Source organism: Giraffa tippelskirchi, chromosome 8, assembly GCF_054371585.1.
Source record: "Giraffa tippelskirchi isolate mGirTip1 chromosome 8, T2T-mGirTip1v1.2.pri, whole genome shotgun sequence".
In the NCBI taxonomy this organism is placed as follows: domain Eukaryota; kingdom Metazoa; phylum Chordata; class Mammalia; order Artiodactyla; family Giraffidae; genus Giraffa; species Giraffa tippelskirchi.
The window spans coordinates 9790794-9862882 of record NC_137282.1 but is presented as its reverse complement, the minus strand read 5'-3'; the positions used below and the strand labels follow the sequence as shown (position 1 = coordinate 9862882).

The 72089-nt window shown below is 41.9% G+C and overlaps 1 protein-coding gene and 1 long non-coding RNA gene across 2 annotated transcripts; both read left to right on the top strand.

Moving 5' to 3' along the window:
* The first annotated feature begins 19248 nt into the window (after nucleotides 1-19248).
* TCIM (transcriptional and immune response regulator) lies at nucleotides 19249-20550 on the top strand. The gene has a single exon (XM_081518008.1). It carries the CDS (start codon nucleotides 19295-19297, stop codon nucleotides 19613-19615), a length of 321 nt encoding a protein of 106 aa, XP_081374134.1. The 5' UTR covers nucleotides 19249-19294; the 3' UTR covers nucleotides 19616-20550.
* A 19127-nt stretch (nucleotides 20551-39677) lies between these two features.
* Nucleotides 39678-63606, top strand: LOC145519113 (uncharacterized). Its single transcript, XR_014063542.1, has 5 exons — nucleotides 39678-39895; nucleotides 48300-48343; nucleotides 53821-53928; nucleotides 57870-58585; nucleotides 62957-63606. It is a non-coding gene; the product is annotated as an uncharacterized LOC145519113 (long non-coding RNA).
* The last annotated feature ends 8483 nt before the right edge of the window (nucleotides 63607-72089 follow it).

Genomic DNA, 72089 nt, shown 5'->3' with positions numbered 1-72089 from the left:
CACTAGGGGGTTAGAACTGTAACATGTGTTTATAGGAGACACAATTCAATCCATAATAAATGCTAAGAGAAGGCCCCTATGGAAAGAGTACATTAGTACTAGAATCTGACTGATGGAAAAAGGAAGAAAGTGAAAGTCATGTCTGACACTTTGTAACCCCCATGGGCTATAGTCCATGGAATTCTCCAGGCCAGAATATTGGAGTGAGCAGCCTTTCCCTTCTCCAGGGGATCTTCCCAACCCAGAGATCGAACCCAGATCTCCCGCATTGCATTCTTTACCAGCTGAGCCACCAGGGAAACTCACCTGGCAATCTGGGAAGAAGAAATGGGTCTACACAGTGGGCATAAAGTCCCAGAGCTGGAGCGCTCCTCCTGACACGGAGAGAGAGAGAGAAGGAGAGAGAGAAACTAAGACCGTACATGTGAGCACAGGCCCTATAGACTGAGCTACACAAGCTCACATAAGAAGTTCAGGTTTTACTCTCTTCAGCATGAAGCTGTGTATGTGCACGCATGCTAAGTCGTTTCAGTCGTGTCTGACTCTTTGTGACCCTACAGATTTTGCCTGCCAGGCTCCTCTGTCCGTGGAATTCTCCAGGCAAGAATACTGGGGTGGGTTGCCATTCCCTTCTCCAGGGGATCGTCCCAACCCAGGGATTGAACCCGTGTCTCCTGCGTTGCAGGCGTATTCTTTACCGACTGAACCATAAGGGAAGCTGCTGAAGGGCTTTTGTCCACGGAAGAAAAACTAAGATGAGATCTATACTGTAAAGGAAACACTAGATGTTACACACAAGAAGAGTAAATACAACTGTGTGGCAATCCCAGAGAAAAATGACCAGTGTTGAAGCCGGTGGTCGCAGAAGTTAGTGAGATTTGCCCTGAGTAGCTGGTGCATCAGAATCCACTGACCTGGATGTAAGGAGACAGGAGACAGGTGGAGGGGGGAAGAGCCCTGGGGTGGATCCTAGTATGGCTGCCTGGGAGAAGATGGATGTGGACAGAAGTAAGTTTGTGGAGCAGAGGTCGAGTTTAGCTTTTTTTCCTGTGCTGTCTTCTCCACTGGTACATATTCTTGAGTGGAGAAACTGCAGGGCCGTAATATGGAGGAAGCATGTGAACAGCATTTGAAATAGACGTTCTCCATCTCCTTAAACCCTATCAGATGGTCCATCTGAGGCACAACTCTCCTTCCCTCTTTATTCCACTTATGTGTCTTAACACAGCGCCCTGCCCTCTACGCTCTCTTGGGTTTAGTGCAGCTGCCAAATTATTGACATGTGTTACCTGCTCTTTCAAATGTCAGCACCAACACAGTGGGAAAAGGCAGGCACTCGAGTCACACAGAGCTGGGACTGCCATCCCATCTCAGCTGCCCAGTGTTCTGTGTGATACTTGCTTCCCGAAGACTTAATCCTCATGCGGTCAGCAAGTTGTTAGGAGGATGATTTCAGGTTTCATACTTAGAGATTGATAGATGATAGAGAGATGATCGCTCCTCTGTCCATGGGTTCTCCAGGCAGGAACACTGGAGTGGGTTCACATTCTCTTCTCCAGGGAATCTTCCTGACCCAGGGATCAAACCTGGGTTTCCTGCATTGCAGGCTGGTTCTTTACAGTTTGGGCCACCAGGGTAGCCCTAACATAAATACAGGTATACACATAGATAGGCTTCCCAGGTGGCGTTAGTGGTAAAGAGCCTGTCTGCCAGTGCAGGAAAAGTAAGAGACGTGGGTTTGATCCCTGGAGGAGGGCACAGCAACCCACTCCAGTCTTCTTGCTTGGAGAATCCCATGGACAGAGGAGCCTGGCAGGCTATAGTCCATAGGGTCACACAGAGTTGGACATGACTGAAGCATCTTAGCATGCACGATGGCTCAGTGAATAGAATCCTCCTGCAATACAGGAGACTCAGGTTCAATCCCTGGGTCAGAAAGATCCCCTGGAGAAGGAAATGGTAACCCACTCCAGTATTCTTGCTGGGAAAATCCCACAGACAGAGGAGCCTGGAGCCCATGGGTTCGCAAAGACTTAGCGACTAAACAGCAACAATAATACATAGGGATATTTTAGTGACTAAACAGTAGCAACAATACATGGGATATAGATATAAATCTGGTAAAGCCTACCATGAATGTAGGCTTATGGGAAAAGAAGAGGAAGAAACAAAAGTGAGGACCAAAGCAACATGGGGGATGTAGCAGTTTCATGCACAGGCTGTCCCTGGTTTTGGATTCAGATAGATCCAAATAAGAAACAAGACTCTGTGCATTCACTTAGTAAATTAACCTCACTTTCCACAAATAGCCAACTCCCAATTTTACAGGACTCTGTTGATTTGTAAAGAGTAGGAAAGTTGCTTAGAATGGGAGGAGCCTCTGAAACATGACTTCCCTTCCCTCTTCACTCTGCCCAGAGCCCTGCCTGCCAGAACCCTGACTAGTTCTGGTCATCATCTAGTGCTACATTTCACATAGTACTTTTTCAGACTTTAACCTTTCTCCAGAATTTTTCTAAAAGAGAAATGAATATGCCTTCTCCCACTTCTCTCATCAAAATAAAAAATAAGTGATAAGACAACACAAAAGCATTGCCCAGGCATGTAGGGACAAAATCAGGAGCACGTCCAGCTTCCTGTTTATAGTGGTGACAGAGGAGCCTGAACCAGGAGCTGCACACAGCTGATCAGGTGTCTCGTGATCCCTTGCAGTCCAGGGAGTCTCTGAAATACTGAGTCCTGGGTCCACTACAGTCTTGCAGGGCTCCAAGAACTAGCAAGCTTTGCAGACAGAGGGTGAATGGAACCCGAAGGCAAGGACTCTGCCTTACATCTCTTTTCTGATAGACTCTGCAGCCCCTCTCAGCTCTAAAATGCAATGACATATTTGGCTTTACGTGTTAGGGGTCCCATGACAAGGCCATTGTCAAAATCCTGTTACATAGACCACACATCTGATGCCTTTCACAGTGTTCGTGGCTTCTAGCTCAGATGGTAAAGAATCGGCCAGCAATGCTGGAGACCTGGGTTGGACCCCTGGGTGGGGCAGATCCCCTGGAGAAGGGAATGGCAAAACCCACTCCAGTCTTCTTGCCTGGAGAATCCCATAGACAGAGGAGCCTAGTGGGCTACAGTCCGTGGGGTCGCAAAGAGCTGGACATGACTGTGCGACTAACACTAAGGCAAGCTGAACATTAAACTAAATTCAAGATTTAGGCAGCATTCCACGATTCTTCATTAATTTTTTGAAGTGGCAGCATGTGTCGGTGACTTCCTGCCAGGAGTGCAAAGAGGAAGGAAGGTGAGGAAGCCAAAACAGCAGGACTCCTTTTTGCACAGTATGAACCTTTCTGATGGACCCCAGGGGTTTGGGAGTCAGAGGGGAGCACAAAGGGCCAGTGAGCCATAACCTCACAGCTGCTGGGGCTGCAGCCTCTGGCCATGCTTCCCAGCTGCTTCCTTCTGAGTTAGAAGCCAGTGGACACGGCAGCCAAGAGCTGAAGTCCCCTCTGGGATGTGAAGCCAGATTGGACCAGAGGAAGGTCCGGGAACACGGTGTCCTAAAGTGCTTTAAGGTTAGACAAACAGAAGGCTGGAGGGAGCTGGGAATTGGAGACAGAAGCCCCATAGTTCAAGCGTGTGTGGCTCATCCTGGGGCTTTGCATCTTTCCTATTAAGAGTAAAAAAAAAAAAAAAAATCAGTGTGCAGCATGCTAGACACTTACCATGATATACTTTGTGATTTATTGATAACCACCACTGCTCAGGTGTATAATCCTATATGGATACTAGTCAAGCAGCTGAGTAGAAACTGACCAGGAAGGAGAACTGACTGTGTGTTTCATTGACGCGTTGACTGCAGGAAGGTCTGCGTGACTCAGAAGGGAACCAAGGTGTAAATGCAAATATCTCTCTCTAAAAAGTACACAGAAAGTTATTCCTTATTGCTTTGAAGTATAAAGTGCTGGTTCTCAATCCTGTTGGAGAGTAGGCTTGAATGGAAGGGGAGGCATTTGTTACCTGGAAAGAAACAGGAAGGAGCATGTGAAACAGTCAAGACAAATCTGTCCACCACTCCAATTTCAGATCAGCTGCTGGTTTGTTTTAACCTTTGCTGGACCACCAGAAACAGCTTATATCCCTCAGAAAGTTGTCTCCCCTCCTGGAACCCCATCTGTGAAATAGACGAGGTGCTGTCAGTCTGGCCACAAAATCTGTAAGACAGAACAGAGGACATGGCTCTGACAGCACATCAGTTCAACCCATTTTTATCACTAGTTCAGTTCAGTTCAGTTCAGTTCAGTCGCTCAGTCGTATCCGATTCTTTGCGACCCCATGAATCGCAGCACGCCAGGCCTCCCTGTCCATCACCAACTCCCGGAGTCCACCCAAACCCATGTCCATCGAGTCAGTGATGCCATCCAACCATCTCATCCTCTGTCGTCCCCTTCTCCTCCTGCCCTCAATCCTTCCCAGCATCAGGTTCAGCTTCAACATCAGTCCTTCCAGTGAACACCCAGGACTGATCTCCTCTAGGATGGACTGGTTGGATCTCCTTGCAGTCCAAGGGACTCTCAAGAGTCTTCTCCAACACCACAGGTCAAAAGCATCAATTCTGCGGCACTCAGCTTTCTTCACCGTCCAACAACTCTCACATCCATACATGACCACTGGAAAAACCATAGCCTTGACGAGACGGACTTTTGTTGGCAAAGTAATGTCTCTGCTTTTAAATATGCTATCTAGGTTGGCCATAACCTTCCTTCCAAGGAGTAAGTGTCTTTTAATTTCATGGCTGCAGTCAGCATCAGCAGTGATTTTGGAGCCCCAAAAAATAAACTCTGACACTGTTTCCACTGTTTCCCCATCTATTTCCCATGAAGTGATGGGACCAGATGCCATGATCTTAGTTTTCTGAACGTTGAGCTTTAGGCCAACTTTTTCACTATCCTCTTTCACTTTCATCAAGAGGCTCTTTAGTTCTTCTTCACTTTCTGCCATAAGGGTGGTGTCATCTGCATATCTGAGGTTATTGATATTTCTCCCAGCAATCTTGATTCCAGCTTGTGTTTCTTCCAGCCCAGCTTTTCTCATGATGTACTCTGCATAGAAGTTAAATAAGCAGGGTGACAATATACAGCCTTGATGTACTCCTTTTCCTATTTGGAACCAGTCTGTTGTTCCATGTCCAGTTCTAACTGTTGCTTCCTGACCTGCCCACAGAAGATGCTGCTGTCACTAGAAGATTTATTAATACACATGAGAACTTAGAACATAATTAACTAGAAACAAACTTGACAAGGTTTGAGAGCTCATGTAGAGCACTGTGCCTTGAAAAGAAAAAGACAACATAGTTCATTGATGCCAGGTTTGTTTTTTTTTTAAAGGCTGATTATAGGAAAGTTAATACAGTCTAAAGGGCTCAGTAAACATTTGGTCAGTCTTCTTCAACGACTGTGGACAGATTCTTCAAAGTTCAAAACAAAAATTGACAAAGTTTGGGGACCATGATCTGTTTTCCTCTGCATTTGAGTCATAAAATCCATCATAAATTCTTACTGAGTTCACATGATCTTGAAACTCATGTGAACACATTCAATGCTGCTTTCCCTCCCTTTCCAGGCTGTCTGAAAACTTAGATTTGACCTGCTTGAGTAGAAAAGTAAATTTATCTAGAGAGACAGGAGCTTGGATTGTGTAGCAGCTGGGCAACTTTTCCAGCATTTTAGAAACTGTCATATTCAAGTGTCAACAAGCAGGAAATTAACAAAGGGTTGGTTTTTCACTTCATGCATTTGAAAATGGGCTTCAACTGAGATCTACTTTGTTAAGTTTCACTCCAGGCTATTCTCTCTCTTTTTTTTTTTTTACATATTTATTGGAGTATACTTGATTTACAACATTTGTTAGTGTCTGTTGTGCAGCAAAGTGAGTCAGTCATGTTGTTTGGTCCCTAAGTCATGTCCACCTCTTTGAGGCCCCCTGGACTGTAGTCTGCCAGTCTCCTCTGTCCGTGGAATTTTCCAGGCAAGAATACTGGAGTGGATTGTCGTTTCCTTCCAGGGGATCTTTCTGACCCAAGGATCAAACCTGTGTCTCCTGCATTTGAGGGTGGATTCTTTACCACTGCGCCACCTGGGAAGCCTGAGTTATATATACACATATATCCATGCTTTTTTAGTCTTTTCTCATATAGGTCATTCACAGAGTATTGAGTAGAGTTCCTTGTGCTGTGTAGTAGGTCCTTATTAGTTACTATAGCTATATATACGTACATACACACACACACACACACATACACACACACAGTTTTTTGTAACATCTTATGGAAAAACTTGAACAAATATTTTGACCAACCCCATAGTAGTGTGTATACGTCAACTCCAATCTCCAAGTTTATGTCTCTTCCACTCAAGGCTATTCTTGACCTCTACCCTACACCCAGCAGCACCATCCCTATCCTGTATCATGGCTCCCTTTTTAAATGCTTGGTCTTCCAGTTTCTACCTGATTTTCCCTGTAGAATGGAAGAGCGAACACTTGGGTATGTTTGCAGGCAACATGACTAATAAGCAAATATGGTATTTGTTTCTTTAGAACATAGCAAAGTGGACAGAAGGCTTTTGAAATAAACTTATGGTGCATTAAATGAACAAATAAATGAATGAATGATGGCCCTTTTGGTCTAAACTACTGATATATTTTTATGTGATTCTACTACCTAGTTCTAGAGACATTAAAAAAAATATTGCCCAAATAATTCTAGTGATGGGAGCTGTACTGGACAGTCCACTATTTCAGGGAGTTTATGCTGAAATCTTTCCCATACTCATATTTCAAAAACAACAACACAGCCACAAAGCAACAACTAGATATGTAAAAGCTTATTGAACCGGAGGTCACAATCTCCTCTACTTAGCATCAAAAGAGTCATTAAAATTGTCTAGTCCAAGGGTTTTCAAACTGTAACTTGTGACATTAGTGAGTTTTAAGTCAACTTAATGGATTGTAACCAGCCATTTTTTAAAGAACAGATACAATAAAATAGAATGAAAAATTGTTATGGAACTGTACACTACAGTTTTTTGTAAAGACCTTGGTAGCATATACACAAGATTTTATTTCCTCTTGCTGTTGCATTTAGTTTATGATAAACTTTTCACTGTGTGATATTTATTCTTCTAAATCACTATGCAAATCTGATCTTAAAATATACATTGTTAAAAAATGTGTTTCAGGGGTATATGTGCGTTACTTATATGTACATGAAACATATACATTTCTTATATATAATAACTGAAACAAAAATGTTTCACACTTTTGTATGTGTGGGTAACTTGGTAACACAGGCTATAGATCATACAGAATAAATAGAATAAATATAAAAACAAGCCCGGTCTGTTCCGACAGCTTTCAGTCCTCTACGATATACCTACCAAGTGGTCATCCTGACTGTACTTGAATTACATTCTTTAATGTAAAGGCATTAGATAAATGCCTTTAATTACACTGAGTCAAAATCTGTCTCCCTGGAACTTGTCTATTGCATTGACCATATTTCTACCACTAGGCACTTTTGTTCAGATAAGCAGATAAGCCTGCTTTTTCTTACACTTAATAACCTTTCAATATCTAAACTGAGATATGTCGTCCCTGCTAAGGGGCCTTTGCTTCACCTTATGAAGAATTTCAAGGGTCCAGTTGTCCTTCAGTGGCCTTGAGAAGTTTTGTGGCCAGGTTTCTCTATATCCTTCATGGGTTTGGGCTGCATATAGTTCTCAGAAAGTCAGACAGAATTAGGTTAGTCCGGGGAGAGGGGAGCCTGGTGTGACTGTATCCTTCTCAGGAAACGAAAGTCGAGAAGGGCCTTTCGGAGTGGCCATGTGTATCCTCTGCTACGCTACTTATAAAACCTGCGAAGCACACACCAGCAGTTCTCCTTTCTCTATGGAGCTCCATTTAGAGAAAACCCGAGACCCACCAGCGTCTCAACTGGAGCTAGAAGCACGCACTGAGGGGGCGGGAGCAGCAAGTGGGAGGAGATGGTTGGTAAAGACTTGTTTTAGCTTTAGTCATAGATTACAGCAACACACGCTACTATAAATACATATAAATATCTCATGCTCACTTCCTGAGAAAAACATGTTGGTTTATGTTCACAACTGCTTCCTTTTGAAAGAAGCTATTAATACCAGGAGTTCAGTATCTGAATCTGAACAGCTAATTAAAACGTTAAAGAAGAAAACCTTATCTTCAGTTCCTTTTTTTAGGAGACTGTGCAAATATAGACAGTGGCTTAAGTAAAGACAGCTGTTTCATTTCACATGCAAAGGCACCCTTTAAAAAGCAGCACTTTTAAAAACTGGTCTTGGCAGCCGTTCTTTGCAATAGATTTTTTACCCCCCACGTTTCAACTGGAAGGTTTTGGGAAAACATTTGTCTGTTTTGTTTTGATTTTTCTTTCTTGAAATTTTTATTACTTCGGAATGTTTAATTTGTTCTTCTGTATGATGGAAAGGAAATGTCAGAATCAAAGTTTCTTAAAAGAAACAAACTTATTCTTTCTCATCAGCAATAATTAAAGATTGAAAATACATTTAATAGAGTTTACGGAAATAAAAAGGGATTAATCACTACAGAAGAAATGGAAATCTAGTATAGGTTTTATGCAACCATATGTAATACAATAGGGCTTCCCAGGTAGTTCAGTGGTTAAAAATCCACCTGCCAAAGCAGGAGACATGGGTTAAATCCCTGGGTTGGGAAGATACCCTGGAGAAGGAAATGGCAACCCACTCCAGTATTTCTGTTTGGGAGATTCCATGGAAAGAGGACCTCGGTGGGCTACAGTCCGTGGGGTCACAAAGAGTCGGTTGGACATGACAGAGTGCACACACGTGCGCGCGCACACACACACACACACACACACACACACACAGAATTAAATAAAGGCCCTCAAGGCAATTACTGAAGAGGGTGACCATTTCAGTTGTCAAGTATAGAAAAATGAAAGGAATTTTAGTGTTCAATGAAAAGAAGTCACCTACGTGACCACTGACCATTAACCATTGTTTTCACATGTTATTCAGCCCTCTGTGGGCCTCAGCAATTTTCCTTATGCAAAATAATCCTAAAACTATTTATATGAATTCTACTTTGTGCCAGACATTTTTCTAGATTCTGGATTTATGTGTAAATAGGGTAAAGAAAGCTGCAAGCAATGTTGATTTCTTCACAGTTATTACTGAGAAAAAATAAAGAAAGTTACATTTCAGACCTCTCCTCTGAGCTCTAGGTTCATATACTTAACTATATTCTTGACTTTTTTCTAGGCATTTCAGATTTACTATATACAGAACTGAATTTGTTTTTTCTCCCGAAATCTCTCAACTTTCACCTTCTCCAGCTCAACCATCCCCATCAAGGAGTCCAAGACTTAATCTGGGAGTAACCCTTGATACTTAGCCCATCCCCTTTTCAACTCATCACCAAGTCCCTTTGAGTTTATTTCCAAATTACATTTAGAAAAATCTGTTTAACCATATGAAACCATAATTGTTCTCTTTAGTTGTCTCTGATGACCCCAAAAGTAATTTAAAAAGTTAAATTAGAAAAACTGACCTGTTTCCCTTCCATGCGTATAACCTTTTAAAGACTGCCCATTGCACTTTGGGTAAGATTTTAAATCTTCAACCTGGTCATCAGCCCTCTCTATCATTTGGTCCCACCTACCAGAGTTGCATCATTGTCCTCTCCTGGCCTCACTGGTTTCTGTTTCCCACCTGCATTGTCTCTAGTGTCTGCTTTCCTGTCCTTCAAGCTCATTCCCACCCCAGGGCCTTTGCACAGGACTCCCTCTGCATGCAAAGCTCCCCACTATGCCCTCTCCTTGTTCATGTCAACATTCACTTGAAGTCTCAGCTTAAACGTTTCTTCTTCAAAAAAGACTTCTTACGACTCAAACAATTTCAATGAAGCCTCACCTTGTTTCCTCCTTTATATCACCTGAGGCTTTGCATTTTCAGGCATTTATACAATCTTCTCCACATATTGGTATATTTACTTCTCCATCTAAAGTATCTTTCGTTCCACACACACAGGGACCATGTACATTTCCCCAGCCTACTTATTCCTCAAGCTCATGGCACACAGTCAGCATTCAATAATGTGTTTGTGACTGAATCTGTAAGTCGATGAATAAAGGCATAAAAAAACACACAGCACTATTTGCAGTAGCTGGGACCTGGAAACAACCTCAGTGTCCATTGACAGATGAATGGATAAAGATGGGGTACACATACACAATGGAATACTACTCAGCCATAAAAGGAATGAAATTGGCTCATTTGTAAAGATGCAGATGGACAAAGAGTCTGTCATACAGTGACTTCAGCCAGAAAGGGAAAACCAAATGTCATATATTAACACATGTGTGTGGAATCTAGAAAAATGGTACAGATGAACTTATTTGCAGGATAGGACTAGAGATGCAGATATAGAGAACGGATGTGTGGACATGGGGTCAGATAGGGGAATGAATTGGGAGACTGGGATGGATAGATACACACTACTGTGTGTTAAGTAGATGGCCAGTGGGAACCTGCTGGATGGCACAGGGGACTCGCCTTGGTGCTCTGTGATGACCTAGAGGGGTGGGCTGGGGGGAGGTGGAAGGGAGGGCCAAGAGGGATGGAATATGTGTATACATATAGTTGCTTCACTTTGCTGTACAGCAGAAACTAATCTAACATTGTAAAGCAACTATATCTTAACCAAAGAAAATGAAAGACAGTTGAGAAAAAAATTCAAACTAGAAGGAATAAATAAATAATGAGAAGTAATTAGGAAACTGCACAATAGTAGAAAAAAACCCATAAGATTTAAAGATTAAAAAAAAAACAAAAAAAACACGAGAGTTCCACAGCTGATTCTGTAATTTAATTAGCTCCAAGATTTGGGGAAACTTACTTAACTTCTTTGAGGGTTTGAAATAGCTCAACTGGAATTCCATCACCTCCACTAGCTTTGTTCGTAGTGATGCTTTCTAAGGCCCACTTGACTTCACATTCCAGGATGTCTGGCTCCAGGTGAGTGATCACACCATCATGATTATCTGGGTCGTGAAGATCTTTTTTGTTCAGTTCTTCTGTGTATTCTTGCCACCTCTTCTTAATATCTTCTGCTTCTGTTAGGTCCATACCATTTCTGTCCTTTATCAAGCCCATCTTTGCATGAAATGTTCCTTTGGTATCTCTAATTTTCTTGAAGAGATCTCTAGTCTTTCCCAATTTGTTGTTTTCCTCTATTTCTTTGCACTGATCACTGAGGAAGGCTTTCTTATCTCTCCTTGCTATTCTTTGGAATTCTGCATTCAGATGGGAATATCTTTCCTTTTCTCCTTTGCTTTTCACTTCTCTTCTCTTCCCAGCTATCTGTAAGGCCTCCTCAGACAGCTATTTTGCTTTTTTGCATTTCTTTTCCATGGGGATTGTCTTGATCCCTGTTCCTGTACAATGTCACGAACCTCTGTCCATAGTTCATCAGGCACTCTGTCTATCAGGTCTAGACCCTTAAATCTATTTGTCACTTCCACGGTATAATCATAAGGGATTTGATCTAGGTCATACCTGAATGGTCTAGTGGTTTTCCCTACTTTCTTCAATTTAAGTCTGAATTTGGCAATAAGCAGTTCATGATCCGAGCCACAGTCTGTTCCCGGTCTTGTTTTTGCTGACTGTATAGAGCTTCTCCATCTTTGGCTGCAAAGAATATAATCAATCTGATTTTGGTGTTGACCATCTGGTGATGTCCACGTGTAGAGTCTTCTCTTGTGTTGTTGGAATAGGGTGTTTGCTATTACCAGTGCATTCTCGTGGCAAAACTCTATTCGCCTTTGCCCTGCTTCATTCTGTACTCCAAGGCCAAACTTGCCTGTTACACCGGGTGTTTCTTGACTTCCTACTTTTGCATTCCAGTCCCCTATAACGAAAAGGACATCTTTTTTGGGTGTTAGTCCTAAAAGGTCTTGTAGGTCTTCATAGAATCGTTCAACTTCAGCTTCTTCGGCATTACTGGTTGGGGCATAGACTTGGATTACCGTGATATTGAATGGTTTGCCTTGGAAACGAACAGAGATCATTCTATCGTTTTTGAGATTGCATCCAAGTACTGCATTTCGGACTCTTTTTGTTGACCATGATGGCTACTCCATTTCTTCTAAGGGATTCTTGCCCACGGTAGTAGATATAATTGTCATCTGAGTTAAATTCACCCATTCCAGTCCATCTCAGTTCGCTGATTCCTAGAATGTCGACGTTCACTCTTGCCATCTCCTGTTTGACCACTTCCAATTTGCCTTGATTCATGGACCTAACATTCCAGGTTCCTATGCAATATTGCTCTTTACAGCATTGGACTTTGCGTCTGTCACCAGTCACATCCACAGTTGGGTATCGTTTTTGCTTTGGCTCCATCCCATCATTCTTCCTGGAGTTATTTCTCCACTGATCTCCATTAGTATATTGGGCACCTACTGACCTGGGGAATTCATCACAGCATTGGACTTTGCGTCTGTCACCAGTCACATCCACAGTTGGGTATCGTTTTTGCTTTGGCTCCATCCCATCATTCTTCCTGGAGTTATTTCTCCACTGATCTCCATTAGTATATTGGGCACCTACTGACCTGGGGAATTCATCTTTCAGTGTCCTATCTTTTTGCCTTTTCATACTGTTCATGGGGTTCTCAAGGCAAGAATACTGAAGTGGTTTGCCATGCCCTTCTCCAGTGGACCACAATCTGTCAGACCTCTCCACCATGACCCATCCGTCTTGGGTGGCCCCACACGGCATGGCTTAGTTTCAGTGAGATAGACAAGGCTGTGGTCTGTGTGATCAGATTAGCTAGTTTTCCCTGTCAGCCGCCGCCCCCGGCCCCCGGCCCCCCGCCCGGCCTAGGCTCTGCCGGTCGCCGCCCCCGGCCTAGGCTCTGCCGGTCGCCGCCCCCGGCCACCGGCCCCCGGCCCGGCCTAGCCCCTGTCGGCCGCCGCCTCCGGCCCCTGGCCCGGCCTAGCCCCTGTCGGCTGCTGCCCCCGGCCTAGGCTCTGCCGGTCGCCGCCCCCGGCCACCGGCCCCCGGCCCCCGGCCCGGCCTAGCCCCTGTCGGCCGCCGCCCCCGGCCTAGGCTCTGCCGGTCGCCGCCCCGGGCCACAGAACTTAACTTCTGTTATGCTGTTTTCTCATCTGCAAAATAGGGATGATAATGCTAGTGATGTTGTGAAAGTCAAATGAAGTAATATATGTGAAAGCACCTGGCAAATTATAATGCAGTATGAAATTTTTGCTGTTAAAATGTCCAGGGATAATTCAATGAAAGTGCAAGGTACAAATTTCTAGTTTCTGGCTTCTATAGTCTTCATTTTCAGGAGATTGCCAGGGAGAAAAATTGGAATACAAAACAGGATTGAGGTAAATTCTATATGCTTATTTTCATTCAATTCTTCATGTAATAATTTAGTAAGTATTCTTTAGATACATTCTCTGTACCAATCACTATACTGAATATCTTTGGCCCTTTAAAAATATAATTAAAAGAATTCCCTGGTTGTCCAGTTGTTAAGACTTGGCCTTCCATGCAGAGAGTGAGGGTTCGATCCCTGGTCAGGAATCTAAGATTGCATATGCCTTGTGGTCAAAAAACTAAAGCATAAAATAGAAGCAATATTGTAACATATTCAATAAAGTCTTTAAAAATGGTGCACGTCAAATAAACTTTTAAAAAGTTATAAATAAAATAATTTATAATATTTTTTATCTGAAAAGGTAAATCTCGAGTCTTGTTGAAGCAAACAATAGTGGCAAGTAGCCCAGAAAAAGGTCAGGAAAATCTTCCCCTGAAGAGATTTTGAGGATAAGAAAAAAAATCTGGAAATGAATTCCGTTTTTACCATTTACTTTGGACAGATTGTTTAGCCCAATTCTTTGTTTGTGGTGAAAATGGAGGTCAGTAATAAGTACTCCAGCATTGTTATGAAGAATAATTTAGATATACGAAGAAAACTATGCATGTAGTGGTGGTTTAGTTGCTAAGTTGCATATGACTCTTTTGTGATCCCATGGACTGTATCCTGCCAGGCTCCTAAGTCCATGGGATTTCCCAGGCAAGAATACTGGAGTGGGTTGCCATTTCCTCCAGAGGATCTTCCCAAACCAGGAATCGAACTCACATCCATGTCACTTAATACATTTTGTTCTTTCCCTTTGTTTTCCCAAATCTTTTCATTATATACAAAACTAACCAAGCATACTCTTCACTGGCAAACAGATCCCTTTGTCTGATAAAAAAAAAAAAAAAAATACTGGAAAACTGGTGCTTGGAAGAACATACACTAGCCTGGAACTTGCTTCTTTTAAACAGCCTTCCTTATGTACTGACTAGAGGAAGCGAAAATTCTGGAAGGTACCTACCTATATGGTACCATCCCATTCACACGCAACTTGTGAATCACTGCCAATCATTTTTTAGAGTCTGTTGTCCACATCATCCACCGAAAATATTTATACAAAGAAGGGAAAGAATAGAGTGACAGCAGCAAAAGTCTTTCCGAGCACATATGGAGTTACCTTTGGCCAAGAGCATCAGCAAATCACAATCTAAAGTCTTGTGTCACATTTCTGGGAAACAGAAACGGACCTTGTTTCCCTGTGGATGGTCTTGTCCTCTAAACAATTCTGAAGCGCCTTAATCTCTCAGATTCATCTGAATGCTTTTAGGCAGTCCTCAAGGAGACCTGCTCAGTGTCATGTGGGAACATTACTCAGGTTTTTTGGAAGAGAGAGCTTGCAGTTGATCTGATAGCAATTCCAGTAGAGAGCTTAACATCGTGGGCTCTGGAGTCAGAGAGCCCTGGGTTCAAGCCATCTCATTACAGCTGAGGGATCTACAGAGTGAATTCATTTCCTTTCGCCACAAATTTAGTGGGTTAAAACAATACAGACTTGTTGTCTTACAGTTCAAGAGACCTCAAGTCTAAAATGAGTCTATGGTGATGTGCTTCTTCCTTAGAATCTATAGAAGAACCTGTCTCTTTGAATTTTCCAGTTTCTAGGAGCTGCCTGTCTTCCTTGGCTCATGGCCCCATCCCTCCATCCTCAAAGTCTGTCACGTCTTCTCTGCCCTCTGACTTCCTTCCTCCCTCTTATAAGGACTTTTACAATTACATGGGCCAACCACATAGTAATCAAAATAACCTCCACATCTGGAGATCTTTAATCTACCTACACCTACAAACTTCCTTTTGCCCTTTAAATTCCTTTTTCCCTGGTGGCTCAGAGTGTAAAGCATCTGCCTGCAATGCGGGAGACCTGGGTTCGATCCCTGGGTCAGGAAGATCCCCAGGAGAAGGAAGTGGCAACCCACTCCAGTATTCTTGCCTGGAGAATCCCATGGACAGAGGAGCCTGGTAGGCTACAGTCCATGAGGTCGCAAAGAGTCGGACATGACTGAGCAACTTCACTTTCTTTTCTTTCTTTCTTTTGATTAAAAGTTGCTTTTGGCCTGTGCTTCTAGGTTCTAGGGTTTAGATCATGGACTTTTTTGGAGGGAGAATAGGATGTTCATCCTACAGCAGGGAGCAAAGTACCATTGCCTCACTTGTTTTACTGGTCCCACGAGGATTGCAATAGTTCCTACCCCACAGGGCTGGCATAAAAAATTAAATGGAGTCACACATATTGTTATTTAACACTACTACGAAAGCACATTAAGTGACTCAGGAGCTTCAGACACATAAAGAGAAGAGTGGATCTGATCCCTGCTCTCGGTTGTTTTTGTTGTTCAGTCCCTCAGTCGTTTCCAACTCTGCAGCTCCATGGACCGCAGCACGCCAGGCTTCCCTGTCCTTCACCATCTCCCGGAGTTTGCTCAAACTCATGTCCATGGAGTCAGTGATGCCATCCAACCATCGCATCCTCTGTCATCCCCTTCTCCTCCTGCCTTCAATCTTTCCCAGCATCAGGGTCTTTTCCAGTGAGTCACCTTTTTGCATCAGGTGGCCAAAGTATTGAAGCTTCAACATCAGTCCTTCAAGGAATTCAGGGTTGATTTCCTTTAGGATTAAATGGATTGATCTCCTTGCAATCCAAGGGACTCTGAAGAGTCTTCTCCAGCACCATAGTTCGAAAGCATCAGTTCTTTGGTGCTCAGCCTTCCTTATGGTCCAACTCTCACATCCGTATATGATTACTGGAAAAACAATAGCTTTGATTATACAGACCTTTCTCAGCAAAGTGATGTCTCTGCTTCTGAATAAGTTGTCTACATTTGTCATAGCTTTCCTCCCAAGGAGCAAGTGTCTTTTAATTGCATGGCTGCAGTCATTGTCCATAGTGATTTTAGAGCCCCCCAAAATATAATCTATCACTATTTCCACTTTTTCCCTATCTATTTGCCATGAAGTAATTATGCAGTTATTTAAATAAATGAGTCTGTATTTCAGAGGACAGTGGCAGGTTAGGAATCAAAATTTGTGATTAATTAATAAAAAGAGGATAAAAAGCACAAGCCTACATGAGTCACTTCAACAAAGGGCAGAGCATGAAAATGTTTATGAAACCTTGAGTGATGACAGTTAACACGGATAATGCCAATTTCTTGGCACTCTGCATGCCACAAAATAAAAATTCAGTAAAAATACTATTGCTGTAATAATAACTATTTTTATTTTTTAATGAAATGTAATTGATTTACAATGTTTTGTTAGTTTTAGGTGACTAACAAAGGGATTCACTTGTACATATATATATATATCCACTCTTTTTAAAGATTCTTTTCATGCATAGATTATTACAGAATATTGAACAGTACTATATAGCAGGTCCTTATTGGTTGTCTATTTTGTATATAGTAGAAGACAATGGCAACCCACTCCAGTACTCTCGCCTGGAAAATCCCATGGATGGAGGAGCCTGGTAGGCTTTAACTGCTGGGCAGCCAGGGAAGCCCTTTATTTTTTAATTATAAGTTAAATCATGTTATTTCTCAGCTCCAAACTCCCCAAAGGGGTAGCTCAGTTGGTAAAGAATCCACCTGCAACATAGGAGACTCAGGTTCGATCCCTGGGTTGGGAAGATCCCCTGGAGAAGGAGATGGCAATTCACTCCAGTATTCTTGCCTGGAGAATTCCATGGACAGAGGAGCCTGGCGGACTACAGTCCATGGGGTCGCAAAGAGTTGGACACGACTTAGCGACTAAACCACCACCACCAATATTTTACAAAGTACAAAGGAAATTCGTGAGAAAGCCTGGGGGGTACTCTGTCTGCCCCGCCCTCTTTCCCCTGCCTTCTCACCCCAAGTCGCCTTCTCAGTCTTCTTTGTTAGTTCTGCCCCAGCCACGCTGACCTCGTAGCTCTCTTTCCTCATTCCACCCGTGCTCGTATCTTCAGGCCTCCACACTTGCTCTTCCTCTGCCTACAACACCCTTCGTCTAGGTGTCTGCACAGCCTACTCTGTCATGTCTTTGCACAAGGTCACACTGAGAAGCTTTCCCTGAACTTCCTAAGCAAATTCTAACCCTCCCCCACCTCTCCTGTACCACCTGCTTCATGCATTACCTTCTGATGTCATCTAGACTACAAATGCACCCTTTCCTATTGTCTGTTTCCCAGAAGAATGTAAACTCCAGGAAGGTAAGTTAGGGAAGTTTTGTTTTTTACTTGATCTAGTGTGATTCCCTGTTATATTTCCAAACTCTAGAAAGGTTCTAGCTAGAAGTTGCGTGCGCTAAGTTGCTTCAGTCATGTCTGACTCTTTACAACTGTATGGACTGTAACCTGCCAGGTTCCTCTGTCCGTGGAATTCTCCAGGCAAGAATACTGGAGTGGGGAGCCATGCCCTCCTCCAGGGGGATCTTCCTGACGCAGGGATTGAACCTGCAGCTCCTGTCGCTCCTGTGTTGCAGGTGGATTCTCCACCACGGAGCCATGGGGGAGGCTCAGCTGGAAGTCAATCTTGAATAAATATTGTTTAAATAAATGAGTGAATGAGTGAATACATGAGAAGTGCCCCTAATTCAGTTTTCTAGGAAGGTATGTTCTTCACATGCTCTCCCTTTGTGAGTTTTTTTCTTTTTAAGGCTGTGCTGTGCGGCTTGCAAGATCTTAGCTCCCCACGCAGGGATCAAACATGTACGTCCTGCATTGGGAGTGTCTTAACCACAAGAACACCAGGGAAGTCCATGTGTATTTTTCTAGGTGATTAGATGCGAGGAAAATGACGGCCAGCTCTGTATTTGAGAATGCCAGGACCTGGCAGGAGGTCGTCTCTGGGGGCGCTTTGAAGCTGACACTGAGCTTTGGCAGAATGTAAGTGTTCCATCCATCACTGGGACAGTGGCTGCCTGAATGTGGTGGAATGTGGAAAGCACAGACTCAGAAGCTTGCAAAGAATGTATTGCTTTGACTGTGTCTGACTGAAGCCAAAATAAATGTGAAAAGGAAAAGTCGATTCATCCCTTTTGCATGCTGTATACGTAAAGCACCTTTTAACTCTTCCTCCTGGCTTTTTTGACCTTGCTGTTGATATGTACACAAGCCTCAGGAGAAGTTGTCTATTGTCATTATTTTTATTAAATTACAGCTTTATCCAGTAATTGCAGATTAGCTCTTAGACGCAGTCTCTGAATGGTCACTGACTCAGGCTGTGTCATGTCAGCGTTTTGTAGTGTCTGAGCCCCAGTCTACAGTCAGACTCCAAATCAACGTCTTTGATTGTTAAGCTTTTTCTCAATAGCTCCAGGGTTGCCCTGCCTAGGGAAGTCCAGAGGGCCCTGATGTGGGTTGACCAAATGTTTGGACTGTACTTTTATAACTTCTCTGGGACTTAAAACTTGCCGGTGGCTGGCAGAACCTTTTGTTTTGGTTGTTTGGGAAGATTTTCAGAAACTAAAAGATTTCACCGTGTTTGTTTCTTCGCTTTGTGCTGTTCTCTTTTTTTTTTTCCTACAGAGGAGCCCAAACCTGTAATTCTGTTGCCACAGATGCATTAAAAAGAACCCCCTCTTCATTTCTGCCCCATCGTTGAACACAGCTTTCAGTAACACTGCGCACAAGAACAGGATATTGGCAACTCAACTGTTAAACTGGTCTGTGATTATGCCTCCTTGAGATCACTCTGATGTCACCAGTGTAATCTGAGCTTGGAGCCTTTGTTCACACTTTAAATAGCAGTCCCAGAATGATTTTGCTACAGACTCTCTGGAGAGCCTGGGAGCTGAATTCCCGAAGAATCCCCCATCCATGAAAGCCAAGCCAAGCCACCCGGCCTTCAGCATGTCCACCTCGCTGCGAGTCAGCCCGTCCATCCACGGCTACCACTTCGACACAGCCTCACGTAAGAAAGCTGTGGGCAACATCTTCGAAAACATAGACCAAGAAGCATTACAGAGGCTCTTCAAAAACTCCGGGGACAAGAAAGCAGAGGAGCGAGCTAAGATCATTTTTGCCATAGATCAAGACCTGGAGGAGAAGACACGAGCCCTCATGGCTCTGAAGAAGAGGACAAAAGACAAGCTTTTCCAGTTTCTGAAACTGCGGAAATATTCCATCAAAGTTCACTGAGGACCAGAGGATGGATAAGGACGTTATCCAAGAATGGACATTTAAAGACCAAGTGAGTCTGTAAGACCCTGACACGCACAGCATCTTGCTGTTGCCTTGTAAGTTTCTCTTCCGTCAGGACTCCAGGACTCGGGGCAGGAGAGGAACGGAATGAACTGGTGACAAAGACTCCATCCAATTTCATGCCTGTGCTGTTCCAGTGGAGAAGTGCTTTTAGCAAGGATTGGAAAACTCTCCCTGCAGGAAAAAGACTGACGCTGATGTCAGGAGGAGAGTCTGAACAGACATAATGAGAAGATGACAGATGGCTGTGAAAGACTGGCAGCCAGGGTCTCCTGGTCAGGCCCTAGGACTGAAATTCAACCTGAACTTCTTTTTTTTCCCTTAAACAAACTGAGCAGGCAGGAGGGAGGACGGAGAGGGGGAAATAAGAGAGAGAATTCCCTGCTGCAATCATTTACTGAGGTTTTTATTTGAATGTTCCAAGTGTTGCCAACATTCAATGTTGTCTATTGGTAGATTTTTTTCCTTTTTAAAGATCAGTAATCGATTATTTATTTGCATTTGTGACAATGCCTTAAAAAGTGCACCATATGATCTAAGAATAAATTCAAGGAACTGCAGTATTTTCAGCATCTGGGTGAAACCGTACGCCACCTTCTGGTTTGCAAGGAGTTTTTAATGCATTTCAAACTGGTTACCCAAAAGTTAAAATAATGGGGTCCTTTATAATTCTGAAGTGCTGTGAACAAATTTTATAGTTTTTTTTTATCTTCTGACTAATGCTAAAACATAATCTAAATTTCTTATAGTTACTGCAGTAAGCATTAGGAAGTGAATATGAGACACTTAATAGTTTATAAAGATGCTATGGTTTCTATAATTTATTATTCATGACAAATGATATGCAACCTTAATAAATTAATATAAACTTAGCTGCTTTTGGTGTATGGTGATTGATCTTAAAGGAAAAATAAGATGGTGATTTTTATTATAAAGTTTTATGAACTTTTCTAAGGATTTTACTCTAAGAGTAAGAGATGTTTTTATATTCTTTGCCAGACTTATTCAAAGAAAATTCTTGCCTCAAGTATTTAGTAAGTTTCTCTGTTCCAACTTTAAACAATAAAATACAGACATAGAAATGCATAGATTGGCTCATCAATATTGTTGTTTATATACCATAGGAGGTAAGTTGTAAAAGGTTGTTCTCTCCATATTTTTGAAATTTTCCCTCTGTGGATATAGAGTTGTGTACATTTATTTCTCCTAAATCAATATATTTGAGGGTCCTAGTCTAAATTACGATCAAGATTTTGTGGCTTATCAATGTTTATTTATTACAAACCAACATGGGAATAACATTACAGTCCCTTTGCTTATTTCTTCATAGAATTATAATAAAATATTTCTAAGAAGGCATATAACAATGCCTGCTGCACTTTCCTAGCAGAAAGAAATTAAAAAATTACCTAGAAACTAAGTGTTTCCAAAAAACACCTTAAAAGGTTTTTGAAACTGCTGATCCTAGTAAAACAAACGTGAAAGATCTGAAATCTTTTGAGCTAGTTATATGTCAGGTTTTTAAGTAGCACATTTTATAAAAAGAGATTAAATAGCTAAGTCTTTTAAAATATTAATTGATTTGTTTACTACAGATAAAATAAATCATTCTGTGAAAAAGGAATTTTTTAAATGACAGCATCTATAGAAACCACAAATCAATATGCAGAATTTTGTGCATGCATGTGTGTGCATTTTTCTTGGAGGAGTATTTATCATTTCTGTCTGGTTTGCACAGACACCCATGAAACCAAAATAAATTAAGAACAAAAAAGAAACAGTTTTGACAGGTGGGAGGCTTGTTTAGTGATGGTATTTGGAGATTATCAAAGTGAAAGCTCTGGAAATGAATAAGTTTCCTATCTCTGATAGGGTCTGTCAGGGACACATTTTCTCTGTTTATCCAATATCCCTCAAAGACACTGATGAACTGCTTGAGAAAAAAAATATTAGTAACTTAACTCCTCCAGAGAAGGTATCCTATTCCACGGTCCCAGTGAAAGTGTTCAACTTATTTTCTACTCAAGGACTTTAAACACATCTCAGGTGCTGAACAGTTGTTCAAAGATTGCGTTTATTACACACACTCATAACTGTATTCTCTGCCTCTGTTGTTTTCAATAGAGTGCATGAGTATCTCACCCACTTTTCACATAAGCATGCGCTAACTCAGTTATCTCACAGGATATTGCCATTATTTTCTGATTGCAAGACCATAACATGGGGGGCAAATTAAAAAAGCAGTTGGACATGATCATGATCCATGATGGTGTAGAGAATAATTCCTCTTCCTGTGGATTACTATTCAAACATGCTGTCTTCCTTCATGGAGAACAGAAGTTGGCATCAGTGCACAAGGATGATTTTTAACTTCATGGTATTTTTTGTAACTTCATATGAGGTGAAGGGATCCATCACTAGAACAGGTGGGATTAGTTCAGTTCAGAAATCCTTCTATGGCACAGGTATGACCAAATATATCGCAAGACATCTCATTGTAACTGAAGAAATAAAAGCTGCAAAGGTGAAATCGTTCCTTAATACTTTTGTATCATTAGATCGTAATAATAGCAACTAAATTTCACCGAATGTTTATTCAGCTGACAATGTTCTAAGTGTTCTGTGTGTGTGTGTGTGAATTAAATTGCTTCTTTAGTACCATGGTACAAAAGCATGTGTGTGTCTATGTATGTGTAGTCATGAAAGTGGAGCATCAGGAGGTGCACTGAATTGATCAGTGAGACACAGTGAATGAGAATAGGAATCAAACCCAGCAAGCCTTCCTTCCTAACCACTAGGTAAGACTGCTTCTCTAAGAGGAACCAAAATTCTCTTTCATCCTTTGAAGTGGCAAGTACTTATATGCTATTAATAGTAAGAAAGACAGGAAAGCGGCAGGGCCTCTGAGAAGTCTGACCTGTGTCTGTCTATTTATTTGGCACTTGAACTCCACAAGGAAACTTCTCGATCATTTTAATTGTATCAAAGATTTCTCAGATGTAGCCTTTCAAATCTACAGTTACAACAGCACCTGGTTAGCATCTTGGAAGGTAAGGTCACATCTATGTTCTCTTCTGAGTTGACAGTCAAGGCTCTGGGTCTAGATTAGCTTGCTGGGGGAAACCAGAAACTGAGGCTTCAAGGTTTTATTCACTCAGTGTAAACCTCCTCAGCCACCCAGTCCCGGCCCACAGCAAAGGAGGATTGGTATCTACAGGAGTCTTCAACAGATGAGGTTTACTGAGAAAGGGTCCAGGATTTGAGACTGCCTGATATTTTTTCCCATCGTCTGAAGGCAGTTGGAGAATGTGACTGCTGTTCCCTTGGAGAGTCTTCCTAACAAACAGATGATTAAGCCGTGGTCTAGGAATCATGTTGGCTTTCCAAATGCCTAAATCTGCTCCTCTGAACTCCACATGAGGGCTCCCCAGAAGGGCGTGTAAAGCAGTTGACTCCCTTTCCCACACTCAGGGAGCTCTAGAGTGGAATCAGGGTTACTATCTTCTCCATTTGTGCAACAAAAATATAGTAAGCACCGGTGTGGGGGTCACCATGGTCAGAAAGCATCTCTAGTCTCCTTGTCAGAGAGCCAGAAAGTGTTTTACAATGAATACAGTGAGATACACAATAGCAGTCTCAACAGGAAGCAATGGGCGCACCTGTGTGTGCGCACACGTGAGTGTGTGTGTGTGTGTGTCCGGAGAGTACCAAAAACATTGAAGAAAACCTATCTCAATCTGAGGAGATCCCAGAAGATTCCACAGAGAGGTTTCAAAGTAGAAGTTAGGAAGGTGGAGGGGAAAAATGTCATTTAGGCGTTCAGGTATAGTATTTGCAAAGGCAAAGAAGTGGGAAGAGGGTAAGTTGTATGAGAATTTCTGGGCAGTTCCTGATTAGGAGGGTAAGCATTTGGAGCAATCGTTAGAGAGGCAGTTGACAAGCCTGAGTATTAATCTTACTCCAAAGGGAGAAGGAATCATGAAGGATTTTCAATAGAAGAGTAACACTTACTGCCTGACTATATACGCGTAACTAGGTATTGGGCCTCATGAAAAGATACAGTGAACATTTTCAAACATAATGCACAGCCTGACAACTGAACATATGGAGTCTATAGTGATTTTTTTTTCTAGACTTGTCTCACAGTTGGTCTACTCAGGTGAAAAGCCCTACATGACTTTTCACAACTCAACGATCAATGAATAAGTATGTGGAAGCTGAAGATGAAACAGACTTTAGAAAAAAAGTGTTGGAGACCAAATTGAGGGGACCACAGACAATTCCTAATTAAATTTGTAAGAAACTGTGTCTATGTTTGAATCTTAGAATGTGTCTAAGAATCCTAATGCATCTTAGAACATCATTCAACAAATATTATAGATTAATGGCTACTAAACTCTCTCTCCCTTTAAATAACTCGTCTTCAAAGAAAGTTTCTGAATTTTCTCAGCGATCATACAGACACACAAATGTGTCCTGGTTTAATGTATCCACACATTGACAGTAGATTTGGTTCAGCCATGTATTGACCAAACTACCTTGTAGAATTTTGGAAATAAAAATCCTGTCCCAATAAGGTGCAGAAGTGCTTTTAAAAAAGTAGATAAATAGTTGGAAGACTTTGTGGGCACCTTCTTCCTCTGTCTGCCTTACACATAACACACACACACACAACATACAGAGTCCCAGGAGGTACACAGAAGTTTGATTTCTGAGCCCTCATTTCCTGCTCGGTGGGCAGCAACATGGTATTGAGCAAACACCGCCAGACTGAGTCTGATGTTCTGGGGTTTTTCCCAACTCTGCCTGAGGCAAATTCCATTTTTTAATCTCTGGATTTCATCTGCAAGAGGAAAAAAATAGATCTGACTGGATGATGGCTGTGACTCTTTTAGATCTCAACTTCTACATACAGGGGAAATAACAGCTGTACCTACCATCTTACATGATAGGATTTCTTTCTGGATCTGTTAGTATTCCACATATGATAAGGATTTCTCTTCACTAAACCAAAAGTCTAATTTAAAAGTTTTGGTTGTTACTGGTGGTTGCTGAAGGCAGAACGTGAGGGAAGTAACTTTGTGTGGATTCTTCTTTTTTTTAAGACTTCTTTTATTATGGAAGTTTTAGGTGTACAGCATCATAATCTGGCATCAGTATCCACTACAAAGTGATCATCATCTCAAGTCTAGTTACCATCTATCACCACGCAGGTGACCCCCTTCACCCGTTTCACCCTCTCTCAACTCTCTTCCCCTCCTAGATCCCTCATTAGTCTGTTCTCTGTATCTGTGAGTTTGTCTTTATTTAATTGTGAATGTTCATTTGTTTTGCTTTTTTAAAGTCCACATATGAGTGAAATCATACCATATTTGTTTTTCTCTGTTGACTTATTTCACTTAGCATAATACATCCAAGGTTGATCCACAATGTTGCAAATGGCAGCATTTCGTTCTTCTTTATGGCTTCGTAGTATTCCACTGTGTGTGTGTGTGTGTGTGTGTGTGTGTGTGTGTGTGTGTGTGTATGTCTTCTTTTAGTATATGACTAAAAAGGATTTGATTTGATGGCATTGGTCAGAGATTTTCCTAGCATATTAATTCTTTCATTAATTGAAAAACAGACCCCAAATGGGATATATTTTGAGGGGAGTTTAATTTCTCTTGGATTTTAATAATTGTAGTGTATGTAGACTAAAGCTTCTGCTACTTTTCTGAGATTTCTTGGAATTTCCTTGAATTTCAGTCTGATATTTCTCTGCTTTGATACATACATGTTTTATCAGGAGAAAAACATCTGCTCCCTATATTTTCTTTTCATTCTCCTGCAGTTTGCCCACGTTTATTATTCAAGCTCAGGTTTTACCATTCGAAACATTTTGGAGAATCCTGCCGATCCTGGAGTCATAGGAGCCACAGAGTCTGAAGTGCTATTACCAAAGCATCTTCTCCAACGAGTTTCATGGAATACCTCCAGTAGGGCAGTCATTTCCAAGCCTACTGTTTTCAGCATCTCCTGGGGGGGCACTCTAAAATCCAGGTCCTTGAATTTAACGATTCAGAATTTCTAAGCTGGTCACCTGTTATCTCTGTTCTTAAATCACTCCCCAGGTGATGTTGTTGCAAAGTCAGAACCAGAATCACTGACCCAGATTAAAGTCCCCAACTGTGCACAGTGAGGCTGGGACTCATTTCAGTTCATTCACGTCTCCCCAGGTACATTGCAGGCCTCAATACAGTTTTGACTAGACCCACTGTTGATCCAAGGTGTGCCTGGTACCTCATTCTGGAATTACGTGATGCCTCCGATCTCCTATTCAAACAATACCATTCTTCTGACTTTGCTCATAAATTCTACACTCTAAGAAATCTTACCTGATCACCATTAGCGGAACTCCCTTAAGGCATATAGCCTCAGCAGTGCAAATACACGTTTTTCAAGTGGATGGAAGGTCTTTCTCTTCCTAAACATATTTCCCACTTGCCTGCTATCCTGAAGAATTCATTCCTTAAACCAGACAAGTCAGTCTTTTCAAAAAGAAGGTTTGACACTAATCACTGACAATCACTTATATAATTTAGCATACTAACATGTGATAAAATGCTTTTGTCCTAAAAACAAGTATTCTCTGCTGAGAAGATGCGGTTTTCACGTTAAGGGGAGAATGGGCAGGGAGGAAGACTGAAACCAGGGATAAGAGGGTGTCTGAACTGGGGAAGGACACACAAGCTAGTGGGGATCTGGAGAAAAACAACTGGCCCTGATTTCTCAGCTCTGTTCTTGGTTGTTAGAACGCTGATACATAGATGTGCTATGTGGGGGACAGCAGGAAGACAAGCAGTGATTCAGTCGTAAGAACTATATGCTAATCCAGCCTCGGCCATTCAGTACCAAGTATAAATTCTGAGTAAATTAATCTCTTTTCCTTTATCAACTATAGACTAAGGATTATAAGACCTCCTATATTAGTTTCCTAGGCCTTCCCTAGTAGCTCAGATGGTAAAGTATCCACCTGCAATGCAGGAGACCTGGGTTCAATCCCTGGGTGCGGAAGATCCCCTGCAGAAGGAAATGGCAATCCAGTCCAGTATTCTTGCCTGGAGAATCCCGTGGACAGAGAAGCCTGGCGGGTCACAGTTCGTGGGGTCGCAGAGAGTCAGACATGACTGAGCGACGAAATATAGACACACACACATATTAGTTTACTAGGATGGTCATAATAAAGTATCACAGGCTGGGTGGCTTAACAGTTGATCTCCTCACGATTCTAGAGGCCAGAAGTTCAAGTTGTCAGCAGGGCTGGTTTCCTCTGAGGCTTCTCACCTTGCCATCTTTTCTCTGGGTCCTCAGTGTCTCTGAAGTGTCCCAGCCTTGTGTGGAATCTTAGCCAACTGGCCAGGGAAGTCCCTATACTTTTGACTATTATAAGCATGAAATAAATGATTGGGAGTAAAGTATCTATAAGGTCAAGATCCTTGGGAACACGCTTAGCACTATACCTGTGGTTGAACAATGTAAAAGTGTCCAGCACAGAGCCTCACATGGCGAGATAGTTAATCACATACACATGGCACGCAAGCACACGATCTTTGATTTATCACCTGATCAATCTCTGAAATCAACACGCACTCCTCTGCATCCTTTTTATCTCCTTTTAATCTCCCCCACACCTCAAAGAGGGGCTCAGCGGGAAGAGGTCCACTGGTGCTGAGTCACTGAGCCAGGGCCTGGGCCATGATTGTGTTGAAAGAGTTGGGTGGGGAAGGGGTTTCTGCCACGAAGCACTTTCTCTGCTTTTCCTCACACGTGAATGGTTTCAAAATGTTCAGTGTAAATGAACACATTCTCTGAACATCTGTGAAGAGAGTTTGCTGATGGCATCTAATTCTGTTGTTCTGGACAAAATTTGGGGGCCTCTGGTTATGGGTCTAAGGCTGAAAAGTGTTGTTTTTCCATGACTCCGTCCAGCCTCAGGCCTGCACCATGAGTCACCGCCAGGTCATAGCCATCTCATCTGGGCAAGTATGAAGAAGGGAGAGGATGAGAAGGTCAAGGTTTAAAAACCCCCCAAAATAGACACACTGAAAAAAGACTGTGCTGATCTTCAAAGTAATTCTCTACCTTGTACCATGTACGGCAAGAATTTCAGAAAGAGTGGCACAGATTTTAGAGGGTTTTCTCATCTGTACTGGAGAAGCCTGGGAACCTTTGTGGAATAAAGCCGTGTAGTATGTTTTTAGAAATGGAATGCCATGGGTTTTTGTCTGGTTTCAGTTGGGAAACTGAAGGGAGGAAAAAACCTAAATGTATTATTATACCAACAGTTAACATTATATTAGTGCAACATTAAGCAAGCTTTTCATGACATAATTTGACTAAAATAAGTCACCCCAGTAAGCATGGGAAAACAGGGAGGCAAAATAGAAATCCGGGTGTCTGGTTTTTAAGTTCATCGGAATCATACTATATAGGTGGGGGCAAGAATTATCTTCTCCTTTTTGTTTATTTGGCTGCACAGGGTCTTAGCTGAGGCAAGTGGGATCTAATTTCCTGACCAGGGATCGAACCTGGGTCCCCTGCTTTGGGAGCTTGGAGTCTCAGCCAGTGGACCACCAGGGAAGCCCCATCTTTTCATTCTATACACCTTTGGATGTTGAAGATGTCAATGTCTTCACACTTCTGATGGGGTCAAAGGGCGCGTGGATTCTCCGTCACCCTCAAAAAATGTCAAGCCCAGATCCTGTATTAGCTTGATTGGCTTTCACACCTGTTTCAGTGAACCTTTACTCTTTAATGGAAGCCACGGTGGCTCAGATGGTAAAGGATCCTCCTGCAGTGTGGGAGACCCAGGTTCAATTCCTGGGTTGGGAAGATACTCTGAGGGAAGGGAACGGCAACCTGGAGAATCCCATGGAGAGAGGAGCCTGGCTGGCTACAGTTCATGGGATTGTAAAGTTGGACACGACTGAAGTGACTAACACTAACTTACTCTTTTATAACATTTTCTTATTATTTTGAAGCTGATGTAAGAAACAGATTCATTTTTCAGCTCTAAAAATTCAACATCACTGTTAGGGAGGCTTGTAACCATTCAAGCACACAGGACAGAGCTGATTGTTTGGGCAGGACAGGGACACGCTGGACATATTACTGCTCAGAACTCCGCTCCTCAGCTAAGAAAGGTCAGAAGCTCAGTGTTGTGGGCACCAGGGTTGAAAGACAGACTTACTCACCTTAATCAAACTCACCACCTGTGTGTGAACACAGTCACTCATTTATTCCCTCGTGGGAGAAACTGAACTGCCACGCAGGAGGGCAAATGAGAAATGAAAGCAAAAGGGAGAGACAGGCTCTGGAGGGCACATGTCAGCTTGGCTTTGACAAGATTTGAAGAACTAACCTCACAGCAGAAATCCCTTCTCTGCTGATCACTGCAATATTAAGCTTTTGCTGTGTAACAAACCTTCCCAATACTTAGTGACTCAAAACGACAAACGCTCAATATACCTCAGAATCCTGTGGGGCAGCCTGGGGATTGTCCTGGCCTGAGACAACTCAGCCATGCTCAGCTAGATTCTCTCATGTGTCTGTGGTCAGCTGGCAGGTCAGCTGGTGGCCGGATGGTGTGGGATGGCCTCATTCACACTCCTGTCCATCGGCAGGCTGTTGACTGACGCATCCACCAGAGAAGTGGATTACCCTCCACTACTTTTTTTTTTGCAATATTAGCTCTGAGGAGTCCTCACCATGAAAGTGCTAGAGAAGACATTGTCAAATTCTGCTTTTCTGCCTCTCCTATTTGTACACACAATGCCCGAGATCCATCTTCTTTTGTAACCCAGTATAAGATTTTATTTTTTTTTTTTACCTTATTTCTGGCAGTCACTCTGTAAGCTCACTTTCCAGTGATCAAATACAAACTAGTTCACAAAACTCAGTCACTTAATTAGAAATGCTTTTTCAGCTCTTTCTGTTGCTAGTTAATTTGGTTCACACAAAACTAAGACATTCATTTAGAACTTTGGTTCACAAAACCCATTCATTCATTTAGAAATGTTTTTTTAAAGGACTCCTATGGCTAGTTCATGGGCTTCCCAAGTGGCTCAGTGGTAAAGGATGCAGGATAAATAAGAGATGTGGGTTCGATTCCTGGGTGGGGAAGATCCCCCGGAGGTGGGCATGACAATCCACTCCAGTATTTTTGCCTGGAGAATTCCATGGACAGAGGAGCCTGGTCGACTACAATCTATGGGGTCACAAAGAGTTGGACACGACTGAGTGACTGAGCATGACATGGCTAGTCATTCACTCCCAAGGTGTGAGTTTCACCAATGTCCTACGCAGAGCAAGTTCATTGCTGGCTTTCTGTAATTCCTTCGTTGAGTCAGGAAGGATAGAGACTTTACTCTCATCCCCGTGGACCCCATGGCAGGGCCAGAGCGGTTGATGGGTGTAAGCAGAGTAGAGAAAAGCCCTGTCTGCTTGAACCATACTCTTTCATTCTTTATTAAATAAATAAATGCATTGTCCCTGAACAACTAAGCCGGTTCCCCTCCTGAAAACCACAGTGTTTGGAAAGGGTGTAAAATTAACTGCTAAAAAATGTCTGTCCTGTTCTCTGGGACAGTGGACCACGAGCCCGAGGGAGACAGACTGACTCAGGGTGAAGAATTAATGGAAGCTCGTGGCTCCTGCAGGCAGGAAGCGCTTTGATAGGCCCTTTCCTCTTTTTGTTACCAGGAGGGCCTGGACAATAGTCTCCACCTCGGAGCAGCTGTCCACTCCCCGTGTGATGATCGCAGCACATTTTCCTTGTCAGACTTGCAGTCGGCAGCCGGGAGGGCGCAGGAAGGGACACACACAATGTTGGGGATCTGCCCTTGAGCCTCGGAGCAGCGTGATGGGTGGAGACGTCACCCCTAAGACACACAGCCGGCCCTTTGGCACACGTTTCCGGAAGGCCATCTGCTTCTGTGGTTCCTCTGACCTTTTGTTAGAACGCACCCAAAATTGGAAAGAAACAACCAGAGTAAAACTAAGCCGAAGGCAGTCTGAGACCCTGTTGCTTGTGAAAGCAAGTCAAACCAACGAGTCTTGGTTTAGCAACTAACATGAGCCCACTAACATGTCTTCCCTGGTGGCGCAGTAGTAAAGAATCCACCTGCCAAGGCAGGAGACATGGGTTGGATCCCTGGATGGAGAAGATTCCCTGGCGGAGGAAATGGCAACCCACTCCAGTATTCTTGCCTGGAGAATCCCATGCACAGAGGAGCCGGGCAGGCTACAGTCCTTGGGGTCGCACAGAATCAGACACGATTGAATCAATGAAGAGCAACAGCGATGAGTCCACTATTAGGTTACATCTTGGCTGATGGAGGGAAAATGAATATGTTTTCAATGTCTACACAGCATCAGGCACTTGTAGGATGCTGGCTAGTTTCATGTAATCTTGTCAGTGGCTTTGCAAGGCAGATTTTAGCATCCCTCTCTAAAAGATGAGGAAACTAATGCTTTGCAAGATTCATCAACTTTTCCGAGGAGGCTCCAATCTCATAAGAACACAGGGAAGGGCAATGTAAGAATTCTGCCTTGACCTCACATTTGGTTTGATTTGAGGCCTCATGTGTTCCTTACTCTGATGCTTAACAGTTTTTATTCCCCACTCTTGTATTCAATGTTCAAGAGGCTCCATGAAACACGGAATCAGGACACCCGATTCTAGTCCCTTTCTGATAGATGCCGTGGGGTGAGTCACTTACTTGCTAGGTTTCCACCTCCTGATAATATAAGGGGCTGGGACTAAGTGAGATCATTACCCTTCTAAATTCTAAATTTAGGCCTTCCCTGGTGGCTCAGTGGTAAAGAATCTACCTGCCAATGCAAGAGACACTGGTCAATAAAAAATAAGTTAAAAAACATGGTCTGGATTCTTTTTTTTTTTTTTTACAAAACATAAGGGTATTCCTTTCCTTGAATGTGAGCTTCATTCAATTTCCTAATTATTGTAAGAGACTTGCCAAATATTACTGATTTACAGATCTAAACTCACTTGTAATACAAGCCACGGTGTACAGGAGTAGAAGCCATTTTTGACAAAGGATGGAGAACAGAGAGTTTCAAAGAACGGGACTAATTCACAGCTAGATTTTGTGTTGGGAAAAGCATAGATTGTCCAAGAAAATGAGAAGGAGTTGGTGTTGCTGAAGCCCAAAGGGTAGGGGTGAGAACAGCCTGTGCTGGAGACGAAGGCAGGGCTGAGTCATCGGAGACCAGTGTTACAGGTGACAGAGTTCGCATTGTGTCACGTGGAAACAGAGACATTGACCGATTTCACGACGGAGAGGCCACTGCTCTGGTTTGTGTTCTCAAAAGGTCAGTCTGGCAGCATTTAGTGGAAAGGGCCAGTGGGTAGTAATAGCCTGAAAGGGTACATGTATGTCTTTTAGGTGGCAATTGTCATTGTACATAAGAGGTGGGGTGGGGAGAAGTAGTTGGATTTTAGAGATAATTGCAGCAGACCCATCAACAGGACTTCAAGGTGCGTTGGCTTTACCCTTTGCGCTATTTCTCTAATCAGTCATTTTCTCCCGGCGCCACGGTCACCCTACCCGGGGGTCCGTCATCATCCACTGGAGCACTGCTGTTACTGATGGAGTTCGTTGCCTGGAGCTCTTACCCCTGATGGTGTCCTTGACATCATAGCTAGACTTAGCTTTCTAAAATGCCACTCTCCACACCCAACTTGCCAGCTCGAAACTTTCAGTGTCTACCCACTGCCTCCGGCATCAAGTCCCACCTCCTTAGCCTGACAAACAAAATATGTTATGAATCTGTCTTTCTTAATGTATCTATTTAATACCTTAACAGGGACTCACTAGAAATTATTTATTTAGCACCTTTTACAGGCTGGATTAACTACCGCCAGCAACTTGTTATAAAGCATTTCTCTTGCTTACGCTTGCACTCATCCTGTCTTCAGAGAATGCCCTCACCCTTTTCCCTGCTTATGGAAATGCTCCTCTTCCTCATCCTGGATCAGAACTCATTTCTAAGGAAGCGTCTCATGAGCCTTTAACTCAGACTAAGTACAGCTCGCCACTGTCTCCACGCCCCAGGGCGTTGGCATGCCCTGCCATTAATTGTTAGTAACCTTTATAGCGTCAGTGGAAGCACAAACCTTATTTTCTATTCAGAAGGTACAGAGCTTGTTGCTGATGACATGATCAATATGACATGCTTTGTTCAGAGCAGTAAGTTAGACTTTGGGGCTTCAGATGCTGACAGGCGGTAGAAGGAGAAAACATCCACATCAGAAAGGGAAGGTAGAAAATGCCTGGCATCCAGTAACTATTGAATAAATAAATAAAAAGATGATTGACAGCTTCATCCAGCTGCAATATTGAACTGTAAGTAATTTGGGACAAGCCAGCACCTTGCTGTCTTTTTTTCTTTTTTGTTGGACTGCACTGGGTCCTGTTGCAGCTTGGGGGCGTCTCTAGGTGCAGCTCAAGCGCTTACTGCCCTGTGGCATGTGAACCTTACTTCCCTGACCAGGGATGGAGCCCACGTCCCCTAAATTGGAAGGTGGATTCCGCCAGCAAGTCCCCAGTGCCTCACTGTTAATGACTGCATAACCTCTACTTAGATAGTTCTTTCCAATCATGTTTTTCAGTACTTGGTTCAGGAGATGTAAAGACAAATATTAGTGGTGGATTTGGGGGAAGGTGGGAAGTGGGCAAACCTCAAAACAAATAACATAGGGCAGTAAGTAAGAAAAACATACACGATAGCAATAACTCGGAAAAGAAAGTGGTTATGAAGATGGACTAGAATTTGCTCACATCCCACTTTGATTGAGGGTAGTACCCTGATTCCGCTGCAAGCTTTCTCACTCCTTGCGCAGCCTGTCTGCCATCCATACCCTCCAGACTCCAGACACATTCGTCAAGATTACTGTCTTCAAACAAGCCCACAGCTTTCCTGGGAATCTTGTTAAAATGCAGGAGGCTTAGAAGGCCTTTGGTGAAGCCTGAGGTTCTGATTTACCAAAAAGCTTCCAGATGACATCAAGGCTGCTGATCTGTGGACCTGACTCAGAGTAACAAGATTTCTGTGGTCTCCCTGAATACATCTTCCCCCATTTACCCAAGTCTTCTACAGTTTTATGGGCTTAGTCAAATGTCTGCCCTATGAAGGTAGTTCCTAAAATTTAGGACTGTGCTTCAGTCCTTTTTTTTCCCTGCACTCCCTGGCAGGTATTTCTCTCCAAGTCTTGTCCCCCCGTTTATTTCCAAGGCAGTAACTTCTTAAGGGAAGGACTTGGTCTAATTCATTAGACTTGATCTAATGCACCCAAACTCCATGATGGTATCTGTTACAGAATTGGGGCTTCATAGATATTTGTTCAGTTGAATTTGAATTGAACTTAAATTATGACTGTGGTTGAAATAAATGTGCACATGTTCATGAGTATACCCCATTCAATGTAGGAAAGTGTTAGTTGCTAAGTTGTGTCTGACTCTTTGTGACCCCATGGACTGTAGCCCACCAGGCTCCTCTGTCCAGGAAATTCTCCAGGCAAGAATACTGGAGTGGGTTGCCATTCCTGTCTCCAGGGGATCTTCCCAACCCAGGGATCAAACCCAGGTCTCCTGCATTGCAGGCAGATTCTTTACCGCCTGAGCCACCAGGGAAGACCAACCTCATCAAGGTAGGAAGACCAGATCCAAGTACACAGAATAATCAAGTCATTTTAATATTGTGTCACTGTGAATTATAATAAAATATGAATTCTAGTTATCAGAGTGGGAGCAGTCACCTAGAAAATAAACTTAATGAAAGCAAGACTTTTTTTTTTCTTGTAAGTCACTAGGTCCTCAAAGTCTAAGCCGGGGCCTTGCACCTAGTAAACAATCAATCAGTATCTGTTGAATGCTCAGTGAATGAAGAGAGAGGATATTAAATCAATTTCATGAATAAGCATAATGCCAATCCCTAGAAAATGAAATTAGTGAAGCCCTATTAAGATCTTCATGTTTCTGAAATAAAGTAAAGCCAAGCAATATTTAGGCCATTTCCACTCAGAGAAGAAAGGCCAAAAATAATTTGAAAATATTCCCCTATAGTGAATACACATTAAGTAATACGATTTTTTTTTTCACTAAGTGTGTCTACATACATAGCAGCAAAACAAAATCTAAGACATTTTTCCTTTGAATTATCTTTCCCTTAAAATACCAAATTGTTTTAGATCAACAAAAGGCTTTGTTTTTTTTTCACTATTAAATATCAAGAGACTCACTTAATTGCAAACATAAACACTTTTTCCTTGCCTCTCCCTTCAATTTTGCTGATGAGGAAGATTTTGCAGCCTTACTTGGTACCAAAATAGCTCTGTTTTGCTGACCATTATCATCTTCACAGGGCAGAGCAATGGTAATGAACTTAAGACACAGGAAGTTTACCATTTCACAGGATAAAAATAGAATTTCTTGTTACCAAGATACCTCTCCCACAAAGAAAAAGCAACTAGAAATTTTTTCTTTTTTTACCAATTGAAAGAGAGTTGATTTCCAATATTATATTAGTTTCAGAAATACAGCATAATAATTCAGTATTTTTACAGCTTATATTCCATTAAAGTTTCTTACAAGATAAAAGTTATAATTTCCTGTGCTTTGTAATGTGTCTTTACAACTGGAATTTTTATTTTCTTCAACTTGTTCACATTATTATTCTGTATTCTTATATTAAGGTATTCATGTAATTAATACTTGGTGCATATTTTTATTCTAATGATGATTTTTTTTTAATTAAAAAATTTTCATTGCCTATTAAGCATTTTAGTCACCGTGGCTTAGCTGAAGCCATTGTTACAAACAACAAACATTTTAGGACTCCATCTTTTCCTCTGAAAATTGGTGGTAACAATTATTTTTATATGGTAATCCTTTCTACTGTCATATTTTACTTTCACTTTTTATTTTATTAAAAAAAATTTTTGTTGGAGTATAGTTGATTTATAGTGTGGTAGTTTCAGGTGTACAGCAAAGTGACTCAGTTACATATATACATGTATTCATTCTTTATAGATTATTTTCTCATATAAGTTATCATGGGATATTGGGTAAAGTTCTCTGATCTATGCAGTAGGTTCTTGTTGGTTATCTGTCTTATGTATAGTAATAACCATGTGTTCATCCCAAGCACATGATTTATCCCTCCAGCAATCCCACTCTAAGCAAGCATATAACCAGAGAAAACCATAATCCAAAAGGATACAGGTACCCTAATATTCATTGCAGCACTGTTTACAATAGCCAAGAAATGGAAGCAACCTAAATGTCCATCAACAGAGGAATAGATAAAGAAGAGGTACTACATTTACACAATGGAGTACTACTCAGCTATAAAAAATGAATGAAATAATGCTTTCACTTTTCAAATGGTAATTTAAGAGTAGGGGTATGAGTCTGGAATAACATTTGCTGAGTACCTAGGGTAAGAGTGTGTGCTAAGTCGCTTCAGTCATGTCTGACTCTTTGTGACCCTACAGAGTGTAGAGCCTGCCAGGCTCCTCTGACCATGGGATTCTCCAGGCAAGAATACTGGAGTGGGTTGCCATATCCTTCTCCAGTGGATCTTCCCGACCCAGGGATCAAACTTGCGTCTCTCATGTCTCCTGCATTGGTGGGCATATTCTTTATCACCAGTGCCATCTGAGAAGCCCAGGGTAACAGTGGTCCATTCCATCTTCAAAGTTGTCCATGCAGGGATCAACTTCCGTTTCTGTCTTAGAAATGAGGAAACTCAGGACCAGAGTGGGTAAGTCATCTGCCCAAGGTCTCACATAGTGAGCCCTGAAGGGAAAATCTGACTTATCTTCCCGACTCCAAAGTCCAAGATGCACCAAGATGTCTTTAGAAAGCTACCTTCTATTTTATTAAAATGCTATATCTTTGCATAAAAAGTGTAGCAAGCTGGGATGTCTGCAGCTTTGATAATATAATTTGGCTCATTCCTTCAATAAACATTTACTGGATTTCTACTGTGTAATTGGCAATATGCTAAGCGCTAAAAATAGAGATAAAATATTGTGGTGTCAGGAGAGACAGACCATTCAAAGACAAATGCAATTTGAAACTGCCAACATTTAGCCGCTTTTGAGTTATAAAAATGTCCATTTCAAATGACTTATACTAAAGCTCATTATCCAGTAAAGAGACTAGCACACTCTATTCTAATTATTCTAACTTAATATTTAGAAACAAAAACATTTACATGTTATTTCTCAACATTTTGATGGTATTGGCTGTATACTGGATGAGTAAATAAGCTGCGTCTGTGTGTGTGTGTTGTGTGTGTGTGTGTTGCTGCGTCTGTGTGTGTGTGTTATGTGTGTGTGTGTGTGTGTGTGTGTGTGTGTGTGTGCTGGTTAATTGAAAGCCTGGATTTCCCTGAGAACACTGCAGTCGGAGCAGAACCAGGACCTGAAGGAGCCCTCGCTCTGAGTTTCTACCCCAGTTATGCGACATTGGGCAAGTCATTTAACTTCTCAGCTTCATTTTCCTGATTCAAATAATGGAGAAAACTTCCCCTATTTCAGAGGTTCATTCTTTAATTAATGAGCCGGTGAATACTTATCCAATAATTTGTATTCCTCCCTGCTCCCAATCCCTTCATCCTGACTTAAATGAGAAGACATCGCAACAGAAACAAGCAACTTTCAGGTTCCAAGTACTTCATCTGTCATATTTTATTATCTTTCAGATCCTTCTGAATGAATTTGCCCTGTAATTTTGCCATGGCTTTATGAGGGAGAAAAAAAGACAGTTTATCACCAGGCAAATTATTTTCAGAGGACCTCTCTGTGGCAGAGAGTTTTAGTCAGCCTGGAGCTGACTCACCAAGTCCAGACCCTGGGGCTTCCCTGAGAAATGCACTTGGACCACGGAGGTTCTCTCCTCAGGGCAGGACTGACGTGCTGGAGCCAAATCACCCTGCCCAAGCCGCTCTGGTTCTGCACTCAAGGCGTCTCCAGGGCTGACAGGAAATGATTCAAGCCCCAGGTTGGTCAGAACAAGTGTGACCATTTCTTCTGTGCCTGAGATGACAAAGAACTTGCATCACAGACCTTTCCTGAATAGCTTACCGATTCAAAGGGTTCCAAGTTGTATGAGATGAGGCACATCTTTTACGTGGTGTACTTTTGTCTTCTCTACCTGAGGACAAGCAGTACCTCGGACTGTAAATACACCACTTTCTACACCTCCCCCACCACGCTTCAATGGGGTGAGGCAAATTCACTTTAGCTGGTAAGTGTGTAGCTCCTACATGGTAACATGTGTGTGGCTGTGTTAGGCGGTGGGTATAAAGTGACCCAACATGGATTCCTGTCACCTTGAAGCTGAGTTTTCAGGCACACATATGAGTCACACATGTAACTAAAGATATTGTTTCAGAATATGATAGAGGATCTAAAGTACAGGGTGGGGCTCTGAGGAAGATGGTCAGGGAACCCCTGGTTTAGGTTGGTCCTTACGCTGAAAGGGACTCTCTCAGTGGGCTCTAAAGGAGCCAGGAGAAGAATGGGAGGAAAAGGTAGGAGAACCCGGACGGGCAAATGCTCTGAGACGAGGCAGGTAGCTTGGTGGCTTGGAGGAGGAAGCAGCCTGGGGTCTGGGGTGGAGCCCGTGCTCTTTGAACTTGAGCAATGCAGAGTCAGTGAAGTGTTTCAAAGAGAAGGGTGCGGAAGTGGATCCATGTTTATCAGGACTCAGCCTGGTTGCTGTGAAACGCAGATAAGATAAGGGGCAAGAGAGTATGTCATGAGAGTAAGGGAGGGACTTCCCTGATGGTCCAATAGTTAAGACTCTGCACTTCCAAAGCAGGGGACGAGAGTTCTATCCCTGGGCAGTAAACTAGGCTCCCACGTGCCATGCCGTGTGGCCACCAGGCAAACAAAAAAGAAAACCTGAGGAAAAAAAAAGAGAGTAAGGGAAACATGGTGACTGTGAGCGTTAAGGGGAGCCTTAGAAGGTGAAAAGGCTCTTTCAGGGTAAGGAGTTGTGCACAGTCTTTGGGATACAGCAAAAAATGTCAGTGAAGGCAGAGAGGCAGGCTCGTTTGAAGTGACTTGGAGCAGGTGTATGACGGGGGTGGAGGGGAGGCTATGAGCAGACTGGTAGTATCTGAGCCTTAGACTGTCTGTCTCTCAAGAAAATCTGAATATACCCGTGGCTGATTCATGTTGATGTATGACAGAAACCAAGGCAATATTGTAAAGCAATTATCCTTCAATTAAAAGTAAATAAACGAAAAATAAAAGAATGATGGACAACAAAAATAAACAAATAGAGGACATGAGGTTGCAAATGATAAAAGAAAAATCTAGAACAAACTGCCTCATTCTCTTTCTTACACCACTGTCACCCTGATCCAGTAGAAGTAAGGATCTTTGTCTTTTCTGAGTTTGTCCCAATCTATTGGCAACATCTCCAGTTGAATCTTAAGAGCCCCTGGGTTTACTTTGGGAAATATGCACTTTAAAGAGATGCTTGATAGATTTTTTTGCCCCTTGAACTTCTTTGATGATAATACAAATCTTTGAAGCTCAGATACACCCTAAACAAAATCACTGTCCATTCCTTGACCCCAATCAGCTTTACAACATGGTCAAGCAGTAACAATCTGATGTTCTGTAGCATCCAGGTGACACCCTTTGACCTTGGGGACTTTGGAGGGAGCAGCCAGGGGTGAATAGTAGGGACCCCCAGTGTTCCCACAAATGAATGAATACGGCCCCTTTGTCACTGATGGAAATGGCTTTGTGACTGAGGAAAGCGTTGCCCTTTGAGTGTGATTAGTGTGTGATTAGTAAGGCATGACTCTATTCTTTCAAAGTTCCCCCATGACCAAATTTGGCCTCCGGAGAACCGGGTAGAAACATTTCATATGAGTCATGCCTGTTTGCCTCATGTTCTGTCATTAGTTGCTATGGAAACCACTCAGCACAGCCCATGGGTTCAGAATTCCTGCAGTGAGCCTCTAACTTAGCCCCAGTTTGTACAGCAAACAAGTTTGCTTACTTTGTTAATCTTTAGCTACTTCCTGCCTGGTTCAAATTGGAAGCTGAGGAACTCAGAACAGCCTAGAGCACAGGCTGCCCTTTTCAGGTGAATTGAAGTAAGGGGCATGCCCTTGTGTTCTGCCCCCGAGGTTGGTATACATATTTAGAAGATTTCAGATTACTTTCTGGGTGATTGGGTTGTTAGATCAAAGCTGCGCCCTTGTTAACCTGGACACTGTACACATGTCAAAGGCATTTAGGGATTCCTCACATGGTCATTTCTGGGTTTGTCGCAATCTTTTGGCAACATCTCCAGTTGAATCTTAATAGCCACTGGGTTTACTTTGGGGAATACGCATTTTAGAGAGATGCTTGACAGATTTTTGCCCCTTGAACTTCTTTGATGATAATACAAATCTTTGAAGCTTAGATACAAGAAAAGTTTGTGCGCGGGGTGCCTCCTGGTGATTCGGAGACTGATGGTATGCTTGTAACTTATTCAGCAAGGAATTTAAATCAGAAAGACCTGGAATGGGGGTAGGGAGTGGGGGAGGGACGGATTGGGAGTTTGGAATTAGCAGATGCTAACCTGTGCATGCGTGCTAAGCTGCTTCAGTCATATATGATTCTTTGCGATCCCATGGACTATAGCCGGCCAGGCTCCTCTGTCCATGAGATCCCCCAGGCAAGAATACTGGAGTGGGTAGCCATTCTCTTCTCCAGGGGATCTTCCAGACCCAGGGATTGAACCCGGATCTCCTGCACTGCAGGAAGTTTCTTTACTGTTTGAGATAGAGTGGATAAACAACAAGGTCTTATCGTATAGCACAGGGAACTATATTTAATATCCATGATAAATCATAATGGAAAAAAATATGAAAGAGAGGGCTTCTTTCTACAGCCTTGTCAGCATAGAACTCATTACCAGTCCAGAAAAGAGACAGATATTGTCTCAGGTCCACCTGCTATGTGTCTCCCTCTTTTCAGCCCCAAATATCCATGAAAATAAGCTCTGAAGGCCTTGTCCATTATTTACTAAACACATTCAAACATGTCAGAATATCAGTTTTATTTAATGCTAGGACCTGACACTAAGGAAAAATATAATTAATCTAAGTGAAAAGGACACTTTAGTTGAATAAAAATTATGAAAATATTATTGTGAGTTAAAGAATACATGATAATTCAAATCTTAAGAAATCATAAGAAATAGGGCCAAATTAGCAAAAACATCAAAGCTGAATCTGACGGGCCATAGAATCACTGTAGATGAAACAGAAATAGTTGAAACTCAATTCAATTTCTGTATTCCATTTTTTTTAAGTTTAATGATTTAAAATTAAATCCAATTCTACTGAGTGCTATTGTCTACCTTTGTGTAAACAATGTGCACTTTTAAAGCATCAGTTTGTTCTTCTGTGATGCTGGGGTAATTCTATTAGGTTGGTATAACAGTAATGGTGATTTTGCATTGTTGAACTCTGCCGTTTGATATTGGTATACACACTTAAATAAATGTTGTTCTGTTATACATCATTTTAACGCCCATTTATCACTTTTTTTTTTTGCTAGTGACTTATTACTTGCTGTTTATTTTGTATTTGTTTTAGTCTAGGGAAATGATGTTAGAGAAAAAGCAAATATGCACAATTTTCTTATTTGAGTTCACAATGGGTTATAAAGTAGCAGAGGCAACTCGCAGCATCAGCAACACATTTGGCCTAGAAACTGTTAATGAACGTCCAGTGCAGTGTGGATTCAAGAAGTTTTGCAAAGGAGACAAGAGCCTTGAGTGCTGAGGAGCAGAATGGGCAGCAATCAACAGGTGACAATGCCCAATGGAGAGGATCATTGAAGCTGATCCTCTTACAACTACACTAGAAGTTGCCAAAGAACACCATGTCATCCAGTCCATGGTTGTTTGGGCATTTGAAGCAAATTGGAGAGGTGAAAAACTTGATAAGTAGGTGCCTCATTCATGTGCAGATCAAAAATTTAAAAAATCATCGTTTTGTAGTGTCGAAGCACAGATTTTTATGCTACAGGAACAAAGAAACTAATTTCTCATTGGCAAAAATGTATTGATTGCAATGGTTCCTATTTTGATTAATAAAGATGTGTTTGAGTCTAGTTATAATGATTTAAAATTCATGATCCTAAACCGCAATTACTTTTGCACCAACCTACCAACATTATTAAGGACTGTTGTAAGGAGTAAATCACATGACATAAGTAAACTCAGTTGGTACAGAGCCTGGTGCATACTGAGACTTCAATATCTGTGTCTTTTTTCTTTTTTCTTAGAAGATGATGAAGATGAACCTTTACCTTAAAAACAGCAACTTTAAAAACATCACCTTTTAAATGACTTTTAAAAAACTAAGTTTAAGAATTACCTATATATCTTCATTATTCATCCCTCAATGCCAGTGGTCCCAGCTTTTTTGGCACCAGGGACCAGTTTCATGGAAGACAATTTTTCCATGGACTGGAGGACACAGGGTTTGGGGGGCTGGTTTCAGAATGGTTCAGGTCCATTACATTTATTGTGCACTTTATTTCTATTATTATTACATCAGTTCCCCCTCAGATCATCAGGCACTGGATCCCAGAGATTGGGGACCCCTGATGTACACCATCAGCAGACATAACTGAGAGCAATTGTACTGTCAGAACTTGAGCTAAAAGGAAAAGAGGAAAAAATTAGTCTTCTGACCGTAAAGTGCTTTTTTCTTTCATCCTCTGATAAATCATACCTAAATCCAAATTAGGTTATATTATTGAAATGCAACAGATAAAATTAGTAATAACAATATCCTCTCTTTTAATGGATGTGATATTATTAGAAAATGAATTTATCACATTTGCTTCCTCTGACCGGTTACTATACTTTTTTAACTTAGTGTGTTTTGTTCTGTAATTTATACACAAAATCAAAGATTTAAAAATACAGCAGTGTTATTGAAAAATAATTCACGTAGCATGCAATTCACTGACTTAAGGTGTAAATTTAGTGGGTTTTAATATAGTCAGAGTTGTACAACCATCGCCACAATGAATTTTAGAACATTTTCATCACCTCCCCGATACCTCTCATATCTTTTATCAGGCACTCCCTTTCCCCATCCCCTCCCCTCTCCTCCCCTGAGCAACCATGAATCTACTTTCTGCCGCCATAGATTTCCCTATTCTGGACTTTCCTGTGAATGAAAATATAGGAGTCTATTGTATCTGGCTTCTTTAATTTAGTTTAATGTTTCTGAGGTCCATCCATGTTGTCACAAGCATCAGTACTTTATCACCCTTTATTGATAAATAATGAGGCTTCCTTGGTGGCTCAGCGGTAAAGAATCTGCCTGTTAATACAGGAGATGAAGGAGACCTGGTTCAATTTCGGGTCAGGAAGATCCCCTGGAGGAGCAAATGACAACCCAGTCCAGTATTCTTACGTGGAGAATCCCATGGACAGAAGAGCTTGGCGGGCTACAGTCCATGGGATCACAAAGAGTCAGATACCACTGAGTTGCTGAGCAGCAGGACTGACAAACAATAGTCCATTGTATGGATACACCACATTTTACTTATCCAGTCATCATTTAATGGACATTTGGGTTGTTTCCAGTTTTTAATTATTGTGAATAATGCTGCTATAGAATTGTAGAATTTTAAGCCCAGAAAGTAGCATATGGCTTATTTAGCCCATTCTCTCAGTTGACAGAGATTCTAATGAAGCTGCAGAAAAGGTAGGTGAATAGGCCAAGTCATTGCTTTTCAGTTGCAAAACTTGAACTCAGGTCTTCTAATTATCCTAGGAATGCGATTTCTATCTCTACCAAAACCTGGCAAAGCTTTAGGAAGAGGGCCTTGAGCTAGCTGTAATATCAGAGGCAACAATAGCTGAGAGCCAGCCTCTGTGACTCCAGCAGTGTCCAGTTCAGTGAAATGATGCCTGTGTCTGATTCTATTCATCTCTGAAACACTTCTCTGAGCGCAGCCCACTTAATGAGTATATAATAGGAAACTGTGTAATTGATGCATTGAAAGACCTAATCTCATAGGGTGCAAGCAGATAAGCAACTTTGTGCTTGATTTTTATTTTTCCTTCAAGCCAGTTCACTGTGGTAATTTTCCCCATTCTCCTAGATGAGAACTTCGATAGGCCCCAAGAAATGAAAAGACCTAGAGTTTCTTCATGTCACAAAACAGTCTCGATTAGTTTGGAGAATGCCTAAGCCGTGCACCGGTGAAAGGTTCCATCTTCACTGGAAGTAGTCCTGTCTCTCATCTAAGGCATCAGGCCAGCAATTTGTGCAGGGGACGGGCAGAGAGCCCATGGGGTGCTGGAACATTCTGACAATGCTGTAAGGGCCTCACCTATGTTCCTTGGGGCAGGCAGGGTCTTCACACCTCTGTCTTTCATGATTGCCTTCGGAGGTTCTTTAGAGACCTTCTCTCCTGCATCACTGGGACATGGCCGATTTTCTGGCCATCATTTTCTCCTTTCTTAGCCTCTGGGGAAATAACAACAGAAGCCAGATATTCCTGCAGCAGTATCATCTGGAACAGTATGCTAAATATGCCATATATTTAGACTCTTTCAGTGGAAGAGACAGGACCCCATTCCCCCCAAAAAAATTGGCTTAAACAACAGAAACAAGTACAACCCTACATAATACAACCCTACATAATCCAGATGTAGGACAACTCCAGAGTTGGTTAACTTAATAGTTCAAAGACATGCCCAGAATCTGGGTTCTTTCCACAATTCTGTTCTGAATCCCTGGGTTTAAGCCTAGGTCCATTGCTTTCATGATCACAGGACCAGTGCCACATTTTAGAGATCACATCCAGATTAGACAATGCTTAGGAGAAGAAGAGCTGTTTCTCCCTTTTAAGAAAAACTTTCCCCAAATCCCCACCCCAGCAACTCAGCAAAGTGACATTCTGCAGCAAGGAAGAAAGTGGGAGACTTACTTCAGATGTGGGATGGGCAACCTTGGCCACGGGGCTTATGCAGCTTGCCTTAGATCACTGTGATGGGATTGAAATACAGGTTTGTTCAGGTGCAAAGTGCACGCTATTGTGAAGGCTTTAACGTATGCTGTGTAGCCTCTATATCCAGAGGGATAGGTAATTTGGGTTCTATTCCTTGTAGTTATGCAAACCTAATGAATTGTTAACTTCTCAGATCCTCAGTTCTCTCAACTATAAAATCAGAGTTGTGTTCTGGTGATGGTCTGTTTGTTTTATAATTATACTGGGACTGACAGTACTTTTTTTTTTTTTACCATACTTTAAAAGAAGAAATATTTAAGTGCATGACTTTAAGTCTTTAACCAGACTGGTCATTGTCCTGCAAGCTAAAAAAAAAAAAAAAAACCACATTTCAGTTATAATGATTTTCTGTGCTGCTTTCAGCGATGAATCACTACATAATTTTGCCAAATAGTTCAGAAGCTTTAGCCAAACAGCCAAATACTCAGAAGTTTTGTCAAAATCCAAAGAACGTGCAACACCAAGAGTGGACCCTAATGTAAACTATGTACTTTGGGTGTTGATGTGTCAAAGAAGGTTCATGGACTCTGACGAAGGTACCTCATCAATACAGATGTGGATAGTGGTGGAGGCTGTGTATATACAGAGGATGGAAGGTCTGTGGAAACGCTATGTGTTTACAACTTAGCTTCGTTGTGAATATAAAACTGCTCTAAAAATAGTATCTGTTAATTATACATATAAATAGCTGTTCCTGAGTCCTTTTGTTGTCGGTGGTGGTTGTCCTCACCATGTAAACCAGTTCTGTGGAATGCATAGCTTTAAGATGGCGTGGAGAAGTACAGTACAGTCAAGCCTCAGTGTCAAACCACGGCCAGCACATAACCATGCAGGCTATATCCGTCCCACTACACGGGCACATTTCTCATAGGCTGTGATGGGATTTATCTCCTCGGGAATTTTGCAACCTGGCAGCTCTTGTTCAAATCTATCCACTTTTAGTGAACTAGCTCTATGACTTTGGTCAATACAGTTAAGCTTTTTAAACCCTTGCTATTTCACTTCCTATAAAATTGGGATGACATATACTCCATAGAGAATATGAAAAAATCCCCTGAAGAGATCATTTCTATGTGGAGCAGAGATCTATTAAGATAAGTGATGCCCAATCTAAGCATTGCCAGAAATGTGATTTATCTATCAGGGTAAAACCTCTAAGTCTTTTCCCTTAAGCTGGAATTGGAAACTGCTTGGAAAAAGAGACTCAACTCTTCTGTTTAAAAAAAGAAAAAGCTAAGCTTGGCGAGAGAATTGCATTATCAGGAATAAAGACAGAAAGTGATATTCTAAGAAGAACTCCAGCTACCAATCTGAAAGTATGAACTACAGACCAGGCACCAGGAGTTTTCAGCCATGCCTTGATTTCTCCACTTTTGTGACTTTTGATATTTTCTGTTGCTTTTTCTTTCAGAGATTAACAGTTCAACCTTCACTCTGAAGTGCCTCAGTACCTGCCTAGGAGATGCTGAGAACATCCTAGGAGAACAGACCCACGGAGATTACATGATGGTAGCCTAGAAAGAGGGAAAGAGAAGCAGGTTAGGTATGAATAAATGGTCTGCACCTGGAAAGAAAGACGTTCCTTGGTAGCCCTCTAGGTTCTAAGAAAGGGAAGTCACACGCATGTGAAAATGTCCAATTCTTAATGGGATCTCGGTAAAGTCAATTTTCTCCCCTTGGAAGACAACACTATCAGGTTTCTTAGAAGGTGCTTTTTGTCCTTCTAATTGGGCTATTCATTCTTAAATGTAAAATAAAGCTCCTTATTTTTGGTAACATTCCAAATTTGTCTTTATATAGAATGTCTTCCCATGGTTTCCCAGAATAATAGAACAGAGTAATGGCATCTATAATTCAGGGGCAAATTTTTTTTTTTTAAACTAGTCCAACTTGATGGTATATTTAGTGACTATTTAGAGCCTAGTTCTTTTAATATAATCAACTCATGCTGGAATAAGAAGTAAATCAACAGAACAAGAAAGAAAATATGTTTCCTGTTTGACTCAAATGCTGAGAATCCTCCCTAATTACAAGCTAAGGAAGTAACAGTATTGAAAGGCACTCTCTCTTCTTATTCCAGTCTGAAGAAACTTGCTCTATTTATTATGCACTTGTTTCTTTCTTAGGCGAAGTGACCATTTGTTTAAAAAGACACTCTGCTAGGGTGAATTCTTCTTGAACTGGCTGAGGAAGAAAAAAGCAAATCCATTAATTTTATCAAGGACTTAAAGCAAAATTTGGAAAAGCATTACCCGCAGATAATGAAAGTGAAAAGTGAAAGTGTTAGCTGCTCAGTCCTGTCCAACTCTTTGTGATCCCACGGACTGTTGCCTGTCAGGCTCCTCTGTCCATGGAATTCTCCAGGCAAGAATACTGGAGTGGTAGTCATTCTCTTCTCCAAAGCATCTTCCTGACCCAGGGGTCAAACCTGGACCTCCTACACTGCAGGCAGATTATTTACCATCTGAGCCACCGGGGAAGCCCACCCACAGATAACCAAGAGTTAACTGTATTGGAAACACTAAATTGGGAAACCTCCATATTATTGCAAAAATGATTGAATGATATTGGAAACTTGGCATGAGTGTCATTTAATCATAACCAATAGATGAAATCTCAACTTTTTTAAAAAAAATAAAGAAAATGGCAAACTAACCCTTGGAGAATTTTAGAATCAAATCCATCGAATCTTCACTGATTCTCGGGAAATTAGAAACAGGCATGAATTTCAACATGAGCCAAACAATCATCTTCAATATGAATCCTAGGCTTCTTCAATCCACAAACACGTTTTTTTTTTTTCCAACACATGTTTTCTTAAGGACACTGATCCAATTAACACTAAGATACTGAACTCTGCTGTCCACCAATCTTGTATTTGGAACAGGGATGGATACAGTTGTGGTTAAGACAAACTCCATCCCTTCTTGTGGAATACTTCTCTTTCTTGGGAAAAGAGACAGGAAACAAGTAAACAGACCACAAACAATAAAACAAATAAAAATCATCATCTCTGAAGTTAATAAATGAGAGGCTATGCTTACAAGTGACAGTAGGGGGGAAGGTCTTCCTGATGATCTGGACTTTCTGAGACCTAAATGATCAGCTGAGATTCAGAGGATCTGCTCAGGTAAGGAAAAGGATAACTTTTAAACTCATGATTTACTTTATGCAATTCTAAAAACTCTCTCTAGAGTGTCTTGTATGGTAGTAAGTCTTAAATGTTAGCACATGCCTGATCACCTCTTATTAGGCTTGTTGAAACAGATCCCTGGGCTTCACCTTCAAAGATTCTAATTTCACAAGTCTTGAGTAGGTCTGCTCATCTGCATCATTAACAGATTCCCAGACGCTGCTGTTGCTGCTGACTTTTGGACCACGCTTTGTGTAGCTTCAGGTTAAATGCTTTTTGTCAACAAATTGCAGAGAGGTATAAGTTAACAAAATTAAGGTATTTTATGCTTGTATTAATACTGCTTATGTATCATTTGCATATAGGTTATCTCAGTTGATCTGAATAATCACCATATGAGGAAGAAAGGGTGAGTGATTTTGTCTCTGTATTATGCATTCATTTAGTCCCTCATTCATTCAACACATATGTTTCAGGATGCTGCTAGACGATCAGCTCCACACAAGAGGTGATGGAAATATGAGGTTCAGCAAAACACTTTTTGTGAACAAAGTGGAATTGTCATGTTACTGTGTAACTGATTTGCTTTAAAATGAACAATAAATTTAATAATAAGCTCAGGAGCTCAGGGTTCATAAGGACAGGGAGATTAAACCAATTACCCTATAAACATATATTTCTGAAATAAACATATATAACGTTCACATTATATAGATGACAAGTGGCCTGAGGAAAATGTGTTAAGAGGAAAGAAACCAGAAGAAACCCATTTTATATTATATGGCTCAGAAATGCCCCTCTGAAACCTCCTAGGTTATGTAGTTAGTAGGTAAGAAAGTCAAGGCATGATCCAAATCCCAGGGCTATTTCCGCTCAGCCACAGCTGCCTCTCAAGATGCACAAGGTCAGGAAATCACAAAGTCAGGAAAAGGATAAGGCATTCAGATCAGGAAGCGCCACTGTCTGGGGCTGAATCTAAGGAAGACCCACACCCCTGGACGGGACTTGTCATATGCAAGAGACCTACCGAAAGCAAGTCATCAGGTTGAGCAGTCAGAGATACATTTTCAGTGAGTTTAGGGGCTCCCACCTGATTCTCCGGAAGCACACATCCCAAATGTCATAAAAAGAGGGAGGAAATGAAAAAAAAATTGAGATGCTTTCACATATGAAGTATGTTTTCTGCCATATTGCAGCTAATCATCCCCCATACAGTCCTTGCATTCACAGAGGTTAAGTAATTTAGCCAAGGTCATGTATCATGGCAAAATGGGGTGAACATTGATCTCTGTCTGACAGGACAGTCAGCTCAGAGCCAGGGAGACTCAGGACTCCAAGGAAAAGACAGCAACCCCCAGGAGAACCTGACTTTGAGCTGAGCTCTGTGGCATCTGACACAAGCGTCAGATGACGACCAATCTGAGCATTTATTTCAGGGATTTTCAAGTGTTTGTGAGGAGAATCACAGTAATGTGTCTGAAAGAGATGCTGGGACCAATGCCTGAAGAATCTGATCCAGTAAGTCTGGGGTTTGGCCCTGAAATATGTGTTTATACACATTCACCCACATACACAAATATGTATATGTACATTTTAAAGAACTAGTTTCCCAGGTCATTCTAAAGTCCAGTTAGGTTCTCTTCCACCAACAGGGCTGTTTTCAAGTCTGAGGGTAGAGCCAAAAAGTATGTCAATATGGCTAGAACAAGAACAGAAATAGAAAATAAGGGCATAGTTTAACAATTTCATGAGTAAATAGAATTATTATTACTTAATGCCATACAGTTCATTTGTTCTAAAATCCTACGCCTATCAAACTTAGAGACAACATTTCTAAGAATCTTGATATGGGGCAAGATTCCCCTAACGTATCTCAATTCTCTTGTCATTCTGACTGACTGCTGCTGCTGCTGCTAAGTCGCTTCAGTCGTGTCCGACTCTGTGCGACCCTATAGACGGCAGCCCATCAGGCTCCGCCGTCCCTGGGATTCTCCAGGCAAGAATACTGGAGTGGGGTGCCATTTCCTTCTCCAGTGCATGAAAGTCTGACTGACTAGTCTACTTAAATTGATTTTTTTAATGTATTTTTTTCTGGAACTTTTCTCTCTTAAAATCTTATCATCTTCAATTTATACAGCTGAGAACTGGCCTTTAGACTGTGATCACCAAGGTGTAAAGCGTAGTGGGTATAAGGGATTGATTACAATGTCAGTGAGCCCCTCCTTTTTTCACATCTAAAGCCATGAAATAGAAGAAGATGCTAAATAAAAATGAATATCAGAGAGTAGGCAAGAGTTCTCAAAGACAAAATAACTGATGGCAAAAATAAGAGAAACTTATGAAAGAAATGGAACATAAAGTTGAGGGAATTTCTCAGGCATGAAATATATTGAAAAATGCAGTAAAAAGTAGGGAAAAAATGAAAAATCAACCCAGGATGTCCACTATTTGGCAGTAGGGGTTCCATAGAACAGACAAAATGGACAGGAGAAAAGTTTATGAAAGAAATCATTCAAGAACATTATCTAGAGCTGATGCACATGAGTTGCTAAATGTAATCTCACTAGGTATCAAGCAAGGAATTAAAAAACAAATTAAAGAAAAAGTCACATTATTGTGAAAAATCACTAAGGATAGAGATCTTACAGGATTTCAGAATAATAATTGTTTGAAAACAATTATCATTAACCAGATATGATATCATTAATGAAAACACATATCATTAACCAGAAGAGAAGTGAGCTTCTCAAAAGCTAGAAAATACCATCCTAACCATTTTGAAGGAGCAATATTCAACCTAGAATTCTGCATAGAACCCAAGCTGTCAGCCAAGCAGGATGATAGAAAAAAGACAGCTACATACAGACAAGGTGTCAAAAAAGTATACTATGTGAATACCTTCTGTGGAAGGTACCAGAAATATGTTCTTGCAATGAAAAAAGAAAGAGGAAGATACAGGATTTCCCAAACAAGGAACCCTGTGTGGTCACCTGCAAGACTGGAATGTAATCAACGAAGATGGAACACTTTGCCAAGGTTTATTTTATTTTTATTTTAAGTCATTGGTTAGGAGAAAGTCCCTTGGAAAAACAGTTTTACTGTAGAGACGTCTTTCAAGTGATCAGTATCTTGAGAGAAGATGAAAAATAAATGAAGGTATTATTAATTTCTAGAAAAATTTGGTTTCTGGAAAGACATAAACATCTGGTCATAAAGGAAGTGAAACTGGAGGAGTCAGTTCCTAAGTAGTTTTGGATCATAATTATGTGTTCACTCTCTGGCGATTTACCTGTAACTGTGTCTTTAGGTGAATGGGGAGGGAGGACATTGGCCTGCTTATGGAGCACAGACTGTGTGCTGGAGAAGGTTCTGGATGCTTTACATAGTCTCCTCCATTTAACTCACAACTACCTGTTGAGAAAGGCATAGGTCTTATGCCCATTTCACACACAAGGAACATGAGGTACGGAGATACATGGAGGAAGTTCTTGTCCCAAGATCTAAGCCCAGGACACCCGACTCCACTGTTCTCGCTTCTAAATTCTACCCTGTGAGAGTGTGAGTGTTAAGTCGCTTCAGTCGTGTCCGCCTCTTTGAGACTGTATGGACAGTAGCCCACCAGGCTCCTCTGTCTATAGGATTCTCCCAGGTAAGAATACTACAGTGGGTTGCCATGCCCTCCTTCAGGGGATCTTCCCGACCCAGGGATCCAACCCATGTCTCCTGCATTGGCAAGTGGGTTCTTTACCACTAGCGCCACCTGAGCTAGTGGTAAGCCTGTAAATACTACCCTGTATTGTCCCTCAAGTTAATTAAAACAACTAGCAAGCATTGAATTGTTCCCATAACTGGAAATCAGGAAATTATTACATTAGCTCTCATTTCAAATTATCAAGGCAAATACCAAGAAACAGATCTGCTAAAGAGTCTGCCTCTGAGGAGCAGGGCTGGAAGGTTTGAGAGGATTTGGTCAGGGAAAGCTATCCTGCATTGAAAGCCTTTTCAGACTTAGAAGCTTTTATGACTTTGATTAAAGTGAAAATTAATTAAAGAAAAGTTTTCAACTAGGATTTCAGATCTTCTTTCCAAGATGTAATTCCACTTATAATCAGCTGTTACTAAAATTATCTACATTTTTAGTTTACCCGCATAAAAAACTCTCCAAAGTGCTTTCCAGTCATGCTTATTTATTGCTGTTGTTTAGTTGCTAGATTGTGTCTGACTCTTTTGCGACCCCATGGACTCTAGCCTGCCAGGCTCCTCTGTCCGTGGAATTTCCCAGGCAAGAATACTGGAGCTGGTTGCCATTTCCCTCTCAAGAGGGTCTTTCTGACCCAGGGATAGAAGCTGTGTGTCCTGCATTGGCAGGAGGATTCTTTACCACTGAACCACCTGGGAAACCCATGCTTATCTGTGATTATGCTAAAAATTCATGATAGGATGAGAGCTGGGTGGGAACACATGATGGTCAGTGAAACAGGGGTAAATTCCTGCTGCGTAGTGATGCGTGATGTGGAAACATCATCTGTGCACATCCTGTGTACAGTCTGGAAGCATCCTGAACTTGACAGTGGATTTAATGATGGCTGTCATCAAGCCCTCCACCTTCCCATCCCCGCTCAATGCCATATCTCTCGCCACCCCCAGTTCCTTGATGCCATGTCAGAAGCAGCACTTTGGGCAGCATGAATCCTGCAGTTCTTTAGTTCTTGACCTGAACCTGCAAACTTAAATTAGACTCTGATTCAAAGTTATGCCCTTGACAACTCTTTGGGGTGAAGAAATCCAGTTGAGACAATTATTCACGTTTGAAACATGAACAGTAGAATGAATCATCTTCTGATCACTTGGGAAAAAGTAGGTGAGATTGATAGCCACTTGAATGTTTGAAAAAATCTTCACAAAAATAAGAAATGTCTCTTAGATTCTTATAGTTGACTTATTTGTGTCTCTTACATAGAACATTTCAAGCCTATTTCTAAGCATGAAAAAAATAAGCAACAAAGTGGAAAACACACGTTTTGATGGTGTAGGCTTATTGAACAAATCATAAGAGAGGACTCTGAAGGAGTTGTAATGATTCATGGACAGGCAATTCAGAGCAATTTAAATGTCTAGGTCTAGAATAGAGCTGAAAGTGAATACAAATATTGGTCATAAGACACCAGTTTTCTTTTAACTCGGGGAAAAGGGGCAATATAGCAGATAGTAAAAACTTTCTAAGAAAAATCCAAGAGCATCTATATTTTTTTAAGATCAAAGAGAATTGAGCAATAACTTATAGAGATGAAGGGCTTAAAGGAACAGGCTACATTCTAACTATTTAAGGAAATGAGACACGGTGAGAAGAACTCACTTGCCCATAGTCATCCAAGTTGTGAGTAACAAAGCCAGAATTCAAGCCAGCTCTTCAGATGCTCATTGATCAAACAACAAAAATGCTGCACTGGACATGTTGGTGCAGAGCTGAAGATACAGAGAAGCTAATGATGTGTTTGAACCAGGTGGGTTGTACAGCCCCTGTGGGTGTTGGGAATTGCTGAGCTTTAGGGTGTCATGGGAGAGCATAAGGAATGCTTTATGCAATTATTTCTGGAAACTTGACTACATAGGTATTAGTAAAAAGGGACTTGAATTTGCAATAATGTGTTTAGTGAGATTTATTTTCATGCCATAAATAAGTATGTAACTTTATACCAATTTTCTTAAAGATGTTATCTTTAAAATTGAATTCAGGCCCCATAGAACCCAGACCTACTCTTGCATATGGAACTTCACTGAATGTTGTTATTTTTGTTCTTACCTAATTATTATCTAAATTTATCTGAAATGTTAAAATTAAAATGCTTATTTACATGACAAAATACCATTTTTGCTCTTTTGTAGAGGCCCAAATAATAAATACTTTAGGTTTTGTGGGGTCACACAATCTATGTTACAACCACTCAACTGTATCTTCGCAGCATGAAAGCACCATGGACAACACATAAATGAGTGAGCATGACTTTGTTCTAATAAAGCTTTATCTACAAAAATAAGCAGGGGGCCAGATTTAGCTCATAGGCTGCAGTGTGCCACCCTCCATCTAAAGTTACTTTATGGGGAGGGAGGTGGGAAGGTAGCTCAGGATGGAAGGGACACATGTATACCTATGGCCAATTCATATTGATGTATGGCAAAAACCATCACAATATTGTAAAGCAATTATCCGCCCATTAAACTAAAAAAGTAAAAAATAAAGGTACTTTAATCAGATTTCTCTACCTCAGAACTGTGGACAAGGGACATTTTAGCCACACAATTTTTTATTGTGGGTGGCTGTCCTGAGCATGTGGTTAGCCGCAGGTTTGATATTTTACGTAACTCATCATCTCTAAAAATCTAAGGAGTATCTGAGGAAACTTTTCTGTTTATGAATATTTTACCTGGCTTGCTTTTTCCTTCAAGATGTTATAGCAATAAACTCTGTGGTGGGCATGCAGGTAATGCCTCAGATTCTGTAATGGTTGATCTCTTGTAAAATCCAGTTCAATGTTCTCTATAGTTCTGCACCTTTAAAAAAAAAAAATGCAGAGCTGTCAGAATGGTCTACTGTATCAGGGGATTGTAAAACGGGATGGGGAGAAAGCAGTCCCTGGGGTAATTTCTGTGCCCTTTCACAAGGGAAGAGCAGAGGGAAATATGAGTGCTGGAGTGGTCTCTGCCCAGCTTCACTGGGCTTCTGCTTCTTTGGGGAAAGGTACTCAAGCTTGCCTTTCATCTTTGAAAGGCAGTGGGGGACCCACGGCAGGAGGGGTGGAAGGTGCGAGGTACCTGGCACCACCCGGTCACTTGGACCCCACTTTCTAAATCAGGTTTAGTTTTAACAACCCTACTGTTCAGAGCCCACAGAAAAATGAAAAACTTTGTTCCTCCTGCTCTTAAACTTGTCCTTCCATTGTAAATCTTTCCACATTAGATTGCAAAACTCAGAGGTCTCAGTTCCCTAAGTAAATAAATTAGAGATAAATCAATATTTGATTATAAGATCTGCAGTTCTGATCCTGAGGGTTTTTTTTGTTTGTTTGTTTTTGTTTGTGGCTCAGCTGGTAAAGAATCTGCCTGCAATGCAGGAGACCTGGATTCGATCACTGGGTTGGGAAGATCCCCTGGAGAAGGGAAAGATCCCCTGGAATATTCTGGTCTGGAGAATTCCAGGGACTATACAGTCCATAGGGTCACAAAGAGTTGGACCCGGCTGAGCGACTTCCACTTCACTCCTGAGTTTTTTAGGTGAATGGTTCATAATTGAGCTCAAATGAACAGATCCATTAATCCTCATCTCAGTGTCAAATGGGTCCGAAAACCACAGGGTGCTCCACACAGGAGAACAAGACCAAAGAAAGAACAATCCCTCTTGACACACAGACTTAGAAACGAACTCATGGCTGCCAGGGGGGTGGGATAGTTAAGGACTTTGGGAAGGCCATGTGCGCAGTGCTATACTTAAAATGGATAACCAACAAAAGCCTGTTGTATCGCACATGGAACTCTGCTCAATGTTATGTGCCAGCCTGGATAGGAGCGAGGTTTGGGGGAGAATGGATCCATGTATATGTATGGCCGAGTCCCTTCGCTGTTCACCTGAAACTATCACAACATTGTTAATCAGCTATACCCCAATGCAAAATGTTTTTGGTGTTAAAAAAATAAATAAATAAAAGAATAACCCCTCTTAATCTTTAGCTCTGCTGCCTCTCTGCTGGGTTTCTCTTACCAGTTTCTATCACTAGAGGACTTGTGCCTTCTAGAATTTTCAAGTCAGCACAGCATTTGTTTCCAAGTTGGGGCCACCTCAGTCTGATAGATACACTCTTTTGAGCTGACTGCAGTAATAAAGAAGAGAGGATCAATCTACTCAGCATGCCTCCAGAAGGTTCCTTGCTTCCCTCTCCCGGGTTCCTGGGATAATACCAACATATATTACCCAGGGCTGCACAGCTAGTCAAGCAGGAGGGCGAAGACGATTGCGCCAGCTCTTATGTGGAACTCTTGAGACATCTGGGACACCCTGAGGGCGCTTATTTTGCTTTCCCAGAGAATTTTATTCCTTGGTTTGTGTGGTTACAGCTTTTGCTGACACTCGAAGCCAGAACCTTTATGACTAATCGCTCTTCCAGGGGCATGATTTCAGATAAGTAAAAGGTGAACTCACTAAATGAGCACTGCAAGAAGAAAATGTCCTTGTTTTGTGCCTCAAGTCCTGGTAACGGGAGATCAGGTTATTTTTCGCTGTAAAAGTTACGGCTGCTTACACAACTTGCCTCTTTATAGCCATTAACACAAAAAATTCATAATCGGAGCCAGGTGCTAACATGAGCAAAAGCAGATTTTTGTACCAAAAAAAAAAAATGCTAGAAAGGCATCTCATGGAGAAATGTGGCCTTTAAAGAAATTTACTCTTTCTGGGTAATAGGATTGCTGTTGGATTCTTATAAACCAGCAGTAGAGAAACACGTGGATGGCATTATAGCTCTTATTCCGTGGTTCTCATTTGAAAGGTACCGAGAAAAAAACTCTATTTCCCAGGGACCAGATGCCTCTGAACTTAGTGTAGTTTTTTCCAAACTCACATATATAGCAAACCTAGAAGAAAGTTTGACCACATGCAACCAAATTCTTCTCTATCAGTAAGTACACAACTTATATGCAACTTGGCATATATGTATTGATGCATCGGTATACATGCAAACACAGAGACATAAATGTGTATGTACAATGTGCTTGGCAATTGAATTTTTCATCCAGTAAAATGTACTCTGTTGATTATTGTCTGTGTTTTTAACAACCATATTGACCACATTTGGGGCACTGCTCCCATCTCTATATGATATCTTTCTTTAGCAACTTAGGAGAGAGGCTTCCTGTGATCAAAGAAGAAAAAATCATGGAAGCAAGGAAGGAGACAAAGAAAGGGAAAACAAAGAAAGGAAGAGGGGAAAATGAATGCCTAGGAGTGCAAGTTCTAATCTCAATTTCACTGCAGACTCTTTATCTAGTTTCCCTACATGTAAAGTGAAGTCTCTTTTGCCATGTCAGAGAAGAGGATAAGATTAAAAGGGACTTTTAAAACTACAAAACACTGGCAAGCTCAAGGCATAAGTACACATCTCTGTGAAGAGTGATGAACACGTATACAACCAAAGTGAGAAAAGGCGGATGGGATGAAGCTTGCACACGAACACTGGGGAACGCATGAGTATTCAGTCATGTCCGACTCTTTTGTGACCCCGTGGACTGCAGCCCTCCAGGCTCCTCTGTCCATGGGATTCTCCAGGCAAGAATACGCTAGCATTTCCTTCTCCAGGGTAATCATCCCAACCCAGGGTTTGAACCCGCGATTCCTGTGTCTCCTGCATGGGCAGGCGGATTCTTTCCCTGCTGAGCCACTGAAGAATCCTCATCAGTGCTTGCCTGGAGCCTTCGTGTGCCTCCTTAATGCTTCTTCTAAGACTTGAGCAATGCTCTCTCTAAAATGTTTTACTTTCCCCACAGAACCCACTTCATCCTCGGCACATGCTGGCAAGCGTCTTGAACATGACCCACAAAGCTTTGACCTTTAAGTCCCTGACTCTATGATTTTACCCCCTCCATCTGCTCCCTTGAACTTCAGTCCCCGGCAACCCCAGCAGCTCTTCATTCCCCACACCGGGCCGTTGTCACCCCTGTGCTGTTGTGAAACGTTTCCTTTTCTTGCCACACCCTTCGTCCTTCAACCCCCCCGGGCGACTAGTAACCATCAGGCACCTAACATCACCAGTTCCTTCTCTGCAAAGCTTGCATGGTTTAGACAAGCTGAATAGTGTTCCCTTAGTTACCTTGTGCCGCCACTATCTTTGGTATAAGCTTATTTTTTTTTTGTTCTGATCTGTTTACCTGTTTACTTCCCTGTCTAGATTCCAATACTCCTGAAACTGTAGAACCATCTACTTCAACCTTGAAGCCAAGTCCCTGCCTGGTGCCTGACATTTAGAAGATGCTCAATGCTTGTGGAGAGAATGAATGAATGAAGGGAGGAAGGAAGTTCATGGCTAAGTTTTAGGCTGGTAGTCCCCAACTTCTGGGACCTAATGCCTGATGATCTAAGGTGGACCTGATGTGATAGTAATAGAAATAAAGGGCACAATAAATGCAATGTGCTGGAATCACCCTAAAACCATCCCCCCCCACCCCTGCAATCCATCGAAAAATTATTTTCCCTGGTGCCAGATAATTTAGGGACGACAGCACTAGACTATCTGTCTGCTCCAGATGGCTTTTATGCTTTGGTTATATATTCTGCATTGTTTTGTATATGCATCTTCATCCCTTTGTCCCCCAAAGCACCAAGCCATAGCGGTTTTGTTACTTGCCCCCAGAAAATAACCTTTAGAGTCTTCAATTTTCTTTTACAGTCTTCAATTTCCTCCCTAGGGTGAGTCAGGCCATTTTACGTATCAAAGATTCCTAGGATTTGTTGGAGAAATGCAGGGTTCTCAGGACCCAGGAAAGAAAGAAGACAGGATGAGGAAAGAGGTAGGAGAAAAAACAATGTCCCACACAAAAAGGGGTGAAGAATGAGTAGCAAGAGCTGGCATGATGATTACATCCACGGGCTGAGAATGGGACGGAGGTAGGTAGTTTATGTCTACCCCCTAATTGCAATACCTATTATGCAAGTCTTTTAAACAGCATCTTCAATCTAGTGAAGCTGTATTTACTTCTCCAAACAGAGATGTTTATAAATACTGCCTAAGAAACAACAAAAAAAGTCCCAAAACAAAACTAGCTATCATAACCTCCAGGGCCCGTAAATAAAACCTTTTCCTTGGGTCAGTTAAACCAACTCACTAATCACAAAGATCAAGTATTTATAGAACTAACCTAGTCACCAAAACTGAGTCACTTCAATCATATGAGTAACACTCTTGTGTAGAAAATCCACAAAAACATTTTGACCTCAAAGTGTAAGTACCGCTTCGGGTTTCAAAAACACTGCATCTTCAACATAGTTTATACATATTCAGCTTATACTGATTCCATTTCTACTGATTTCACTCTTCCAACAAGAAACGTACAAGTTAGATATTTATAGTTGATATTCGTTTCACATCTATATGCTAAATATGTATCAAATACTTAATAGAAACACCATAGTTCATAGACCCAGTAAACTATTTAACCTGGAAAGGACCTTGGAAACCATCTGATCCAACCCTCTGATTCCACAGACTGAAAAATGGAGGGAAAGAGTGGCTCATTTTCTATTTAAAGTCATGTGATGGGAAAAGTGGGGTGAAATTCAGGTTTCCTGAAGCCAAGGTCAGGATAATTTCTCTTAAGTTACAGGGCACAGAACAAAACACATGAAATGCTGAAGAACATGTAGAGTTTACACAAATATAGATGGAAAGACAAGTATTTACTGTTAAATAATAAATTCAGCTGTTGCTTCTAGCATAAAAATAAAAGACAGCAACTTCAGTAGAATATTTTTATTAGATACAATATCAATACACTTCTTGATAGCTCAATATATGGAGAAAGCAATGGCAACCCACTCTAGTACTCTTGCCTGGAAAATCCCATGGACGGAGGAGCCTGGTAGACTGCAGTCCATGGGGTCGCTGGCAGTCAGACACGACTGAGCGACTTCCCTTTCACTTTTCACTTTCATGCATTGGAGAAGGAAATGATAACCCACTCCATTGTTCTTGCCTGGAGAATCCCAGGGACAGGGGAGCCTGGTGGGCTGGCATCTATGAGGTCGCACAGAGCCGGATACGACTGAAGTGACTTAGCAGCAGCAGCAGCAGCTCAATATATTTCATCATGTATGTATATATATATATATATATATACATATACACATATACATATATATACACATATGAATAATAGAGGGCTTCCCAAATGGCTCAGTGGTAAAGAATCCATCTGCCAATGCAGGAGATGAAGGAGATGCAGGTTTGATCTCTGGGTCCAAAAGATCCCCTGGAGGAGGAAATGGCAACCCACTCCAGTGTTATTGCCTGGGAAATCCCCACGGACAGAGGAACTTGGAGGCCTACAGTCCATGATGTCACGAGTCGGATGACTGAGCGACTGAGCGACTAAGCACAGGCCCACACACACACACACACACACACACACACACACACACACACACTAATAATATATAGTGAAATATTTCACTATATATTGCATTTTTTTTTAATTGTGAGAAGGCAAAACATGAATACAAGTGTTAGTAATGCTTCAGGAGTGCACTCAACGTCCCTAGAACCAAGGACGTATTTCTCTCCGGTAACAGAGTTGAAAAGGGTGCCCTCTTGTGTTCTTTCAGTGTCATAGATTCTTCTGCCTTACAAACTGCCCCCACCTCCTTTAAGAATGCCCTCTGTTCCTCCCCAGCGAGCACATTGGAGTTTGAAACAAAATACCCCTCTTGTCACTCATATCTGCGTGCTACATGTACCAAGGATAAATCAAACCATACATATGGATAGCGAGTCTTCGTATTTATCCCTGACTTCCTTGGCTGTATTCACCCGTGTTAATTCTCTCTCTCTCTCAGTCATGAGTACACAGTACCACTGTCATTTAAGACGAGAAGAGAAAACAGAAAAGTAGTTTCTTTTATGCACAAATGAATTGCTACTTGAATGTGTTATTTAATTGGTTTTTCAGGAGGTATCAGCCCAAGCTACTTTATTCCTTTGGGGATCATTAGCCATCAATTTGTTAATTTAGTTAATGCATTGATCCAGTCAATAAATCCTTTTGAAGCCTCTAATTTTCACAAGGAAACATAGTAGTAGTGCATGGAATCTAAAAAAGAAGACACTACACCTGTCCTCGACAAGTGTCCGTAGAGTCAAAGCTATGGTTTTTCCAGTAGTCAAGTCCGGAAGTGAGAGTTGGACCATGAAGAGGGATGAGTGCTGAAGAACTGATGCTTTCAAATTGCGATGCTGTAGACTGCAAGCAGATGAAACCAGTCAATCCTAAAGGAAATCAGTTCTGAATATTCATTGGAAGGACTGATGCTGAAGCTCCAAAACTTAGGCCACCTGATGCGAACAGCCGATTCATTGGAAAAGACCCTGACACTGGGAAGCCTGAGGGCGGGAGGAGAAGGGGGCAGCAGAGGATGAGATGGTTAGACAGCATCACTGACTCCATGGACATGAATGAGTCTGAGCAAACTCTGGGAGACGGTGAAGGCCGGGGCAACCACGTGCTGCAGTCCATGGGGAGGCAAAGAGTCAGACACGACATCACAACTAAACAACAGCAGCTGTCCTCAAGAAACTTACCATATATTGGAAGATAAAAGATCTGATTTCAGGTGAGAGAGAACAGTTTTCATAAAGTGACCCTCAGAAGCTGGAAGAGCTTAGAGGAGGAAAATTCCTGCTTAGCTCTGGAGAACAGGTAAGTGTTTATCCAGAACGTGGCTTGTCAGTAGACTTTCAGAGGTTATGTGGGGAACTTCCTCCAGTGGTTAAGATTCTCCCAAAGCTGAGAGGGGCACATGTTCGATCCCTGGTCAGGGAACTAAAATCCCACATTCCACCATGCATGAACCAAAAAAAAAAATGGTGGAGCTGAAAATGAAATTGATCCTGGACTTGTTGGAATACGAACAGAGAAGCTCCTGTTGGGCCAGGAGGTGGCCTAGGGCCGACTTCCGTGGTTGCAGGGAGACCACGACAATGCAACAGAAGGCCTCACCCATCTTAGCACCCAGAGCGCGCAGGAACCAAACACATGACCCTGGCTTTATTTGCAGCGTTGTATCCTAATCTCTGGCGCTGACAGAGCCAGAAGAATGAAGTGACAGTGACAGGCGGGTGATTCGCAGACGCACGGACTGGAATGCCACATCGTGACGTTTGAACAGGGGGGCTGACGGCTCATCTACGGATCTCTCTGCCCCAGCTCTGCTTGGGTGTTACTTTTTGTTTTTGTTTTTTCAAACTACACTCAAATATCAGTTATCTGCACTAAGGAAACAGAACTGTGGAACAGGTCGTCCAATAGTCCCTCCTCTTAGTCTTTGGAATGCGTTATATAATGGGGAGTTGAATAAGAGAATTCATTTTCCCTGATTCATTTATTTCAGACCCATATGAAAACTGCTATGCCTTTCCTTGTGGACACCTTGGACCGTCTGGTACTAAAGATTTTCTTGATCCATCTGTGGTGGAACTGATCCACTCTCACTAATGGATATCACTTGCCTACCGTCACTTTTATCTAATTACATTATTTTGCATTAACAAAAGGAAACATTTCTATATGTGCACCAGGACAAGAAATGTCACCCCCTAACCTCTGGCCTGGATCCACCTGAATTCCACCGGGATGGAACTCTAGTTTCCATCTGAGCTCACTGCATCCTTGAGATGGTGTCCCTGGACAAACATGTTTACTTCCTCATTCTGCTATGACTGCTATGACTGTATTTCAGTTTCCTGATTATCAATATTTAATGTGTTTTTTTTTCACATTTGACAAATCCTTCTGTTCTCCACCTCCCATTAGATGACTCCTCCACACCTTGTCCTCCTAGCAGCAGGGGGCCTTTGAGAAAAGAGAGAAGTCGCTCAGTCGTGTCCAACTCTTTGCGACCCCATGGACTGCAGCCTACCAGGCTCCTCCACCCATGGGGTTTTCCAGGCAAGAGTACTGGAGTGGGTACTGGAGTACTGGAGAAGAAAGTGCCATTTCCTTCTCCAGGGGATCTTCCAAACCCAGGGATCGAACCCAGGTCTCCCGCGTTGCAGGCAGACACTTTACCGTCTGAGCCACCAGGGAATGGCCTTTGAGAGTGGTCCTTATAAATAAAAGCTGAGGGGTGGTCTTGGTTAACATAACTGATAAGCAAGAGGGGGGTGTGCACTGTAAAGAAATGAACCCAAACTGATGATTTATTTACCTTAAAGTAATAGGCTACGTTATGCATAATGCAACACAGTCATTTTGTCCTGATCCCCAGCTGGCATCACTAGCAACCTGTTTGCTCCCTGAGAAATTGCTGCAGACATCGCTGCATCACAAGGATTCCAGCTGCCTGGCAAGGACAGACAGAACACACTCTGCGACACGGCTGCCCTCTAATGGCCGACCTGGTGCAGTGCCTTCTGGTGGAGGATGCAAGCATCCTGATAGGAAGCTGCAGCTAAGATGCTGAAAGACTCAGCCTTAGAAATAGATAACCAGCAAGGACCTACTATATAGCACAGGGAACCCCGTTCAATATTCTGTAATAACCTAAATGGGAAATTACTTTGGAAAAGAAGGGATATGTGTCTATGTATAACTGAATCACTCTGCTGTATACCTGAAAGTAACACAACATTGTTAACCAACTGTATGTGTTGTGTGCTGTGTCCTCAGTCTTTCAGTCGTGTCTGACTCTTTGCAACCTCATGGACTGTAGCCCACCAGGCTCCTCTGTCCCTGGGATTTCCCAGGCAAGAATACTGGGATGGGTTACCTCTTGCTGCTCCAGGGGATCTTCTCGACCCAGGGATCAAGCCTGCATCTCCTGTGTCTCCTGCATTGCATGTAGATTCTTTATCACTAAGCCACCTGGAAATGCATTAATCAACTGTATTCCAAAATAAAACAACAATTTTTAAAAAGGATTCAGTCTCTGAGAAGCACTTTAGGTTCAATTTAAATAGTGATGAGAAGAAGTGGTACCAGCTCCCTGATATTCATTTCAGAACCACCATCCCCGTTACAGTGGCCACAAAAGCCATTTATCAGACCTGAAAGGGGTGGTGTATATTCTGGGGTAGCACTAAATCTTTGTCAATCTGGGTGAACAGACAGACATACACATACATACATATCTACATTATTGTTGTTCAGTAACTCAGTCATGTTCGACTCTTTTCGACTCCATGAACTGCAGCACACCAGACTTCCCTGTTCATCACCAACTCTCGAAGCTTGCTCAAACTCATGTCCATTGAGTTGATGATGCCATCCAACCATCTCATCCTCTGTCGTCCCCTTCTTGTCCCGCCCTCAAGGTTTCCCAGCATCAGGGTCTTTTCTAATGAGTCGGCTCTTCACATCAGGTGGCCAAAGTTTTGGAGCTTCAGCTGCAGCATCAGTCCTTCCAAAGAATATTCAGGACTGATTTCCTTTAGGATGGACTAGTTTGATCTCCTTGCAGTCCAAGGGACTCTCAAGAGTCTTCTCCAACACCACAGTTCAGAACCATCAATTCTTAAGCACTCAGCCTTCTATATGGACCAACTTTCACATCCATATGTGACTACTGGAAAAACAATAGATTTGACTATGTGGGCCTTTGTTGGCAAGTAAGAAAATAAATGTTTATTTTATATTTAGGAAGATTTGGGATCTAACTGCATTCTGTGCTAATTCTTAGAATAAATAAACTATGGTTTTTTCCAAAGTCTAATTTTTCAAACAGATAACAGGATAGCAAGAGACAATGCGGATCACTCTATTTGGTCTCATTGTCCTTTGCTCTGGGTTGTTTACTGGCGTCATGACAGTCATGCCTTTATGCCCAGGTTTAACTGGAACGTAACAATAAGAAAATCAGTTTGCAAAACATGGAACAAGTACTTCATTTTCCCCCAGCATCCTTTGATGTTCCAATCACCCCCTTTTGAGTAATCCATCAGGTCCAAATCCACTTCCATTTTCTCCAGTCTTCAAGGGGGAGAATTTCTCTCAGACTCCTGTGTTTGTGATTCCAGCAGTTTCTGAGAGCCACTCTCATTAACTACATGTAATCTGCCTTTTTTGAAAAATGGGTAGTTTAACTGCACAGTTTCATTAGGCAGGAAGAGCTGAGTGGGTTCTAATTTTATAAGTGATCAGCTTCTAAATGAATATTTTAATGTAGAACAGCTTTTCCTTCCCGGAAGAAATAAATCCCACATAATGAATTCACAGAAATAGCAGACTTGCAGCCTTTCTAGATGGCTGATCTGACATTAGCGTGGAGACCTGGACTCCTCATCTTTCCTTCAGCGTGCTGTTTTTCTCTCGCTTCGGCAGAGACATCCCCAGTCCCGTTGGACACCCTGGGGATTTGGGGATAACGTCCTGAACGTTATGTTGAAGCGAAAAATGGCATGTTGGAACTTCATGGCTCAGGAAACACAGTGTAAGATTGGGTGGAGTTAAGAATTGGTCTCCTTTTCATTTGCTTTGGGGTGTTTATGGCATAATGACTGTCATGCATTTATACCCCAAACAGGAGCAATCAGAGCAGCTTCCTATGGTCCCCATAATATCATCATCACTGGCAAAAGGACAGGGAGGGAAGCAGAGGGGCCACCTCTGTTAAGATGGCACAAGCCTTAAGCACCAAAGATATTACCTGAAACCAAGATTTAATGAATGCAGGTTGCTTACGTTTTCCTTTGGGTATTACGGGGTTTGCATTTTTATCAGAACCAAAGTTGGCACAACCCAGGAGCTAAACAAAGTTCCGATCTTCTGGGGTACTTTTTCATTACCTCATTAAAAAGAACAGAAATCCTTATGCCTCCTGGTCCTGTGTGGCTTAGTCTCAGAGCAATGAAACCATCAATAAAGCATGGAAAGCGCTCACATCTTTGGCTAGCTTTAGTCCAAAGAGGATCCAGACACTGTTCAAGGCAACCTCATAAGCCTCCCGTATTCCTTCCTAGGTCTTCCATCACTTTTGGCACCTGCTTAGACACTCTTCTCTTAAAGAAATGATTTTCTACCCCAGCCCCTAAAACTCGGCTCCGCTCTGCCTTTCATGGCTGTGTTGTTTCCTTCAGTTGATATGCTCTAAAGTCCTCCTCCTTTTCTTCTAGGGCCTCTAACTCTCTTTCATCTAGGCTCCCACTTTTTGCCTTATAAAAACTCAAGTCTGGTGGAGACCTAGGAAGAGAGGAGAGGCGTGGGAAGGAGAAAGAACCAGAGGAGGCAAACCCTGAACTGACTTTGGATAAAATCGAGAGTGACTGGAAGGCTAGAGTGATGGCAAACATCTCATCTAAACATATATCCGATGTGCAAAGGCAGCCAGCGTTAGTGACTAAGAATGATCGTGGTGACCTGCTGCCCTCGCTCCTGGCACAGGTGCAGGAGAAGCCGGCCCCGAGGCTGCATGGCCACACAGAAGCAGCAAACACGAGCACTCAGAAGTCCTTCCTGGCTTGACTCAGCTCCACGTCCCTGTGGATGAAAAACTGGAGCTCTTAACACCTGGGGCCACAATTTCTCAAACGGTGAAAGTGTGTGGATGTACATGTGCAAAAAGACATGCTAATTCGACAATGTAAGGGTTGGGAAGACCCTAGTAGAGATTATTTCACTTTCATCCATTCTTGCTCATTTTTTTTAACTGTTTCCTGTGTGTGCACACTCAGTTGCTTCAGTTGTGTCCGACTCTTTGCTTCCCCATGGACTGTAACCCACCAGGCTCCTCTGTCCATGGGATTCTCCAGACAAGAATACCTGAGTGGGTTGCCATGCCCTCCTCCAGGGGATCTTCCAAACCCAGGGATCAAATATGCATCTTTTGTTCAATGAACCTGCAATGAACATGCATTGCAGGGGGGTTCTTTACTGATGAGCCATTGGGGAAGACCATGTTTCCTGTACGATCACTTATTTTATTTCACTTTATATCATAGATATAAATCAGCTCTGCAGCAGCTATTTTATTTTTAATTTAATTTATTTGGTTGCACCACTCTGCCTCTGACATCTTAGTTCCCTAACCTGGAACTGAACTGTGTCTCCTGAAGTGGAAGCACAAACGCTTAACTACTGGACCACCAGGAAATCCCTTTACCCATTGTTTTAAAGGTAAGAAATCAGAGGCCCAGAGAGATTGCAATTTGCCTATAGAAAAATCAACACTTCCTGAATTTGGATCCCTCAGCTCCCAGGACACGCAACTGAAATGTCTCACTGGGACCACTGCAGGATGCTGATGATGAAGAGGACCCAGGCACTGATAGGCTGTGCTTGCATAGAGGTTCTGTTGGCACAGCTCTGAGCCTCCAAACCCTAGCCTTAGACATCCGGGAGGATGCTGAGCATGGTGCCAGCTCGTCTTACAGAAACGTGGCTTGGCCAAAAAGTTCGTTGGGGTTTAGTCATACCAAATGATGGAAAAATTCCGAACGAACTTTTTGGCCGCCCAATAGAGGGCCCTAGTAAGCCCTCCAGAGCCACTGGCCCAGAGAACCACCAGCATAACCTTCCTAGTAAACTTCACTTCTGAGCACAAGGCCTGGAAAAGGAAATGGCAACCCACTCCAGTATCCTTGCCTGGAGAATCCCATAGACAGAGGAGCCTGGTGGGCTACAGTCCATGGAGTCACAAGAGTTGGACACAACTGAGCAACTAAACCACCACCACCTGAGCACAAGATGAGCAGACAAAGGTGTCTCCCTTTTACAAAGGCTCCAAGCTCTCCGGTGGAAGCCAGTGATTTTCATCTCTTCTTTAAAATAGAACAGGGGAACCTGAAACTCAAACCCTAGGCTTTACAAAAGTCTGCCACCAGCCTGCAAAGGAATCTGCAGCCCACAGACACCTCCCAAACATCTTCCTTCATCCCTAGAGCAGCTGAGAGTAATGCTTTAATTTCCTGCCACTTTCCTTAACCAAATATTAAATTCCCCCTGTGAAGTGAGAGTAATAAATCACCGAGGAAAGAATTGGCAGCTCTTACAAAAAAAAAAAGAAAGAAAGAAAGAAAGAAGCTTGAGGTATCCACCCCCCAGGCAGAGCTATGTGGCCTTGGCTGCCCCACAGAGGCTGCTCTGTGCCCTTGACTCTGCGACCCTTCAGCGCTCTGGTGCCATTGGTATTGCTGCTCATGGTGGGTTGTTTATTTGTTTGATTTTGTGTTCTTGCTGTCTTGCTCTCCCAGGAACAGGTGTGGGTGCTTCAGTTTGCTATTATTTTATGCCTCAGAATCATTTTGATTTAAGTCCATAATGACAGCAAACAGATCTATTGTTTGCAACCATGGAGCACTAGCTTTGATGCTATTGTTCTAGGGAGACTTCTTTTTTTTTAAGCTTTTAAAAATAGCCCTACTACATCCCATGGGGGTTTATTGTTCTTCTGCACAATTGTATTGTACATATACTCTTCAATTTCCCCAAGTCCTGCTATTTTGTAAACAAACAGTACAGTATCCATCTGCCTGCCAACCCCTTAACTTCATAGCACAGGTCAGATGATTTTTGCTTCTACGATTTGGAAATTATGTTTCCAATCAGTCCCTTGGTGTAATTCTGAAGGCAGAGGAGAGAACCTGCTTTTTATTTAAGGACAAGATATATGGTTGTCGTAAGGGGACACTGCAAGAAAAGCAAGGGAATTTCTCCTTTCACCTCCTTTTAGCATCGAAGGGAGAGCACTGGATTCAGCTGACATTTTGGGGATAAACATAAAACATTTAGGTGAGTGGAGTGGAACTTGGGAACACTCAAAATCAGGAGATTTATTTTCTCGGTTCATACCCTGTTTCATGAGTGCTGGATTTAGCAGCTGAAACTCGAGGGGAGTTTTTGCCCGTGGGATGAGAGTTTCATCTTAAATGCTTCATCACAGATACCGTATTACTTGAGGTAGCAAAGTGTTATTTACTCCTCCTGGCATTTCAGGAATCCTCATCCATGACGGAGACAGCAACCCCCACCGAGAACAAAAGCTGAGGAAATCAAACATAGGTGTGGGATTTTGTGAAGGGGCAATGGCTGGACTCCCCAGGATGCCCACCGTGAATTCCTCCATCTATGGTCCTCCCTGGGGTCAGCTGGCCCCATAGGGAGGTGAAGTGAGCAACCATCTATGGAATTTATTAAAGAAGGACCAGTACTCACTGAAAAGAAAATCAGTTTTTTTTAAAAAAACTGCCAGCTATGCAAGTAACTTGAGAGACATTGACAATGAGTAAGTAGATGGTTATTGACGTGAAAGGATGACCACAAGGTAAAATTGTTCTGGGTGTGGGTGGGCATCGTTTTTGGAAGCTCCCTAGGTGATGCACCTGGTCTTCAGGGTTGACAACCACAGGTGCAGAACTTTTAGTTGCATTATGCCAAGAGAACACGAAGCTCCCCCATATACCGTAGCTGTTGGCTGAGAGAAACAGCACTTTTCTAAGCCCAAGTCCCCTCCTCCACCACCCACCAGCCTCTCTGCAGACAGAAGACAATATAATAAAATAGAACAGTCTAAATCACAACATGAATGATTTGGATTAGGTAGAGAAAGAAATTTCCAGAAAAAAAGGAGGTTAGATGTTAAAATGTATTACCTCAGGGGAATTATGCCCATCACTTTCTGGAGTGTTTCTCAACGAGGATGAACTCCCATCTGTCTTGGGTATGTTTCTAATGGAATGCCAAGATGGTAATGGAGAGGAACACTCATTGTTTACGACAGGGCTGAATGCCGCACTCATTTGTTCAAAACACATCCAGGGTTTCCCAAGTACCTTATAGTGTCCTAAAGGAGACCACTCAGTTGGATGAATTATTCGGGTATGGAAGCTGTGTCAGGTCCTATTTGTAAAACCAGTATGGCACAAAGAGATAATACAGTATTTTGGCTGAGTATGTGTCCTCTGGAGCCAAACTGCCTATTTCAGTTTTTCTACCGATGAACAGATAGGCGTGTGTCCCACTGCCTATCAGTTTACCTGTAATGATGCTGATGACGGCGATGATGACAGTACTGTTCACTAGAGTTACTCTAAGAGTTCACCAAGTTAACATATGTAAGCACTCAGACCATGCCTGAAACATGGTAGACACTTGTATATATATTAGATTTCTAGATTATATTTATTTTAGGTTGCTTAGGTTGTAGGAGACCCATTATATCCTGATTTATATTTTTCAACTGCAAATCTAAAATATAAATTTTTGTTTGTTTGTTTTTTAAGCTACTATAAAGTACAGCTCATCCTTGGATTAGCAAAATCTTAAGAGTTTGAAGGAAATAGAGAAAATTGTGTAAAGGAATTGTTATCAAACACAGCTGCTAAACATGCTAATGCCCAGGCCCAATCACAGGCAGTGCAGTCAAATACCAGGCTCTCTGTCTCTCTCTCTTTTTTTTAAAGCTCTACTTGTCATTCCAAAGTATAACAGATGTTGCAAGCTCTTGGGTGGGAAACATCCTCCTTGATATTCAGACACTTCCTCAACTACCTCTTTTTAATATTTCCGTTGACAAAGAACTCACAACTTCACACAAAATTGAATATCCCCATAAATTTAAATAACACTAAGCAGATAATTCAGACTGAATGAATTCAGAGTTTATTTTCGGATCTCTCACCTCCTCAAATTGTTGGCAAAAGGTTTGCTCAATCAAGCAATAAATGCCAAATATAATAAAATATTTCTGTAAAGTCCCTAACCTTTTACAACTGTCACAGTTAAATGAAACAAAATACTTTTCAAAGCAAATTGAATTCATTTACAGTATATAGCAAAACTATAATGAGTTTAAATGAAATTCATAAGATGGTATTCCTGTTTTGAAAGTTATTTGAGAATTTGCTTCCATGTGATAAATTTCACATATTTCTTTTTAAATGATATTTATTCTTTTATTATTAGTCGTTTAATAAACTGTAGTCAAGAACCAGCTTCATACACAGGCTACAAACATTAATAAATATAAAACCAAAAGTTGAGTTGAATACTTTGAATTTTCTCAATATACCATGCCATTTTCCTTGTCCTGAACTAGCTTGAATTAATCAGTTGAAGACTATATTTGCAATTAAGCTGATACACAGTTGACCTCATTTTTCAATAGACCCAGTATGATAGAATCTTGAGCTGTAATTCAGGTCTTTTCAAGATTTGAGGGATGGGGTGAGGGTGGGTAGTCCACTATGGAATTTTTTGAAAAAGTGAGTTTTTCTAGATTATTTAAGATGTGACTTAATTTACCAGAATGTAGTCCATATACAATTTCTGGAGACACTGACCGAGTAAAGCAAGACTTGCCAACAGTTGAGGATTCCTACGGTGGTCGCTCTTGAAATATCAGTGGGCATTGTTTTCAGGCTGGTTTTGAGGACAGAGATGAGAGAAGACCAGGGCCACCAAAGGTTGGATTCCATTAATTAAACAAGAGCGGCTGATCGGTGTGAGTGCAGTTCAGAGGATGGGCAGGAGCCCAAGGTTCTCATGAAGGACACCCCCAAGGGCAATCTAAAGGACACTGCAGCTCACAGGAGTGCTGCCAGTGAGGTTTGTGAGAGGTGACTGTTGCAGTTCCTCGGCAAAAGTACTATTGAATTTTTATTTTTCATGGCAAAATATCAGTTGGCCAAGGGTCATGAGCACCAGGAGAAGGCAGTGGCACCCCACTCCAGGACTCTTGCCTGGAAAATCCCATGGATGGAGGAGTCTGGTAGGCTGCAGTCCATGGGGTCGCACAGAGTCGGACACGACTGAAGTGACTTAGCAGCAGCAGCATGAGCACCAGTTATACAAGTAATGACAGTCTCATTCACATGTGTTGAAACACCGTCTTTCTCCAGATGACTTTAAAGCACAGTTTTGGGGTTTGGTCTTTTCCAATTATTATCACTAAAGTATGTCTTGAAACAATTTTTGGATTCTAGCTCATTGTATTTCCAGCTAAACTGGCAGGATCAAAGGAGCTGGAGTTAATGCAATGAAGCAGAGAGAATAACAATGTTGAGTGGAGAGGAATTGGCTGTGGTTGTAAATATGTCAGTGGATGCTTTTTCCTTAAATAAATCCTTCCAGGATAACCATTTTCCCTTTATTATAAACTCAACTTCTCAGATCCCTTTCAGTCCAGTGCAGGAAATTCAGTCTTTATGATTTTGCCCCAAAGATACTCAGGCAAACATTAGTGATGCTCATTTAGATTTTGTAGAATGCCATTCTTTGATATAACATGCTCTCAGTAAGTTTCTTCCAGCACTAACATTTTATAAATCTCTACTTTGAAGGGAATTAAGATGGTAGCAAAGGCTATTAATAACTCGTTCAGGGTCATCTATTTAGACAGAGATAGAGAAAGACTCAGGTCCCCTGAATCGTACTGGAAAGTGTTCTTCCTAGGCATTTTTCTTTTATTA

Bases quoted from the DNA above. Each gene is read 5' to 3' on its own strand.
- TCIM (XM_081518008.1), top strand. From the start codon at position 19,295: ATGAAAGCCAAGCCAAGCCACCCGGCCTTCAGCATGTCCACCTCGCTG.